The sequence below is a fragment of the Gopherus flavomarginatus genome, chromosome 2 (assembly GCF_025201925.1).
Source record: "Gopherus flavomarginatus isolate rGopFla2 chromosome 2, rGopFla2.mat.asm, whole genome shotgun sequence".
Lineage (NCBI taxonomy): Eukaryota > Metazoa > Chordata > Testudines > Testudinidae > Gopherus > Gopherus flavomarginatus.
In genome coordinates this window covers 288850880-288922968 of record NC_066618.1, presented here as the reverse complement: position 1 = coordinate 288922968, position 72089 = coordinate 288850880, and positions in this window count along the sequence as shown.

Sequence of the window (72089 nt, the reverse complement as noted above, 5' to 3'; positions counted from 1 at the left end):
GAACCTAGAGCTCCTGAGTCCTACTGCAGTGCTTTAACCAATGCTGCCACATGACTTCCTGTTCATAATTATTTATCATCACTCCTCCAGTTTTTGTGTCACCAGCAACTTTTATCAGCAGTGATTTTACCTGTACTTCCAGTTCGTTGATGAAAATATTGGATAACTTCAGACCTAGTACCAATTCTTACAGAGCTCCACTAGAAACATCCCCATTTGATGATAATTCCCCAATAAAAACTACTTATTAAGAAAGAATCATAGGACTGGAAGGGAACTCAAGAGGTCATCTAGTCCAGTCCCCAGGACTCATGGCAGGACTAGGTATTATCTAGACTATCCCTGACAGGTGTTTGTCTAACCTGCTCTTAAAAATCTCCAATGATGGAGATTCCACAACCTCCCTAGGAAATTTATTCCAGTGCTTAACCACCCTGACATTTAGGACATTTTTCCTAATGTCCAACCTAAATCGCTCTTGCTGCAATTTAAGCCAATTGCTTCTTGTCCTAGCCTCAGAGATGAAGGAGATTAATTTTTCCCCTCCTCCTTGTAACAGCCTTGTACGTACTTTAAAAATGTTATCATGTTATCTCAGTGTTCTCTTCTCCAGCCCCAGTTTTTTTCAATCTTCGCTCTAGGTCATGCTTTCTAGACCTTTAATCATTTTTTTGCTCTTCTCTGGACTTTCTCCAATTTGTCCACATCTTTCCTGAAATATAGCACCCAGAACAGGACACAATACTCCAGATGAGGCCTAATCAGCACAGAGTAGAGCAGAATTACTTCTTATGTCTTGCTTACAACACACCTGCTAATACATCCCAGAATGTTTGCTTTTTTATTACGCAACACTTTTACACGGTTGACTTCAATTTAGCTTATGATCCACCATGACCCCCAGATCCTTTCTGCGGTGCTCCTTCCTAGACCGTCATTTTCCATTTTGTATGTTTGCAACTGATTGTTCCTTCCTAGGGCCTTGTCTACACTACAGAGTTTTGTCGCCAAAAGTTATGCCGCTTTAATTAAAGCGCTTTAATTAAAATTGCTGTTGTATGTTCACACTCACTTCTTGTCTCAGCAGAGAGCATCCACACTAACAGCTCTTGTATTGACACAAAGAGCAGTGCACTGTGGGTAGCTATCCCACTATACAACTGGCCACAGAATGCTTTTGGAAGAGTTTGCAATCCCTCATGGGGGAGGTACAGCGTCACACGATGCAGGTTTTTCAATCTCATCCTTCCAGGGGCATCCTAGTCGATTGTCAGCTACTTTTTCAACTGAAGTGTGGGAGGGAAGGAGAAGAGAAGAGAGTAGTGTGTCTGGGCCAGGCAAGACAGCAGACTGATCCACCTATCCTAAGGCAGGGGAGGGGGGACATCCCCCCACATCAGCCCCCGGTTCCGCTTGGCACAGCCATCTCTCCCAAATTATCCTCGCTCTGCCTATGGTTCTATGATTCCCTCCAGGTTCTCCCACAGCCTCCGCAGCAGCTGGGAGTGGCATCCTGAGCAGTTCTGTGAGCTCTCCATGCTGAGAAATGTCAAAGCAGCACAGTGGTGGCCCGAACCCAGCTTTGGACTGGACTTGCCACGTCCAGGGGAGTGGCACCTATCCTGTGCCCCCTGCCCCAGAGTTGCCGTGGTGGGAGAGGTGACTCTGACCTCCAGCCCAAGTGTTGCTGCGGGGAGACAGAGTGGGGGGGAGTCCTCTCTCCCTGCCATAGCCCCAGAGTACACTCCTGCACCCCAAATCCCTCATCGCCAGCCCACCCCAGAGCCAGCTGGAGCCCTCACCCCCTTCACCGCAACCCTCTTCCCCAGCCCTGAGTCCCTCATCCCCAGCCCCAACTCAAAGCCCTTATCCTCAGCCGGAGCCTGAAACTCCTGCACTCCAACCCTCTGCCCCAGTCCTGAGCACCCTCCCACACTCCGAACCCCTCAGCCCCACCACCACCACATGAATTTTCTTATGTGCACCAATATGAAGGTGATGTGTCAAACATCACCTCCATATTGGTGCATGCCAAAAAATCACTCTGCACATGTGTGGGAAATATTAGAGGGAACACTTTTGGTACGCCAAGATTAACTGAAAATTAACATCAGTGTGCCAGAGATCATCACAGCCAGCTCTTTTACAACTCTTTGGTGTGAGTTATTTGGGCCTGCTGATTTAAAAAAAAAATCCCTAATAGCTGTTTTCTCAAATTCTCTCAATTACTAATGGAATAGAAAGTACCTCATATGATATGAATACATCCTCCTCCTTCTTCCCAAATATAGAAGAGAAATATTTATTAAACAATTCAGACTTTTCTGCATCATTATTAACCATTTTACCATCTCCATCTAGTAATGGAATACATCATCATTAGGATTTCTTTTGTTCCTAACATACTTTAAAACTCCTTCTTAGCCTGCCATCTATGGATTTTTTCCTGGTATATTTAGCTTCCCTTATCAGTCTTCTACACTCCAGATACACTCCAGAACAGGGGTGCTGGAACAATTTTTATAGTGGAGGTGCTGAATGACATTGAACCAAACTGTAAAGCCTGAATATAATGGAAACCATTTCAAGCCAGGGAGTGCTGCAGCACCTCTATTCCAGCACCTATGATCCAGTGGGATCTTCTCTTTTCATTCCCCATCTACAATTCTCAGTCAGTAAAGGCAGAAGGAGCTCTGATTTGCAATCGACTTTGCTCTGTCCTACTCTATTGCAAGATTGGAGCAGCATCAGCTCAGACCAAAGCACCAACCGAACACCACCTGTACGAGGCCCATGAAAAGGTCCATTTCAGCTGACTAAACCTGGTTGCCTCAATGCTGAATGCATGGCTTTGGAGACTGTGGTTCAAAGAGCATAGTGCTAACTCATGATCATCTCTGATTGCTTAGAGATCATAAAAAGAGGAGTGAAACAATGGTTAATCACCTTTCAGTAAACCATATAAGCTAAGAGAGAAGCACATGAATTTATGAATCCATCTCTCTGTAATGAGGAAGAATGAAAATCACTTTAAAACTCTTTCATTAAACCTGATCTCCTTCTGGGTCACTAGATCTCAGGAATATCTCTGATTAACATTCAGGAAATTGTAGCATAGTTATATTCAACAAAGAGTCTATTTAATGCTCATAGAAATATCTTCCATAAACAAAGGCAGGAATGAAATTGTCCACTTAGTGCAGGCAATTGTTTTTGGAGGTTAATTGACTAGATGAAAAGCATTTCAAATTCTCCTTAAGGTTTGTTCACTAATAGCAATGCACACTGATTTCAATCTGAGAAGAGTAAAGATATGCAGATGTACGTATGGAATCAGAATGGCTCCCTGTACGAATTGGGACAATCCAAGATTTGTTCACACAGCCATTGGCTTTATACAATGTCTTGCTCAGATGACCTTTCCATTCTGATTCATTTATCACGCATGACAAATGAAGGCCTTAATATTCTTGCTTACATTTACAGGAAAAGAATCTATGAACATTAGAGAGGACAGTGGATCTCTGGCTTGGTGCCTAGCAGGTCTGAATTTTATTCCCATTTCTACCACAAACACCATATGTGACCTTGGGCAAGTCCTTTAATCTCTTTGGCCTAGGCCATCAAATGTATATAGGCACCTAACTACCATCGAATTCAGCCCTTTGTGCCTCAATTCTGTAAAACAGAGATAAGAATATTTGTAGTGGCTATAGCGATTGTAAACTCTTCAGGGAATGCACCATCTCTTACTGCATTTTTGTACAGCACCTAGCACAATGAGACCCCAGTCTCGGTTGAAGAAACATCTGAGCTCTCCCAAAATACAAAAACATGTTTATACAAACAGTTGGTGCCTAGATGATATTACAATAATGGGTGAGATAGAAACCTAAATACATACCATCACACTGGGCTCTGCCCTCATTACCTCTGACAAATAAAGGCCTGTCATAAACAGATAGCTAAGAGTTAATGTCTCTTACACCTGGAAAGAGGTAACCTGAAGCACCTGACCAGAGGACCAATCAGGAAACCAGACTTTTTCAGGTCTGGGTGGAGGAAAGTTTGTGTCTGAGTTCTTTGTCTTGTGCCTATCTCCCTCTCGGCTATGGGAAGGATTTCTCTATTTCCTGCTTTTCTAATCTTCTGTTTCCAAGTTGTGAGTACAGAGATCATAAAAAAAATAGGGGTTATTGTTTTTTTCTTTTGTATTTACATGGTGTAGTTGCTGGAGTGTTTTGAATTGTATTCTTTTGGAATAAGGCTGTTTATTCATATTTCTTTAAAGCAATTGACCCTGTATTTGTCACCTTAATACAGAGAGACCATTTTTATGTATTTTTCTTTCTTTTTACATAAAGCTTTCTTTTTAAGACCTGTTGGAGTTTTTCTTTAGTGGGGAACTCCAGGGAATTGAGTCTGTGCTCACCAGGGAATTGGTGGGAGGAAGAAGTCAGGGGGAAATCTGTGTGTGTTAGATTTACTAGCCTGACTTTGCATTCCCTCTGGGTGAAGGGGGAAGAGAGATTAGCTCTCAGTACTTCTGTTTTCCAAGGCTGGAAACGGGGAGGGTGGAATCCCTCTGTTTAGATTCACGGAGTTTGCTTCTGTTTATCTCTCCAGGAACCCAGGGAGGGAATACCTGGAAGGGAGAAGGGAAGGGAAATGGTTTATTCCCCTTTGTTGTGAGACTCAAGGAATTTGGGTCTTGGGGTCCCCAGGGAAGGTTTTTGGGGGGACCAGAGTGCCCCAAAACACTCTAATTTTTTGGGTGGTGGCAGCTTTACCAGGTCCAAGCTGGTAACTAAGCTTGGAGGTTTTCATGCTAACCCCCATATTTTGGACGCTAAGGTCCAAATCTGGGACTAGGTTATGACATGGTGTGCAGTGGTGAGATAGATAGAATCCAGAAGCCAGTAGGAATATTATATTTTTCTTTTCTCTGCTAGGGGCTTTTAAGCAGAGAGAAACAGTTTGGTTTTAAAAGGAACCAGAGAGAATTTTTTTTCTGCTCTCTCTGGCAGTTTTTGGCTTGCATATTAAGCAAGGAACCATTAAGCTGTGACAAAAGGATCTTTTGTGACACAATAGCACTCCCATTAGGAGTCAAATACCAGCACTATACACATGCAAATAAAGTGGTTTTTCTGGTTTCCTTTACATTGAAAAGATTAGCTAGAGGAAGAAAGGGAAAAAGGCACTGTTGCTAGGCAGACCCCAGGAGGCAACAGAGAACCTGCAGTTCAGAAGATAAACACCGGAGGGCACCCCAACACAAGAAAACAGGAACCATGACTTCCAAGGAAAAAAGGGAGGCAGAAGAACAAATCAAAGAAGCTGAACATAGGCAACAACTGGAAAAAAGACAAAAAGAGGTGGAGCTGAAAGAAAAGGAAGAAAGCATCAAACTGGCAGCCTACAAAAGAGAACAAGCAGCCAAAGAGGCAGCCCACAAAAGAAAACTAGAAGAAGAAGAGGTGGCCCACAGAAGGAAACAAGAAGAAGAAGAGGTGGCCCACAGAAGGAAACAAGAAGAAGAAGAGGTGGCCCACAGAAGGAAACAAGAAGAAGAAGACATGGCCCACCGCCGAGAAATGGTAAAACAACAAAAAGAAAGTGAAGAGAAGGAAAAACAGAGAAAACATGAACTGGTCTTAGCGCAAGCTGGGCTGCATGCGCCAGCCAATCCTAACAAGCCTTCGCCAATTATGGTTCCACAGCACAGGAAATTTCCCACCTACAAGGCAGGTGATGACACCGAGGCCTTCTTGGAAAATTTTGAAAGAGCCTGTCTTGGGTACCGCATCTCTGAAAACCAGTACATGGTAGAATTGAGGCCACAGCTCAGTGGACCTTTAGCAGAGGTGGCAGCTGAAATGCCTAAGGAGAACATGAACGACTATAAACTTTTTCAAACCAAGGCCAGATACAGAATGGGGATAACCCCGGATCATGCCCGTCGGCATTTCAGAACCAAAAAGTGGAAACCAGATGTGTCATTTCCCAAACACGCCTACTACGTTGGGAAAAATTATGAGGCCTGGATTTCAGGACACAATGTTAAATCCTTGGAAGAACTGCACCTCCTCATACAAATGGAGCAGTTCTTGGATGGTGTTCCTGAGGACATAACATGGTACATACAAGATGGAAAACCCAAAAATCTCACCGAGGCGGGGGAAATTGGAGCCAGATGGATGGAAGTGGCAGAAAGCAAGAAAGCTACTGTCAAGGGGAATGAATACCCCAGGGGGCACACCGACCATAAACCCTACAACCGAGGACAGCCAAAGACCCCACATACAACCCAAGTAAAGCCCCAGACGCCCTATTCTTCCACCTCACCAGTCTCCAGTAACTCACCTCGACCCAGTGACCCATCAGATGGAAGATGCTTTAAGTGTAATGAACTGGGACATATCAAGGCCAACTGTCCAAAGAACGCCATCCGAGTGCAGTTCATTACACCACCATCACACCAAAGATCCCCAGGCCCAGATGCCTCTCAAATACCCTTGGAGCGAAGGGAAAATTTGAGGGTGGACGGAAAGAAGGTTACTGCGTGGAGAGACACGGGGGCACAAGTGTCAGCTATCCACCAATCCTTCGTAGACCCCAAATTCATCAACCCAAAGGCCCAAGTGACAATTTACCCCTTCATGTCACAAGCTGTAGACTTCCCTACAGCTGAACTGCCTGTCCAGTACAAAGGCTGGTCATGGATGTGGACTTTTGCAGTCTATGACAATTATCCTATCCCCATGCTACTGGGGGAAGACTTGGCCAACCAGGTGAAGCGGGCCAAGCGAGTGGGAATGGTTACACGTAGCCAAACCACGCAAGCTTCCAGACCCATTCCTGTTCCTGAGCCGTCCACAGACGCCCCGTCTGTGTTACCAGAGACCCAGACAGAGGTAGTGGACCCGGATTCCATGCCAACCATTGAAACAGCCACAGCACCTCCAGTCCCAGGCCCGGAACTGGAACAGCAACCAGCACCAGCAAGTGCAACCACATCTTCAAGCTCAACGCCAGAGGGCGCCAGCGAGCCAAAACTGGCAGAAGCAACAGACAGCCATACCCAAAAGGCTCAGCCAGAGCCTGAAATACCCTCAGGTGCACCAGCGGAGAGCGGTTCACCAGCAACGGAAACAACCCCATCACCTACATTGCTTCCAGAGGGACCAAGCCCAAGTCCACAGTCTGAGGAAGAACTGGTGACCCCAGCCTCAAGGGAACAGTTCCAGACTGAGCAGGAAGCAGATGACAGCCTTCAGAAAGCCTGGGCGGCGGCACGGAGCACCCCACCGCCTCTCAGCTCTTCTAATCGATCCCGGTTTGTTATAGACCAAGGACTTTTATACAAGGAAATTCTTTCTGGTGGACACCGGGAAGAATGGCAGCCGCAAAAACAGTTGGTGGTTCCAACTAAGTACCGGGGGAAGCTCTTAAGCTTAGCCCATGATCATCTCAGTGGCCATGCTGGGGTGAACAGAACCAAGGACCAGTTGGGGAAGTCCTTCCACTAGGAGGGGATGGGCAAGGACGTTGCCAAGTATGTCTGGTCTTGTGAGGTATGCCAAAGAGTGGGAAAACCCCAAGACCAGGTCAAGGCCCCTCTCCAGCCACTCCCCATAATTGAGGTCCCATTTCAGCGAGTAGCTGTGGATATTCTGGGTCCTTTTCCAAAAAAGACACCCAGAGGAAAGCAGTACGTACTGACTTTCGTGGACTTTGCTACCCGATGGCCGGAAGCAGTAGCTCTAGGCAACACCAGGGCTAACACTGTGTGCCTGGCCCTAACAGACATTTTTGCCAGGGTAGGTTGACCCTCCGACATCCTTACTGATTCAGGATCTAATTTCCTGGCAGGGACCATGCAAAACTGTGGGAAACGCATGGGGTGAACCACTTGGTTGCCACCCCGTACCACCATCAAACCAATGGCCTGGTGGAAAGGTTTAATGGAACTTTGGGGGCCATGATACGTAAATTCGTCAACAAATACTCCAATAATTGGGACCTAGTGTTGCAGCAGTTGCTGTTTGCCTACAGGGCTGTACCACATCCCAGTTTAGGGTTTTCACCGTTTGAACTTGTGTATGGTCACGAGGTTAAGGGGCCATTACAGTTGGTGAAGCAGCAATGGGAGGGGTTTACGCCTTCTCCAGGAACTAACATTCTGGACTTTGTAAGCAACCTACAAAGCACCCTCCGACACTCCTTAGCCCTTGCTAAAGAGAACCTAAAGGATGCTCAGGAAGAGCAAAAGGCCTGGTATGACAGACATGCCAGAGAACGTTCCTTCAAGGTAGGAGACCAGGTTATGGTCTTGAAGGCGCAACAGGCCCATAAGATGGAAGCATCATGGGAAGGGCCATTCATGGTCCAAGAGCGCCTGGGAACTGGGAACTACCTCATAGCATTTCCCAATTCCTCACTAAAGCCCAGAGTGTACCATGTTAATTCTCTCAAGCCTTTCTATTCCAGAGACTTACAGGTTTGTCAGTTTACAGTCCAGGGAGATGATGCTGAGTGGCCTGACGGTGTCTACTATGAAGGGAAAAAAGACGGTGGCGTGGAAGAGGTGAACCTCTCAATCACCCTGGAACGTCTGCAGCGGCGACAAATCAAGGAGCTGTGCACTAGCTTCGCCCCGTTGTTCTCAGCCACCCAGGACGGACTGAACGGGCATACCACTCCATTGACACAGGTAATGCTCACCCAATTAGAACCCCACCCTACCGGGTGTCTCCTCATGCCCAAGCTGCTATAGAACAGGAGATCCAGAACATGCTACAGATGGGTATAATACGCTCATCTACCAGTGCATGGGCATCTCCAGTGGTTCTGGTACCCAAACCAGATGGGGAAATATGCTTTTGCGTGGACTACCGTAAGCTAAATGCGGTAACTCGTCCAGACAACTATCCAATGCCACGCACCGATGAGCTATTGGAGAAGTTGGGACGTGCCCAGTTCATCTCTACAATAGACTTAACCGAGGGGTACTGGCAAGTACCGCTAGATGAACCTGCCAAGGAAAGGTCAGCATTCGTCAGCCATGCGGGGGTGTATGAATTTAATGTCCTTCCTTTCGGGCTTCGAAATGCACCCGCCACCTTCCAGAGGCAGGTAGATGGTCTACTAGCAGGACTGGGAGAATATGCAGTTGCCTACCTCGATGATGTGGCCATTTTTTCAGACTCCTGGCCCGAACACCTACTACACCTGGAAAAGGTCTTTGAGCGCATCAGGCAGGCCGGACTAACTGTTAAGGCCAAAAAGTGTTAAATAGGCCAAAACAGAGTGACTTACCTGGGGCACCAGGTGGGTCGAGGAACCATAAACCCTCTACAGGCCAAGGTGGATGCTATCCAAAAGTGGCCTGTCCCAAGGTCAAAGAAACAGGTCCAATCCTTCTTAGGCTTGGCCGGGTACTACAGGCGTTTTGTACCACATTACAGCCAAATTGCTGCCCCACTGACCGACCTGACCAAAAAGACCCAGCCAAATGCAGTTAACTGGACTGATGAGTGTCAAAAGGCCTTTACCCAACTTAAGGCGACGCTCATGTCTGACCCTGTGCTCAGGGCCCCGGACTTTGACAAGCCATTCCTAGTAACCACAGATGCATCTGAGCGTGGTATAGGAGCAGTTCTCATGCAGGAAGCAACGGATCACAACTTCCATCCTGTCGTGTTTCTCAGCAAGAAACTGTCTGAGAGGGAAAGTCACTGGTCAGTCAGTGAAAAGGAATGCTACGCCATTGTGTACGCCCTGGAAAAGCTACACCCATATGTTTGGGGACAGCGGTTCCAGCTACAAACTGACCATGCTGCACTAAAGTGGCTTCATACTGCCAAGGGGAACAACAAGAAACTTCTTCGTTGGAGTTTAGCTCTCCAAGATTTTGATTTTGAAATTCAGCACATCTCAGGAGCTTCTAACAAAGTAGCTGATGCACTCTCCCGTGAGAGTTTCCCAGAATCCAGTAGTTAAAAAGTGTTCTTAAAATGTAGAAGTCTGTTAGTTATATACTTAGTGGTATATGTAAAGGTGCATGTGTTGTATTAATCTGGTTATTTTAAAGTTCTAGGAGGAAATCGCCGCCAGTGAGCTTCCCCACTGTCTGCAATTTGGGGGGCGTGTCATAAACAGATAGCTAAGGGTTAATGTCTCTTACACCTGGAAAGAGGTAACCTGAAGCACCTGACCAGAGGCCCAATCAGGAAACCAGACTTTTTCAGGTCTGGGTGGAGGAAAGTTTGTGTCTGAGTTCTTTGTCTTGTGCCTATCTCCCTCTCGGCTATGGGAAGGATTTCTCTATTTCCTGCTTTTCTAATCTTCTGTTTCCAAGTTGTGAGTACAGAGATCATAAAAACAATAGGGGTTATTGTTTTTTTCTTTTGTATTTACATGGTGTAGTTGCTGGAGTGTTTTGAATTGTATTCTTTTGGAATAAGGCTGTTTATTCATATTTCTTTTAAGCAATTGACCCTGTATTTGTCACCTTAATACAGAGAGACCATTTTTATGTATTTTTCTTTCTTTTTACATAAAGCTTTCTTTTTAAGACCTGTTGGAGTTTTTCTTTAGTGGGGAACTCCAGGGAATTGAGTCTGTGCTCACCAGGGAATTGGTGGGAGGAAGAAGTCAGGGGGAAATCTGTGTGTGTTAGATTTACTAGCCTGACTTTGCATTCCCTCTGGGTGAGGAGGGAAGAGAGATTAGCTCTCGGTACTTCTGTTTTCCAAGGCTGGAAACGGGGAGGGTGGAATCCCTCTGTTTAGATTCACGGAGTTTGCTTCTGTTTATCTCTCCAGGAACCCAGGGAGGGAATACCTGGAAGGGAGAAGGGAAGGGAAATGGTTTATTCCCCTTTGTTGTGAGACTCAAGGAATTTGGGTCTTGGGGTCCCCAGGGAAGGTTTTTAGGGGGGACCAGAGTGCCCCAAAACACTCTAATTTTTTGGGTGGTGGCAGCTTTACCAGGTCCAAGCTGGTAACTAAGCTTGGAGATTTTCATGCTAACCCCCATATTTTGGACACTAAGGTCCAAATCTGGGACTAGGTTATGACAAGGCCCCAATTCTGCAAATGCTTATACATGTCCCCAGTGAGTGTGATTTTCAGTTCTCTTCTGTATGTATTGAGAGGTGAGAACATTCTTGAAACCGGAGAGCATTGACGTGGTGATGTTAGCAGTCTAATCCTTGGAGCATGCTGCTGTGTGAATGTTGCCTCAATTTGCGATGTTTTTGGTCTGATGTATTTGTGTTGGTGTAACCAAATGCACTTGAACAACTTGTTACCTGTCAACTCTGTGTTCTTGGGGAACCAGGGTGCAGTATCCAGCCTGTCTGACTCATGAAGGATCCCCCCGCAGCCTCTGCTTGAACCAAAACTGATCAGAAGAAAGACTTACAAAAAAGCAATGAAAAGGCCGTGGGAGACACACCTAAACCCCTCCGGACCAGGGTGACAGGATTAAGGCAACTCCCCTGGCCTCATTTGCATTGAAGATGGGACAGGGAAGCATCTCCATTAGCATTCAGAATGGAGAACAGAGATTCCAAGGCAAGAACAGCACTGAACTCTGGGCCCAGAAAAATAAGGAAGCAGTGCATGATGGGGGATCTCTGCTCCAGCTGTTCATGAACCCACTTGCACACACTCAGCTCAGTAGTTATCAGACCAATTCTAGTAATAAATCCTTTATTGGTATCCAAAGTGCTAAATCTGCCTAATTGCATTGTGGGCTCCCTTGGGGGAGTGCCACCCATGGCCAGGTGTGATCGGTTCCTCTTGTCTAGCCTGAACAAGACAACTTTGGTGTGCTCCCTCGGGCCATCAGTTTGCTCATGGATAAATCTAGTGTTCTTCCCTGAACCATTGTTGTTTCTCTGCGGGGATCCCTGCCCACGCTCAAGTAAGTGTTCTGATGCCTGGATCCAAAATCTGCATCAATTCCCCTGAGACTCATCTTCTCCCAACTGATTGTGCTGGGGGCTCTGCCTGTCTCCAGCACTCCAGACCCTTAGCTACCACCACCACCACTTGGGAACCCCAACCAGTTCAAGCTTCATAGAGTGGTGAGAACTCAACTCTCTCTCTCTCTCTCTCTCTGTTTTTTTTTTTCTATTCTAGGTACAGCTTTCTAACTCTAACTTGTGTGATCAGGTGTAGTTTTCTAAACAAGACTTTTTGTAATCAAATTTAACCTAGATTTAATATTGTAACTGTTTTGTTTGTTTGACTCTCCTTCTATGGTTATTACTGGACAATAAATAACTTTTATGCTTAAGCTGGTTGCTTCCCTCCCTCTATCTCTCTCTTTTGTGTTTTTGGCTTTCCCATTTGCTCTGCAGCAACGCTCCTCTTAACTAAGCTAAGGATCCCTGTAGCACCCAAAAATCCTCTGGAGTTTGCTCATCAAGTGTGTTACTACCAGAACAATTGTAACATGAAAGTGGGGATAGGCTGTGCTGAACCTGTAGCATAGGAGGATGACAGCTTGGAAGTGCTGCCTGATCCAGCCTGCCGAGTCCTGGGGCATATAAAGGTGGCAGCTTGAAAGTGCTGCTCGACCAGCCTGCTCAGACACGCTCTGTTAATGTGTGTATGTGTGTATTCATCTGATTCTGGGGCTGGAGGAACCCAGCCCCAGGGATAGGTCCTGCAAGATAGCTCCATTGGGAGGGAACGTGCAGCAAGGAGAAGTAGAGCTCTGTATGAGAACAAGTGGCACAAGCAGTACATTCATAGAATTACAGAACCCCACACCTCCCGGAAGAGTAACCCTAATAAATGAGCATATGCCAAAGTAATGGGCAAATCTGGTAACAAACTTTAACACTAAATTAACCCCATTTGGGTGGTTTGGTGGGGGAAATTATATCAGTGATTATTAATAACAGTGAGCAGAAAACGAACATGAGCGTAATTTCAGCCATCATGTCTTTGGTACAGTTTGGTAGGATCCTACAAGTTGGGGTTTGTAGCTAATGTAAGATATTATCAGTATCCAGATAATGCAAGGGAATAGGCATTCGCCATGGAGAAAGAGGCATTCGCCATTTGTCCTTATAAATGAAGGACCTGATTGTGCCTTGGTGCTGTGTGAATGCAGAAATGAGGGGGTGCTGAGGAAGTATCCTGTCTTCATTGAGCTCTCCTGCCCCCCTCATGCAATGTCTGAGCACAGTCTCAAACCTTCAGTGCCCTGAAGTGCAGGCAGTGCTGCTTCTTAGCACCACCGTGCGTAGCAGAGATTAGAAAAGGTATAGTCCCCCGCACTTGCCTTGGGGAGTAGTTGGTGTCTATCTCCCAAATGGATGAGGGTGCCTAGCAAGTAAAAATGAGGCCCTAGTGCTCAACCACAAAGCAGTAGAGTGGGCTGGGAAATGGGAAAGTCATTTCATGACACATTTACAATGCTGAAGTTCTTTGTTTCATGTGCTTTGAAATCCATCCCTTTTCCATTCTGGGGACATTCTGACTCTCTTTCTCCTGAGATTTTCATTACAATTGTTCTCTAAATAGTTTTGGAATTTTTTTCATTTCAATTCTGAGTGAGCAAATGGCATATTTCAATAATGCTTTCTGAAATGATTTCAGTAAAAATGGTCTTGAAAAGATCAGTAAAATAATATGGTAGAAAATAAGGCGAAAATTAGAAACATTTGACCATGTTGATTACTCTGTGAAACTACTGATTTTTTTTTAAAGGGCAACTTTTCTACAAAAACGTGTGAAAAATGTTGACTGGCTCTTCTCATCAGAGCAGAATGGTTGTCTGGTGCTCACTTTATGTAGAATAAACTATAAATTCCATTAACTGCAATTAAGCGAAGGAAAAGGATGTCATGAACAATTGCCTAAAGTTCCCACAGCTTTTGAAGAAGTCATTATGATCTTTACTGAGATGTGATTTTTTTTTCTTTTCAGAAAGGTTACATCTCCCTTCCTTAATTTTGTTATCTTCCTTAATAAAGAAAAGAAGAAAATAATTAAAATCCTGGGTTTCCTTTTAATTGAGTAATCAAGAGGTTTACTGTCATAACAATATTTCCCTTGTTGAAATTATTGACTAACAGCTGGCATTATCGCCGTCTCATCTATGTGAACACATCGCTTATCTTATCTCCATCTGTGACTGGTTGGAGTTTTTTGTTTTTATTTTGTTCCTTTCTTGAATCAGGTAAGAAGTATTTATAGTTGTTGTTTTAACACCCTTCTCACACTCAATTTCCTTTCCTTTCTTTATCCTCCAATCCGCTCCATTCACACTCACTGAGTCTGCCATTTTTGATTACCTCAGGCAGTACATGTTATTCTCTGGAGTTTAAGAGTGTACATATTTCTGCTCTCGGGTTACACCTGGCTACATTTGGAGTTACTTGACACCCCCATGCTTGGATAAACAGAAAGAAATAAGATCATTTATAATACATTTTAATCCTTTTTCCTTAATTGTGTTTGGCTACCAAGGTTCCTTCCCCACTTTGAACTCTAGGATACAGACGTGGGGACCCACATGAAAGTCCCTCTAAGCCTATTTCTACCAGCTTAGGTTAAAAACTCCCCAAGGCACAATTTCTCTCTTACCTTGGATTAAGTAACGCTGCCACCACCAAGTGATTTAAACAAACATTCAGGGAGTGCCACTTGTAGCCCTACCTTCCCCAAATATCCCCTCAAACCCATACACCCCCTTTCCTGGGGAGGCTGGAGAATAATATCCTCACCAATTGGTACAGGTGAATACAGACGCAAAGCCTTGGATCCTAAAACAATGAAAAATCAATTGGGTTCTTAAAAGAAAAATTTTAATTAAAGAAGAGGTAAAAGAATCACCTCTGTAAAATCAGGATGGTAAGTACTTTACAGAATAACAAAAGACTCAAGAACACAGAGGATCTCCCCTCTAGGCAAAACCTTGAAGTTACAAAACCAGGCATAAACCTCCCTCTTACATAAAGGAAAACACAAGCCAAAATAAAAGTAAACTAACACATTTCCTTGCTAAATACTTTCTAACTTTATAGGAGCTGGATTGCTTGTTTCCTTGATCTGTGTCCGACAAAATCACACAGAACCGACAGACAAAGCCTTCCCCCCCCCCCCGCCCCCAGATTTGAAAGTATCTTGTCCGCTTATTGGTCCTTTTGGTCAGGTGTCAGCTAGGTTACCTGAGCTTCTTAACCTTTTACAGGTAAAAGAGGAATTAACCCCTTACAGGGTAAAGAGGGATTTTATGCTACCCTTAGCCGTATGTTTAGGACAATGTGAAAGGTGCCTTGGGAAATACCCTAGAAGGTTGGTTGTGTGTCTAAGAACCAAAACGGGGTCATCATGTTGGCTGGGGCTTCTAGATATTACTACGCTTTCCTGAAGTGTGGGGTCCCTCCTGCAGGGCCATAAAGGAGTAGCCAGGGAGAGGACTTAGCAGACCTCCTAACTGTTCTCTGGAATCTCAGCTTTCATTAAAAAAAAAGAAGGGGCAGCTTTTTAAAGGTATTTAGGTGCCAAAAGATGCAGATAGGCACCTAGTGGGGTTTTCCAAAAGCATCTAGGTACCTAACTCCCATTGGAGTCTCTAAGTACCTATAAAATGCTGGCCCTAAATGTCTAGCTGTTGTCGGCAATCCTTCAAAATGACACCATGTAAGTGGTGCAGACAAGTCTGCCTGAATCTGCTGAAAGGCTGAAACAACAGGTTGGAAGTGTGAACGCTCCCCGATGTTTCAGTAAGCAGTAACTCTGTTGCCAGTGATGAGACTTTTTGTTAACTTTTACACTGCTCATCAAAACAAAGTAAATAAAGAGAGGAAGAATTATATTGTGAAGATCTATGGCAGGGTATCCTAACGAGTGGGGCAGGGAAAGGACTAGTTACAGTGCAAAACGTATACATAAAGGTGGGTATGGCCTTAATAACATGATAGGCTTAAGGGGGATGTGATTGGATTTAGATCCCTGAAGGGGGAGACAACAAGCAATAATAATGAGCCTGATTCTTATTTACGTTAAGGTCCCTTTACACTGCACTGGCCCTTAACTAAGTGTAAATGTAATGTGTGGCCATGCTAAGCCTCCAGTACACTGTCAGAGTGGTGCAAACGGGCTTAGTGAAAATGAGAATCTGGCCTAATCATTGTTACCATAGGGGGTTAAATATGGTATTTCATCTGGTTGATGATGAACATTTCCATACATCTGGGACATTCTGTGTCCCAGTGCTTTTTTTTCAAATTTTCAATGTAGGTTAAAATATTAATTGCCTGTGTATTCATTCCATAGCTTAAGCTCAGTTCAGGACAAGAAAACACAATTAGCCAGCAATTGTAATTGACCTTTGCATCCTGCATAATATTCTAGATTGGAGAGTTATCTAGAGACTGAGTAATCCCTTATGTTGAAAGAAAGGGATTCCCAAGGTTCATCAGCATGAATATGGAAGGTAATTTATTCCAAAAGCAGGCTCACACTCCCTTTCACCACCAGCTGGGATGAAATATACATGAATAAGGTGATCAAAAGGTGTAAGCTTTTATAAAAACGTTAAAATTAATAGTAATAATAATAATAATAATTACAACAATAATAAATAACAACTAAGAATGCAATGTTTGCAAGGACATAATTCAATTAACTAATATAGTTTCACTTTACTGGTGGAATAGGGAAAACAGGAGCTTTTCATGACATTTTGGAAAAAAATGGCAATTATTTTTTGGGGGGGTGAGAAGGGGAGATTTAGGATCTGTTAAATCTGCTTTTTCAAGGAGAAAAATATTGATTTTAATATTTCATAATGTAATTAATTTCCTCAGGTGTATATGTGACTCTGACCTGGGTGTAACAGGAGCAGAACTGGAAGCTGCCAGAGCAGAGAAGAAGAATGGGCCACGGTTTTGTGTTAGCTGAGGACTTAGGAGACCTGCAGACAGTGTCTGTGTGACCTTAGGCAAGTCACTTAGTCCCTCTGTGCCTCATTATGTACAATGGGGACAATAATCCTTCTCTACCTCACTGGGCTATTGTGAGGATAAATACACCAAAGATGACGAGGCACTTAGATGTTAGGGTGATGGGCAGCCATAGAAATCCCTCACATAGCTACAAATGCTGCATGTCATAGGCCCTACACTTCCACACACCAGCAAATTCTCCTCTAACTCAGCTGGGAAGCATGGCACCTTTTGAAGGAAGAGGAACTAGGTTCTGTCCCCACTTCCAGCATGAAGATATGAGTGGCTGTGGACTGTACAGCAAAGTGACCGCTGTGAAGTTGTAGGTCACCTTGGGTTGTTACATTAGACTGTCTTGATGTCGTGAAAAAATACTGTAGGGGTGGGATGGTGTCATTGTGATTTATCTTGGCACTGATGTGGGTTCACTCTCACATGTCTGCATGACACTCACAGATCATAGCTACAAAAGCAGATGGCTCAGACATCAAGGCTTAAAATAGGCTGTGTCTGAACCAGACAAGTGCAATCAATCAGTCAATCAATGAGAAAGCTCTGAGCTGCTGAGGTGGGGTTTGAAGTAGCACACCCTGCCTGGCTAACAGGGGCAGATCCTTGGCTCCAGCCCTGCTGCACCCAGTGTGACATAAAGGCAGATTTAAACCACATTTACACCTCCTGCATCTTTGTGCTGGTCTAGTCTCAATGTCACTTGCGGCTTCATTAAATTCAGCTGGCCAGTAACATAGGAACAGCAATGAGTTCAGCCAAACACACCACCACCGTGGTCATGCCCTTTCCCTTAGGTCATGGAGACTTACAGGACTGATAAGGTAATGGAGGAGGGTAGGAGGCAGTATCTTCAGAACCTTCAGGGTCATGGGGTTTCTTCTTTTTAAATTTGTAAATATTCTGAAAAGGCTTTTCAAAAAGGAATGAGGAAACTGTGGACAAAGGGTTATGTCCGGTGTCGTTATATTAATTAATGCAAAAATACAGGATGAATCTGAAGCGTTGCTGGATGCAAAGAGGCCTACCTATCACTTAGTATTTAACCAGAGCTCACATTGTCTAGTGTAAAAATCCAATATGCCTCCCTCTTTAAAGGGAAGTTATTTACAGTGTGTTTCCTCCTCTAGGGGATACATTTACTAGCTCTGTGCCAATAATCCTAGACAGGAAACATTGTGATTACATCTGCAAAGAGTGTTCAGCAACAGATGAATTAGCTGTTCCCTTTGTTGGCAGATACCTCTATTGTGTTCCTTAGCCATTGTTTCAGCTGAAAAGTAAGTTTTACCAATATATACAGGATTGCATGCGCATTACAGCATATAGTTTATGGACCCAACCCTATACAGGGCTTATCAGCCTCAACTCCAGGAGACATCAAATGGTTTGATCCTACCGCTTCTGAGCACCTGAAGAACAGTCGCAGCTCCCAGTAGGCCAGATCCTGACTTCACGCCCTATTCGGGAAAAACTCCCAGTGGCCTGACTTCAAGTCAACTCACATTGAAGGATCTGGGCCATTGATTTCACTGGGAGTTGCAGGTGCTCACTCCAAAGACTCTTGATGCTAATGGAAATTCTTCACTGACTTCAGTGGGTTTTGGATCAGGCCCTCAATGCTCAGCAACTCTTAGGATCTGGCTCACTGGCACCCCCCAGGAAAGGGCCCTGCATTAGCTGTACTGAATTACAGATTATGAACCGGGGCAGGAAATCCAGAGTGTTTCAGGTTCTGCTGATGATCGTACAATGCAGGAAACTTAAATCTGGTGCAGTTGGTTTTGTTTCACTAGTCACAATTTGGAGATGGGGTGGCAGCATTCTTTTGGGTAAAATGTGTGTGTGTTGGGGATGGGGTGGTCGGATGGCCCTGAGATTCATTCCAAAGGAACATGCAGAACTTCAGATGATTGTTTAGATTTCCTGGGGCCAGTTATTTGGGATTTTATGGCTTCTTTGTGCCATTCCGCTGGTGCAAAGGGGCTGTAAACCCAGTGGCTGGGAATTCCCCCAGCATAGAAGGGGGAGAAGGATCCATTGTGATGTATTAGTGGTGTCTAAACTCAATGCCACCCCTTGCCTCACAGTCCCTCATACAGAGCAACCCTGGGGATGTTCTACCTCTGAACCCACCTCTAGCTGGCCTAGAACTGCAGAATCACAAAGCTGGCATACAACTGCTTTCTTCCCACGCTTCCACCCCAGGTCATGCCGTCAACCACAGCTCAAAGATCCCCAAGAATTGAGGCTCTGTCTCTGTCAAGCCGCAGATACTTCCTGAGCAGCCTTTCCCATTACATTTCAGACCTTCCACTTCCAAAGAATACAGGAGACACTCAGAAATACAGAAGACAGCACATTTGAGACCTGCAAGGTAGGCTGAACTTTGGGGTCAATTCTTATTTGATTCCACCTGGCTTGCCCATTCCTCTCGCTGGCAGTGGGCATGACTCCCAGAAAGAATCAAATGAAATTGTCAAGAGATGGTTGTGAGTTACATGGCTGGCTGGAAAGGGTGTCTGTTGTGTGTGTTTAGATACAGTACAAACCCAGGACCCAGTCCTTCAAAGCCCTTACTCGTCTGAGTAGGCCTTATTTGCAGGACTAGTCCGTTATATGGGGCTAATCGCTTTAGCCGGGAGATTGTGTGAGAAGGAGGTTCTGCAGTGACCCCTGTGATTGCTTTCTCCTTCGAAGGAAAACACTGTGTAAAAACAAATTGCCCAATCTCAGTTTTGTCCCCACGGTGTGCCAGTGTTTATGGATCATTTAGAACGCTCTTGTGAGCACCTTTGCAAAAGGTATTCTGAAATATCAAAATGGACATTATTTGTGTAATGAGGTTTGGGGTTTAATAGCTCCATTCGCACATGAGGAATTGCAAGCTTTTTAGACAGACATCTGTTAAACAAAGTGGTTTGCAACCTGTGATTTCGGGAGGGAAAACATTCTGTTATTGCAGTGGCCTCAGATGAAGCACCAGCTGTGTAGGAGAAGCGGCTTTTCATTGTAAGAAAAAGGCTAAACACAGGCTAGTTTAAAATACCTTAGTTAGGATGATGACTGGAGGCAAATACATTTTATGCTACCACAGCAGGGAATTGTGGTACAATTTCCAAAAGCACCTAGGTGATTCGGAAGCCCGAGTCCCATTTTCAGAAGAGGCTTAGATGCTTAGGCACAGATTTTCAGAGGTAGTTGGGCATCTATTTGCATCTTTAGGTGCCTCAATACCTTTGAAAATCTGGCCTTTAGGAGCCTAAGACCAGACTGTTAAAGGTATTTAGGTACCTAAAGATGCAGGTGGGCACTTAGTGGGATTTTCTATAATGTCTAAGTAGTTAAGGTGCCTCCTGAAAACAAGCCTTGTAGATCCAGGAAATTCTGATTTAATGTTAAACCCAAAAGTAATGGAAACGTGTTCAGGTATGGAGATGTACACAGCGTCTTAACTCTGCCCTGGGGAGGCACAAGACACTATGCATACAAATGTATGAATACATATTAGGGTTTGTAGTTCTAGATTCAGTTAAACTATTTTTAAAGACACCTTAGATTTTGCCCCAGCCCCATCTTTTTGCTATGGGTCATGGTTACATAATTTATCAGGTCTCCCTAGAATCTATTATTACTGATCATGTTAACTACAGCAGTGTCTAGGAACCAACTGAAAACGGGGCCTCATTGTGCTAACACCAGACAAGTACAGAATAATGGACAGTCCCTGCCCCCAAAATCTTATAATCTAAATAGATGAGAATGGCACAGGGTGGTGAAAGGGATAAAACTGTTGCCCGTTTGGCCCAAGAAGCTGGCCATTACATGGGGCACTGCAATATTGTGTCTCCATTAGGAGAAACTGATGTTATGAGTCAGGTGTTTCTTTGGTAAAATCATTGTCTACAAAGACTATACACAGTACTGTTTATCTCAACAGAGTAGAAACAAACAGCAGCAGGAAGTTTCCTTGCTCAAAGTTTCCAAATCTGCCTTTCCAGTTAATTCTGTGCCCCAAGGAGCTCTGTCCCTCTGCTTCCTCCCAGGGCTACACATACAACTGCTTCTCTTGTCTGCTGGCTTTCTGCCTAACATGCACACAGCTTGCCAAACAATCCCCTAATCCCTGCATTTGCCAGCAGTCCTAGGGAGACCCCTTAGCCCTATTGCCTTGGGCAGTGGCTTCTATTGTTCCCAGTTCTCACTATATAAAGGAGCACTGAATTTTTCCTTCCATTTAGCCTGAAAGAACGGTGCTTAGCACAACCACCAATTTCGTCCGGTCTGTGCTTGTCTATAGATCAAAACCCTGCTCCAAGGCCACCATTAACACTTTCCAGCATAACAGAATGTAGAAGCAGTATTTAGCACATGGATGTTACTTCCATTTCAATAGAACTGTGGATGAGAATAAAATTACTCATGTGTAATACAAGCCCTTACATTGTTATAAATCATGTTCAGTCCCACTGTAGTTAGAAGAATAACACTGGTGTTAAAACAGTGTAAATGTGGGCAGGAGCATGCCTAATGAGTATGGATGTGTTTAACATCCAGCAGATTTCAGCCATATGAATCTTTCAGTTAAAAATATGCTCTATGATTCTTCAGTATGTTGTGGCTCTTCTCGTACCTGTACCTGAGTTTATATAAAATACTGTGTCTAACAAGGGGAAAAGTTTTCATTGAGCCCAGTTGAGCTAGAGTTCTTTTTTTTAATTAAGAACCTTTCTTGGAGATCAGCTGTCATTTCTGTATCTATTTAAATAAATATCTTAGAAACTTTAAAACCCGGAGGCGGGGCATATTCCTGTGAAGAATCTACATTCAGAAGTAATCCTTTGTGGAATTGTCACATTTTTCAGCCACAGCGGTAAATCCAAGCAGTCTCTAATGTATGACGGAAGCAGTTATAGAGGATTTAATATGATCTACAGTGGAGTTTTTTGTCAAAGAACCAACACCTAAAGCAATGGCATAGCTAGCACAGCTCTACATCTTTGGATTAGTTTTCTTGGTAGAGTACATAAGGCAATGGATACTAAGGAATTCTTTGTGTAAAATAGCTGTATTTGATATATTGTGTGAATAGTAAATATATCATGATAGAGCTCTGTTGGCATTAGCCCACATAACCTATGTAGATATGCTAACCATAGGGGTTGGTAGCCTTCAGGGAGTGTGACCCCAGTTCACATTGGTTGAGGTTTTGGTCCAAGTTTCTCAGGCTTGTATCAGAGATACATTTCATAACTGCAGCTCCTCTTTAGATTGGGTATCTTTGTTAGTTAAAAAGTGGAAGATAAATCCTAATGAGGAAAATAGAAAAGAGCATAAATTCTGGGAAATGAAGTGTAAAACTATAATTAGAAAGACCAAAAAAGAATTTGAAGAACAGCTAGCCAAAAACTCCAAAAGACATAGCAATTTTTTTAAATACATCAGATGGAGAAAGCCTACTAAACAACCAGTGGGGCCACTGGAAGATCGAGATGTTAAAGGAGCATTCAAAGACGATAAGGTCATTGCGGAGAAACTAAACGAATTCTTTGCATCGATCTTCACTGTTGAGGATGTGAGGGAGATTCCCAAACCTGAGCCATTCTTTCTGGGTGACAGCTCTGAGGAACTGTCCCAAATTGATGTGTCATTAGAGAGGTTTTGGAACAAATTGATAAATTAACAGTTATAAATCTCCAGGACCTGATGGTATTCACTCAAGAGTTCTGAAGAAACTGAAATGTAAAATTGCAGGACTACTGACTGTCATCTGTAACCTATCACTTAAATCAGCTTCTGTACCAAATGACTGGAGGATAGCTAATGTGACACAAAGTAAGCATCAGTAAGGCCAGTAAGCCTCACTTCAGTACTGGGAAAATTGGTTGAAACTATCGTAAAGAATAAAATTGTCAGACACATAGATGAACATAATTTGTTGGGAAATAGTCAACATGGTTTTTGTAAAGGGAAACCATGCCTCACTAATCTATCAGAAATCTTTGAGGAGGGTCAACAAGCATGCGGACAAAGGAGATCCAGTGGATATAATGTATTTAGATTTTCAGAAAGCCTTTGACAAGGTCCCTCACCAAAGGCTCTTAAGCAAAATAAGCAGTCATGGGATAAGAGGGAAGGTTCTTTCATGGATGCATCTGAAGAAGTGAGCTGTAGCCAACAAAAGCTTATGCTGAAATAAATTTGTTAGTCTCTAAGGTGCCACAAGTACTCCTGTTCTTTTTGCAGATACAGACTAACACGGCTGCTACTCTGAAACCTTTCATGGATTGGTAACTGGTTAAAAGATAGGAAACAAAGGGCAGGAATTAATGGTCAGTTTTCACAATGGAAAGAGTTAAATAGTGGTGTCTCTCAGGGATCTGTACAGGGCCCAGTCCTATTTAACATATTCATAAAGATCTGGAAAAAGGGGTAAACAGGGAGATGGCAATATTTGCAGATGATACAAAACTACTCAAGATAGTTAAATCCCAGACAGACTGCGAAGACCTACAAAAGGATCTCACAAAACTGGGTGACTTGGTAACAAAATGGCAGATGAAATTTAATGTTGATAAATGCAAAGTAATGCATATTGGAAAATATAATCCTAACTATACATATACAATGATGGGGTCTAAATTAGCTGTTACCACTCAAGAAAGAGATCTTGGAGTCATTGTGGATAGTTCTCTGAAATCATCCACTCAATGTGCAGCGGCAGTGAAGAAAGCAAACAGAATGTTGGGAATCATCAAGAAAGGGATAGATAATAAGACTGAAAATATCATATTGCCTCTATATAAATCCGTGGTATGCCGACACCTTGAATACTGCGTGCAGATGTGGTCACCCCATCCCAAAAAAGATATATTGGAATTGGAAAATGTTCAGAAAAGGGCAAGAAGAATGATTAGGGGTACAGAATGGCTTTCATCTGAGGAGAGATTAGTCAGACTGGGACTGTTCAACTTGGAAAAGAGGCGACTAAGGAGGGATATGATTGAGGTCTATAAAATCATGAGTGATATAGAGAAAGTAAATAAGGAAGTGTTATTTACTCCTTCACATAATACAAGAACAAGGGGCCACCAAATGAAATTAATACGTAGCAGGTTTAAAACAAACATAAGAAAGTATTTTTTCACACAACATACTGTCAGCCTCTGGAACTCCTTGCCAGAGAGTGTTGTGAAGGCCAATACTATTATGGGGTTCAAAAGGGACCTAGATAGATTCATGGAAGATAGGTCCATCAATGGCTATTAGCCAGGATGGGCAGGAATGGTGTCCCTAGCCTCTGTTTGCCAGAAGCTGGGATTGTGTGACAGGGCATGGATCACTTGATGGTAACCTGTCTGTTCATTCCCTTTGGAGCACCTGCCATTGGCCACTGTCAGAGGACAGGATACTGGGCTTGATGGATGTTTGGTATGACCTAGTATGGCCATTCTTATGTTCTTATGAATATAACTGAACAATCCGACAGGAAATTCCAGCCTTTGATTCTCTCCCAAACAGGACAAAAAGTAGACATTTCCAAATTTGTTGTGAAACAGAAATTCTGAAAAGTCACTTCAAAAATGTTGAAATGAAACATTTTCATATTTGTGATCATAACAAAACATTTCAGTGCTCCCCAAATATTTTAATTTATTTATTGAACTGACCCGAAATGCTTCATTTTGAGTTACCTCAATATTACGCTCTATTTACCCCTAGCAATACATTGCTTCATGGGAGTTGTAGCTCAGGAGACTGGGCTTCTCTGTAAGCCAGGCTCCAAAGCTGGACTACATTTCCCACAATGCATCTAGAATCATGTGACTTCCATGATGCACCATGTATCTTGCTGACAGAGAAACTAAATTATATTATAAGAGATGTAGTCCTCACGGAAAGAATAGGGGCCCTAAACTGCAGCTCACATAAGGCAAATATATTGATAAGGAAATTCAGATTAACGTTTTATTGAAATGATTAAAAACTAAATATTTTGGAACAAAGAGTCATGTGCACCTTAAAGACTAACGGAGGTATTGGAGTATAAGCTTTCATGGATTAATGCGTCTGATGAAGTGGTCATTCACCCACGAAAGCTTATGCTCCAATACATCTGTTGGTCTTTAAGGTGCCACAGGACTCTTTGTAGCTTTTTACAGATCCAAAAATGAAATACTCTGATTCAAATCAAACTTACCCAAACCAAGATATTAATTTCCAGCAAAAGCAGAATTTTCCCATATACATTTTTCATTTTGTGGAAAATGAATTTTCCATTGAAAAATCATTTTGACAGAAAATTCGCAACCATGTCTAACTCTGAACGTAGTCCTAAGTGATGGTAAATGTAATATTTCCTTCAAAAGATAGGTTAAAAGAATGTTAATGTTGCAAAGTCAAGTATTCAAAAATTAGGATATGCTAGGATTCAGCCCTCTTGTAGGTATGCATTCTCATACCGTCTTTAAATACATGATCACATAGGATTCTTGCCTCATTCAGTGCACAGGATGGAAATTGCTCTGGAAATTAATCAGAGTCATGGAGTGAATGTGACTATTGTCTGTAGAATCGCAACATCGTTTGTTGCTGAAGTTGGAAGATGTGGAGTGAATGAGGCAGAGGACTGCAGGAAGAGAATGGATTGTCTTACAGCTAAGAGAGCTGAATGTCACCCTGGGTAAATGAATTCTGTCCCTGCCTCTGCCCTGGAGTTCCTATTTGAGGTTAGGCAAGTCATATAAACCAGACTTTTCCCCAATGGCCACTCACTGTGTGTTCCTCATTTTCTGGGGTGCTCAACATGAGACACTTGGGGTCTTATTTGCAGAAGTGCTGAGTACTCACATCTGTAATGAAAGTCAACTGGAGCTGTGCTTTGAACATGAAAAGTTATAAAAAATACTTAGAACTCTGAAAGTGTAGGGTCTAGGAGTGTCAAACTGGGCACTCAAAATTAGTAGACATTTTTGAAAATTAATTTCTCGGTATATTACATGATGCAAAGGAACACCATCAATTCACACACATATGCACATAACCTTTAAACCAAAGTGTTAACAGACTAGCATGACTGCGGAGAACTGATGTGCACAAATTGATCCCTGTTAAATTAACTGTATTTCATAAATAAAATGTGGTCTTAAAGCGGGATAAAATGACAAAGGGCACTGAACCCAGTTAATATATTTTTTTGCTGTTGTGTTAAAGTCATTTAGTCATTATCAGACACTTTCTCAAAATAATATCCTGGGAAAATATATTTACAGGCTTTTAGTGATTGGCGTGTGGTAGCAAACAGAGCTGTGTGAATATTACAAAAACATGATTTTCAAATATTTTAACATAGTTCAGTGAGAAGAACTGCAACATTTTATAATGTTTTTTAACAAACATTCAAAAAAGGTGTAATTTTTTGTCCTGTACATTTCAGAGAAGAATTATTTTTTTCATTTATTCAAAAACATTCACGTTTTAAATTAAATATACAAATGTTCTTTGTTTTATCCTCTTTTTTCTTTTTCTCCTTTTTCTCCACCAACCTCTATTACCTTCTTTGTATTTTGTCATTGAAGAAGGAAGGAAGGAAGGAAGGAAAGAAGGAAGGAGAAAAAGAAAAAAAATTGCAAGCATGGGGAAAAAAAATAGAAAAAGTTTTTTCTTTCAGGTTTCATTAATAATGAAAATTAATTTTTTTGAAAAATCTTATTTTTGGAAAAAGGCTAGTTTTCAATTAATATTTCATTTTAAATATATTGACCAGCTCTAGCAGGGGAATTGAGTTTGCTGTTATTTATGGGTTTGTATTATTTGTTATTTGAATATTTGGATACCTATATGATTCTTGTGAAAATATTTACAAAATTCACGAAGTTTCACAAATTTTAGCTCAAATTATCATTCTTACCAGAAAGTGTTTTTCTTGCTATTCTTCTATTCTAAATCTCTTATTTTAAGCATTTCAGACATTTGGTCAGGGAAAAGAAACAACCCCATTTAACTTATGTGCACAGTCACACAACACAAATAATGAACAGTTGAAAAGTTTATGTGGAAGTGTGTTTTTCCACAAATTGTTTGGGTAAAGGATATAAGCAGAAAAGGTAGAAAAATGCAGTGAAAAAAACCCTTTTAAAAGCATTTATTTGAAATAGCAATTTTTTGAAAAATTGGCTCTACTCTATAAGGTAGTAAAAACAAGAAAAAATAATAATAAACAATTCAAAAAAGTTTTGCCCCAAATTGTCATAAAAAACTTTGAAAATTTCAAAAATTGTCAATTAACTCTACCAATAAATATGTACATTCCTAGAAATCAGGATGAACCTGTGACCAGTTCACAAAGTAAGAAAGAATTAAATTGCAACAGATATTAATTGCAATTAATAATTCTGCCAAATCTATCTGTCTGTTTTCTATATCACACATCACTTTAGTATGTAACCACTTAACATGGAGAGGACCATTATTTTCCTACTAGGGTAATTCCAGAAGACTGGAAGAAAGCTAACATTGTGCCAATTTTAAAAAAGAGTAAATGGAATGATCCAGTTAATTATAGGCCTGTCAATCTGACATCAATCCATGGTAAGATAATGGAGTGAATGATATGGGACTCAACTACAAGAATTAAAGGAGGGTAATGTAATTAATGCAAATCAACATAGTGTCACGCTGTCTGGTCTGGTTCACAAACTTTAGTGGAAACCTCAGGGCGGACTGTCAAAACCAGGGCAGACATCCCAAACTACAGTATGTTACATAATTAGATTTTATGAAGCCAATAACAATTATGAACGTCAGGATTACTATACATCTTATCCAGTGGCGTATTATTGCCTAGGCCGACAAGGCTTAGGCCTAGGGCGGCAAATTTGAAGGGGTGGCAAATTTGAGCACCCATGGAGAAGCTCCCCTGCTCCAGCTCACCTCCTCTGCGAGCGTGCCGCCACGTCCTGTTTCTCTCCCCTCCCTCCCAGGGCTTGTGCCGCGAAACAGCTGTTTCGTGGGGAAGGGAGGGAGGGGGAGGAGGGGGAATGCAGCGTGCTGGGGGAAGAGGTGAGGCTGGGGCGGGGGTTTGGGGAAGGGATCCAACAGGGGCAGGGAGAGGGCGGAGTTGGGGCAGGACTTTGGGGAAGGGGTTGGAATGAGGCGGGGAAAGGGTGGCGTCGGGGCGGGGCTAGGGGTGGGCGGGGTGGCAATTATTTCAGGGCCTAGGGGCAGCGAAATCATTAATCCGCCACTGATCTTATCATGGAGTGACTGACAGTCCCGTTGGGCTCCCCAGGCTACCTGGTCACCCAGGCAAGGTGGATTTAGGGATAAATGGCCATTTAAACCCAAAATATTCAGATTGCTTCCACTCCTAAGAGACCAGTCACTCACCCCACATAAGTTTGAACATTAGATCTTACACCAAAGACAACGCCTGTAGTCAGTTCTGTAATAAACTAATTAAAGGTTTATTAACTAGGAAAAAGAAATTAGAGTTATTTGTAGGGTTAAAGCAAGCAGGTGTGTGTGTATATATATATATACACAAATGAGTTTCAGTCTGGGATTCAAAAGATGACAGAGACGTAATAATCTGTCAGCGCTGAATGTCTTTTTAGGGTAGGGTGACCAGGTGAGTGGTTTTCGACTGGAACACCCGGTCAAAAAGGGACCCTGGCAGCTCTGGCCAATAAAAGTCTGGTCGGCAGTGCTGCAGAGCTAAGACAGTCTAGTCCCTACCTGTCCTGGGTCTGCGCTGCACCCCGGAAGCAGCCAGCAGGTCCAGCTCCTAGGCAGGGGGGCCATGGGGCTCCGTGCACTGCCCACACTCTGAGCACTGGCTTTGCACTGCTGAGGGAGGGCTGTGCCTGCAAGTGAGAGCAGTGTGTTGCGCCTCCTGGCCCCTCCACCTAGGACCCGAACCTGCTGGCTGCTTCCGGGGCGCTGGCAGCATAGTGCCAAGGTGGGAAGGCAGCCTGACTTAGCCCCCATGCTATGCCACTGACCGGGAGCTGCCTGAGGTAAACTCACAACCCAACCCCGAGCCCCAACCCCGTGCCCCAGCCCTGAGTGGTCCCAAACCCAGAGCACCCTCTTGCACCCCAAGCCTCTCATCTCTAGCCCCACCCCAGATCCCACACCCCCAGCCCAGAGCCCTCACCCCCCATGCCCAGAGCCCCTTTTACACACTGAACCCCTCATCCCTGGCCCCATCCCTGAGCCTTTACTCCCTCCTGCACCTCATCCCCCTTCCTCAACCCACAGCCCCCTCCCTCACTCCAAATCCCTCATCCCCACCCTCCAGCCTGGAGTCCCCTCCTGCACCCCAGGCCCCTCATCCCCAGCCCCACTCCAGAGCCAGCACCCCCAGCTCAGAGCCCTCACCACCTCCCACACCCTAACTCCCTTCCCCAGTCCAGAGCCCCCTCCCACACCCTGAACCCCTCATTTCTGGCTGCACCCTGGAGCTTGCACCCACAGTTAGAATCCTCACCCTCCCCCACACACCCCAACCCCCTGTCCCAGGCCAGTGAAAGTGAGTGAGGGTGGGGGAAAGCAAGCCACCAAGGTAGGGGGAATGTAGTGAGTGGGGGTGGGGGGTGGGGGAAGGGGCAGGGGTAGAGTGTTTGGTTTTGTGTGACTAGAAAGTTGGCAACCCTTTTTTACATCAACCCTGTGGAATCTCTGCTTTTTCTTTCTTAGCTCCAGCCCTTGTAAGAATCCAAACAGCAAAGTGATAAAAAATCTTCATGCCCACTATCTCTATTTCCCTTTATTTCCCTCTTCCAGTATTTAAACTGATGTACTTCTTCATGAGTGGATGGGGCAATCAATCAACAAAGCTTCTGTTCTACAATGTCCCACTTAATGTTGATAGTCTTCCTGGATGGGTGTGGACAGCCACTTTTACCATCTGACTTCACAAATTCAGAGCAGGCATTTTTACAATTATAAAACAAACATATTTTATCTTGTAGCGTATAATATGGACATCTCAAGTAAGATTAATGTATGCAGCAACGTAAAAGCATTTCACGGAGTCTAAACACTAAATATATTTTTGCAAGCTCAGCACCTGTCATGAGCAATATTAAGATATAGGTGATCTGATCTGGTTTTCAGCTATGAACTTGTCAGCCCGCAGCTGATGCCTACAGACTTGGGAAGAGCTGTCATCTGCATCACACTTGGGTTTATGGATAATTGATCCTATCAAACTAACTTGATATCTTTTTTTCATGAGATTACAAGTTTGGTTGATAAAGGTAATTGTGTGGGCATAATATACTTAGACTTCGGTATGGCACTTGACTTGGTATCGCACAACATTTTGATAAAAAACTAGAGTGATATAAAATGAATGAGCAGCAAAGAATCCTGTGGCACCTTATAGACTAACAGACGTTTTGGAATATGAGCTTTTGTGGGTGAATACCCACTTCCTCAGATTCTGAAAGATCTACTTTAGGAAACATTTTGGGGAAGCTTTGTGGCCTGTGTTATACAGGAGGTCAGACTAGATGATTACAATGGTCCCTTCTGGCCTTAGAAGCTATTAATCTATTCTAGATCATCTCTCCATCCAAATACGATTTGTAGAATCTAAGAGCTTGATTAATTAGAATCAACACATTCTTTATGTAGCTGATACAAAAACCACTAGCTCCCTTTTTACTTTTCTCTTTCACTGTGATTTGTGTTCTTGTGGGTGACATTTGGTGTGAAATCCTGGCCTTATTGAAATCAATGGGAAAACTCTATTTGACTTCAAGGGAGCCAGGGTTTACCCTTGTCCTTTAGTATTTCATGGCTGAGATAATGAATGACCAACTTTGCGGTTGGAGCCAAATTCTGATCTCACATCAGTGAAGCCAATGGAGTTATTCTCACCAATATTAACAGACCTGGGAACTTAATATTAGGTACCTAAATAACTATTTGTCAAGTTAGACATCCAGAAATGGAAGCCCTGGGGAGTCTATCACAATTTAGATCTGTCTTAAACCAAAAAGCAAAATACAGTATTTGCATTAATAGCCTGAATGAAAACTGCTTCTCACAAATAATAAACAATCACAGGTTTATAAAATGAAACAATTCTATGGTGACAATGGCATTACGCTAACATTTTTTGGCAAATCCAATTTGGCAGAAGGGAAGGTTCAAACATGCTACCTTCAGGCAAACATACACTAAAAACAAGAGTGTGAACTGGGAATAGATCTAAGTAAATAATTTGCAACAAATCATTTATTCCTAGAGTTTCCCCTCCCTTAATGAGTTGTTTGTGAGGAAGCTGTAAAATCACCAAGTGTATTTGCTATTGAATAATGTCCACAGAATTATTCGCCTCTTTAACAGTTCATGAAAAGTTTGTTGTGAGTATTCACACTTGAAATGTGTGTTGTGCTAGTGAGTTACAAAGTAGCCTGCTATGGTGCTATTGATGCTACTTTAATTGGTTGATGTCAGTAATTAACCAATATGGTACAAACTGCAAATAACACAATTGAACATTCTATTTGAAATTCATTTTCATGGATATTCATAGATTCTTGGATGTTAAAGACAGAAGGGACCATTATGGTAATCTAGTCTGCAGCTCACTGTCCAGAGAATTTATCCAAGTATATGAGCTTTAATTGGTTGGTTGGTTTTTATTTTTGCACATTTTCTCACTAGCATAGTTTGAGTTCTTGAGGTTCTCAGAGAGTGAACTTGAAGAAGTCATAAATAGAGCTGGTTGGGAACCGTATTTTTCATTTCACAGGGAATTCTTCAGTTTCAGACAAAACAACAAAACAACAAAAGAAATGTCCCACAAAATAACATTTTCCAATTTTTACTTTTTTATATTTTTAAATTTTAAACAATCGAAACAAAAAGTTGTTTCAAAATAGAAAAATCAGTATGTTTCATAAATGTTGAAACAGAACTTCTTCACCTTATCAAAATGCTTTTTATCAATGTTATTTTCAAAATGAACTTTTATCATAATCAACATGTGCATAAAATGTTTAGCTTTTAATCAATCAGCATTTTCAACAGAAAAAAAATCATAGGTAAATTTTTGACCAGCTCTAGTTATAAACTTGGTTAAATTGATATTAATTTCTGCATTTGAATGATCATTTGCAGATGCATTATCCCACCATCCTCTCTAATGGAAATAAGACCTGAAGCCCTGTTAATGCGTGGCAACCATGGTTCTTTTTAATCATCACCTGGGCATAATTTGACTCATAATTTGCAGTCTATGTACATTTCTTTCTTGTATTTCTATTTTTACGATGGTAAAAACTGTGTAACATAGAATCATAGGACTGGAAGGGACCTTGAGAGGTCATCTAGTCCATCCCCTGCTCTCATGGCAGGACTATTATCTAGACCATTCCTGACAGGTGTTTGTCTAACCTGGTCTTAAAAAAACTCCAGTGATGGAGATTCCACAGCCTCCCCAGGCAATTTATTTCAGTGCTTAACTCCCCTGTCAGTTAGGAAGTTTTTCCTAATGTCCAACCTAAACTGCCCTTGCTGCAATTTAAGCCCATTGCTTCTTGTCCTATTCTCGGAAGTTAAGAAAAACAATTTTTCTCCCTCCTCTTTGTAACAACCTTTTATGTTCTTGAAAACTGTTATCATGTCCCCCCTCAGTCTTCTCTTCTCCAGACTAAACAAACCCATTTTTTAAAATCTTCCCTCATAGTTCATGTTTTCTAGAATTTTAATCATTTTTGTTGCGCTTCTTTGGACTTTGTTCAATTTGGCCATATCCTTCCTGAAACGTGGTGCCCAGAACTGGACACAATACTCTAATTGAAGCCTAATCAGAAAGGAGTAGAGCGGAAGAATTACTTCTTTGGTCTTGCTTACAACACTCCTGCTAATGCATCCCAGAATGATGTTCACTGTTTTTTGCAACAGTGTTACACTGTTGACTCCTATTTAGCTTGTGATCCACTGTGACCCCCAGATCCCTTTCTGCAGTGCTTCTTCCTAGGCAGTCATTTCACATTTTGTATGTGTGCAAATGATTGTTCCTTCCTAGTGGAGTACTTTGCATTTGTCCTTATTGAATTTCAGCCTATTGACTTCAGACCATTTCTTTAGTTTGTCCAGGTCATTTTGAATTTTAGTCCTATCCTCCAAAGCACTTAAAACCCCTCCTAGGTTGGTATTGTCAGAAAACTTTATAAGTGAACTCCATGCCATTATCTAAATTATTGATGAAGATATTGAACAGAACTGGACCCCAAAATGATTCTTGTGGGACATCACTTGTTATGGCCTTCCAGCTTGTCTGTGAACCACTGATAACTACTCTCTGGAAATGGTTTTCCAACCAGTTATACACCCATCTTATAGTAGCTCCATCTAGGCTGTATTTTGCTAGTTTGTTTATGAGAAGGTCATGCGAGATAGTATCAAAAGCCTTACTAAAGTGAAGATATACAACCTCTACCAGTTCCCCCATCCACAATACTTGTTATTCTGTCAAAGGCATAGTACAGAAAAACCCTACCATCTCTTAAATCTGTCTGACTCCAGTGTACTCTATAGGATTTCAGGAGTAAATAAGGGCAAAATTTGAGCTCCCAAACTGAATGGTTTGGGAACTTTTAAATTTCATCCAATCAGCTGAGGACTTCTTACTCAGCAGGGTGAATTCTGCTTGACTAACCTCCCACTTCACTTCACCCCTTACCCCATCTTCCCTGTAGTACAGTTAGAATGCTACGGCTCTGTGAGTGCAGGTAATCTTCACGTCCAACAATCTGGACACCTCTGCATCAGTTCCGGAAGGTTTTGTTGTTTCAGAGGAATAAGCTTTAGATTTATCTCGGCTCCTCCAGGAAGTGACTTCCAGACACAGACGCTCCTGGGTGCCAATTGAGTTGCAGTACTTGTTATTCCACTGCTGTGATAAAATAAAATTAATCCTTTCCTAAAGATGCTTATTCTGATATAAATTCATAGTGCTTCAGTGGGCTGGCTACATTGTTTTTGTAAGGGGTGTTGTGCATTCCAGTAGGTGCTTGGTTTGGGTTGTTTGGAAGGATCACTTAAAGGCTTTCAGCATTTAAGCCTTTAAGTGATCCTTCCAAATCACCCAAATCAAGTACCTACTTGAAGGTTTCAGCATTTAAGGGACCTTTCAGAGGAGGGGGAGTCTTCATCTTATGGGACTCAAGGCTGCAGTCAGATATGGGTTTATCAAGAAGAGAGCAAGTCCTTTCTCACAAAGCATATACAGATGGGATATTTGATATGGCATCTCGGTGACTCTCATCAGTCCCCAGTTCCTCTTCCTCAGTAAACTCACCACAAAACCACTGGCCAATCTGGACCTGGCTCTAACACAAACTTTTTCAGCTGCATATCCCGCCCACTGTGCTGGGAGGTGTCTCCTCAACTCCTGCTGCTTCCTGCTCCCACTTGAACATGGATGATAGGGGAATTGATGCCATCTGCTTATTTCTGCCAACCTTGTTGACATTCTCTATGCTCCTTTCAGGCAAAGTGAGCCAATCACCAATCAGCTCATTGAGAAAGAGCAGCAGAGTAGGCGCCTTCTCACGTACTGCTGGTAGTGGATCAATGGAGTCTTGTATGATTCCAGATCCAGAGACCCCGACACACCACACCATCCATTAGGCCTTGCACCAAGGATGCAGCCTTCATCTGCCATGACTCATTTTATCTAGTGCAGCAGTGTCACACAGCTTGTACCTCTAAGCCTGCAATTTTGCATGCTGTGTCTCCCTTGTCCACACTAGCTACCAGCCATTATTTCAATAGGAAATCATAGGAATAAAAATGACACCTGCCACATAATAATTCTTTAAAGATTGAAGTAATAATCTGGAGATAACATGGAGGACACTGCATCATGACGTTCTGCCCAGGCCACATTTACAGGGGCTATCTGAATACCATGATTCTTCCTTCGTACCCTCAGCTCTTTTCCTATACACATATATTTTTTACCAATGTATAGCAGGAAATTTTCCAAAATCTGCTGAGTATTAGCTATTGATAGCCATACTCAGAAACTGAAGGGGGGAGCCCAGAAATTATTTCACCTTGCACTGGATTGGATTAATAGTAATCAGTCATCCATATTTATTATTTATTTTGTGCCCAAAACATTCCAGGCGTTTTACAGACATAGTGTTGTGAGAAAGCATGGATCTCACCTCAGAGTCCTGAGAATCTAAGGCCCTGATCCTGCAAACATGTGGCATGTTATTCACCTATTTGAATCTCTCTGCTGGTTTCCTTCCATCTTCTGTAGGAGACTCACAGGGCCGGCTCTAGGTCTTTGCTGCCCCAAGCAAAAAAAAATTTTGCTGCTCACCGTCCCAGCCCTGGGCTTCCCTCTGCACCCCCCTGCTGCCCCAGCCCTGGGCTCTCCCCCCCCACCCACATCCCCTGCCGCCCCAGCGCTGGGCTTCCCCCTTTCCCCCCGCACTAGTGCCCTCCCCACATCCACCTGCCGCCCCAGCCCTGGGCTTCCCCCTTCCCCCCCACCAGTGCCCCCCCCCCACACCTCCTGCTGCCCCATCTCTGGGCTCTTCCCCCCGCACCTGCACCCTCCTTCTGCCGCAGCCCTGGGTCACTGGTAACTCACTTCCAGGGCAGGTCATTCAGCAGGAATTTTGGATGTGCACAGAACACAGACAGGATTGGTTCCCGTATGGTTACAGAGCTGCAGTAAAGTGGAACAATTTTCAGCTTGTGTGACTGAAGGATATCTGGATGCATATTATAAGACTGTCCTCCATAAATTAGGAAAAGTCAAGGTGTCTTTATTATTCTTTTGTTCCACTCTTTGTTTCTATGGGGAATTTGCCAATGCAATATCACTGTCTTCCTTTTAAACAAACAAACAAAAAAGGCAATGGCGAAAGAAAATAGCAATTCCAGTCCTAATAACCACTGGGAAGCATTTCTTGCTCAATTTTATCCTACTTTTTCTACAGCAAGTTACAGTGGATCAGTATATTTGATTTAGGAGAAATGAAATAACAGCTGCCCAAACTGAGCTTGAGCACTCCTGAATTTTGAGGTGTTCAAATCTGGAAGGCAGATGCTGTGGGGGGGCGGGGGCTGTGGGCTCCGCAGGGGAGCACAGCAGCATGTATGCAGCAGCGTGTCTGGTGCTGCGCAGAGTCAGACACGCTGGTCTGAGTGGCATTGGTAAGGGGGCTGGGAGGTTGGAGAAGGGGTAGGAGGTTCTGGGGGGGCAGTCAAAGGACAGGGAGCGGGGGGGTTGGATGGGGCGGAGGTTTGGGGGGGCAGTCAGGGGCAGGGAGAAGGGGGAGTTTGATGGGTCAGGAGTTCTGGGGGGCAGTCAGGGGACAGGCACCAGTTGGATTGGCATGGGAGTCCCAGGGGTTTGTCAGGGGACAGGTAGGGGGTGGGGTCTCAGGAGGGGGCAGTTGGGGACAAGGAGAAGGGAGGTTTAGATAGGGGTGGGGTCCTGGGGGGCAGTTAGGGGCAGGGGTCCCGGGAAGGGGCAATCAGGGGACAAGGACCAGGGCCGCTTAGATAGGGGGTGGGGTTCGGGGGGGCAGTTAGGGGCAGAGGTCCCAGGAGGGGGTGATCAGGGGACAGGGAGCGGGGGAGGGGGTTGGATGGGTTGAGGTTTCTGTGGGGGGCAGTCGGAGGGAGTGGATGGTGGCCGGGTGGGTTTACTCTCCCCCTGGAGTGTCCTTTTTTTTGAATGTTAAAATATGGTCTCCTTACCATTCACAGTGCAACGCTCCACTCACAGCATGCTGTCGCATGAGGTCCCGCTCCTTCCTTTCCTGTTGGTAGTGACCAAGGGAATGCTGGGAAATATAGTTTTTTCCCTGCTCCACAGCTGGATCTATAGGCAGGGAGCTAACCAAGGAACTACAGCTCCCAGAGTCCCCTGTTGGTTCTCAGCTCCCAGGCTGGATCCCTGCCACCCCTGCAAATGGGCTGCCCCAAGCATGTCCTTGCTTTGCTGGTGCCTAGAGCTGCCCCTGGAGACTCAAGCGTCACTGCCTCCAAAGCCCCAGACAATTTTCTCCCTTATTAGATCTCTGTCTTTTTTCCTAATTAGACCCACTCCTACTTGCTCACTTTGCTCTGCCAATGATCCTGTCTCATTTCTGTCTCCTACTCACTGTTCTTCTGTTCTGTTCCTGTACCTCTCTCCCCTGGATCTCTCTGCCTACCGTAGAGCATTAGGCCCTCTCCAGTTCTTCATTCAATTTCATCCTCAGAACTGACTTCCTCTGTGAAGTGCACAAACAGTAGCTAGGTGGGACAGCTCGGGATGGGATGGTGTCTCCATCATTCTGAATAGTCATTGGGTTGGTGCAGCTCCACCCAACTCCAAAGCAAACCAAGGTATGAATGGCCCCAAATATAATGGGCCAGATCCTCAGCTGGTGTAAATCAACATAACTACACTGAAGTCAATGGAACTATGCTAATTGGCATTCACTGAGGACCTGGCACATTATCTCCTAGGCAGGCATGTAAGCTGTTTATCACATCAAGATGATCTCCTTTCCAACTGACACGCGACTCACTTGACAGCATGTGAAACACCTGTTGAGTCATCACTGTACCTCACTCCTTTTGCATTATATATTAGTAGCACTGACTTCAGCATCACAACTGGAACATAGGGAAGTAGATGTTTTGACCTCTCCCTCTGACAATTTTGTGCCCATCATTCCTGTCCAGTTAAGTCAAAGGACGTTGAGTCTGCTTTAAAAGTTGCAACACAACTTTTTGTAACCACAATCTCTGTCAGTCCAAAGACCTTGGAACTTAGTTTACAATACATAGATTGTTGAGAATTGTGCAAGTCACTGGCCCCAAAGCCATTCTTCGGAATACTTTGGGTGGTGGGAGCCACCATAGTTACCAACACTGTCAATCAAAGCCCTGTGCTTGTGGGAGATAGAAGAATGGAAATAGATGTCACAGGTAGTTCCACAGCAGTCTACCTGGCCCGCTGCGAAGGGTGTGTGTGTGCATATATATAGTCATATTTGTAATCTCTTGCTGTCAGTGATGCTGAATAGGGTTCAGAAGAAGCATGACAAGGTTAAGATTTTCAAGGCTGCCCAAGGGATTAGAATGAATGGAAATTGGACATCCAGATCCCTTAAGCATCTTTGAAGATCACAGCCTTAATGTCCATTCATCATAAATATATCTGAGCCCTGTCCTCCATCTAAATATATAACAGTCTACATATTTGTAATTGGTTCCATGGCCTCATTAATGGGGGATAGAGGTTTAAGCAACAAACTCTTTTCTAAGTATTCACCGTGCCACCAGCTAGGCAAGTGTGCATTTCCGTACCTTTCTCACCAGTCCTATTAGAAAAGTGTCTGATATTTTTGCACATCCTTTGTCACTGTTTTGGGAGTTAGTGTTGTGAGCTTTGTCTATTGCTGGTTGGAAAACAAGAATTCTGTTTGTTTTGGTCTGCACTGGAACCAAAAATGAGATCTTTCAATGACAAAAAATGAGTGAGCGAGATCTATGCCAGAATAACTCAGTGGTTAGGACGTTCACATGGGATGTGGGAGATGCAGTTCAAGTCCCTGCTCTAACTGATTTGCTTCACTGGGCTACTGGATATTTTGGTGTAGAGGTCTCACTCTCATTTTGACCAGAAATTCCATCCTGGGCCAATTGAGTAGACAGTACCTCCTCCTTCTCAGAGTTTTAGAGAAATGTGCCTCAGCCAGATCAATCCTAACTCCAGGAGAGGCTTAATGGCTGTGAATCCCAAGCAGAGAGAGATGCCATAGTTAGATATCTAAGCCTATTGAGGGGCAGGGCTTAGGCCCAATCCCTTTCTTCAGCATTTCCTATTGGTTAGATAGCTTCCCATTCAGCTTTCTGGTTTTTGTGAATCATGTTCTTAGGCACCTAACTCTCCCCATGCATTGTACCAGGATCCTGGGTGTCTCACTCAGGACTGGTGGATTTCATTAGGCAGGGGGCATCTAAAAGTTAAGCGTTGCCACGTTAAATCTAAGTCCCCATTGGGAACCTAGCCCTTCAATGTCTGCAGAGTACAGAACAAGACAGGTGCTAGATCATATTCAGTGTGACAAAGCAGTGGAAAGGAGAACATGGAGGACAAACGTACCGCACTTGCAGAGGGATTGCTTCATGCCTGAGGGTTATTTGTCCATCTAGAAACAGATACACTGGGAGCAGAAAAATGTCAATGTGTAAGAACGAGGAAGTGCACAAGCTAATCACTGATATGAAGAGACAGGTGTGAAATACCAGAAGTCAAGGAGACACCAGGAGGAGGGAGCCCATGGAAAGGCATTCAGAGAATGAAAAGAAATGATAAGAGAAATGGAATGATAAATGGAATGAGGAGTGAATAAGAAATTTTATATATATATAAGGTAAACAAACACTGCCATTTTTTTTCAACTCATTAAGGAGTGAAAGGTCAGGGAATGGCTTCTGACCTGTAAGACATTTGAATGTCAAATTAGGATATGGACATTTCAAATGAATCTGAAGGAGGATGGGAGACTGAATGCAGAGTCCTCCTCATACGGGAATGGACACAGATTTTAATGGCTAGATTGTGCCTTTAGGTGCAGGCCTCATCAAGAGGGAGTAACTAAGCTGCACTAAGTCAGAAGACTCAGGAAGTATTGTGTCTCAGAGACACCCTGCTACCTCTTGTGTAAGAACTGGAGATACAGGGGGTAGGAATTTGCTGCTGGTCTAAGCAAACAGCAAATTCCGACATCTCATGCACTGGCTCAGCAGTGCTGCTGGGAGATGGAATCAATACCCTGCTCCTGACTCACCCCTCTCTACCCTCCTGCTCTGAGGGTCAGGAATCGGGGGATTGGTAGACACACAGCAGCTGATACTTCTGTGTGTGCAGACCCAAAATCCAGGTCACCTGAGCAGAGATGTCAGGGGAGTTCTTATTCCCCCTTAAGACCCTGAGCAGATGCGGCCAAACCACAATCTGGCCTGTCTCACCAAAATAGGCAATAAAGGAATTAGGTTTAATGACAGTTCTCATGTCTCAGATGGAAATAGTGATTGAGTGCAAGTTCACTTTTCCTAGAAACTCAGGAGACCAGATTGTCTATCTGGTGCTGATCCAATGGTCCCACTAATGAAAAATGTCCCAATGTCTTTTGTTTGCAATGCATCTCAGTGTCCTGTGCTAACATGTATTCTCATTCAGCCCATCATACAAGGAAATCTGGGTTTTTCCTTCTGTGATGCCACTGGTATGATTTGCACTGACAAGCAATTTAAACACAAGGAAGTAGAGGAAAGTTTGGAAGCTTTCTAGCATTGTCCTTTAAAATCTTTGTCTGATTTATTTAGAGTTAGATTGTGCCTAAAGACAAAGCCCAGAGCATGGGGAAGTGCAACAAATTCTCTACCTCAAAAGTTGCCCAGCAGGGACAGTGACTAAAACACTATAATGGTGGCTGGACTAGAAATACAAGAGTAGATTAGGCTCAGTGAATAGATGGCTGAGTCCATGTGTGTCCATCTCCATCTCCTATGTATAGGAGCAGAAGAATCAGAAACAAATTTGTAGTGGGGTGTTTCCCTATCATGTGTGGGAGTGGGGGGAGTATTAGCTAGTTCAGGACTATGTTCTCCCCATCCTATATGTACAGGATATAGCAGCAACTGAAAGAGGCTGGAAGGTAAGACGCATGCACAGTAAGACCTCAGTTATAGCCCTGAGTGCTAGTAGCCCTGTGCTGATTGGGTGTTTGAGTCACATCCATTGAAATCAGTGGGAATCTGTGCTTGGAGGTAGCAGGCCCTAATAAGTGGTGAGTATGGTTCCTCCATGAGCCGTTTGTTTGTTCTCTGTGTATAGGCTGGGCTGTGGGCCCCTGGCCAAGCAGCTGAGACAGCTCTGTTTATTGGTAAAGGCAAGTACTCCAGTTGAGGCCTAATCAGCATGGAGTAGAATTACTTCTTGTGCCTTGCATACAACATTCGTGGTAATATATCCCAGAATGATGCTTGCTTTCTTTGTTGAATCCTGTTTACCTTGTGATCCATTATGACCTTCAGATCCCTTTCTGCAGTACTCCTTTTCAGGCAGGCCTTTCCCATTTTGTATGTTTGCAACTGATTGTTCCTTCCTAAGTGGAATACTTTGCATTTATCCTTATTGAAGATCATCCCATTTTCTTCAGACCATTTCTCCAGTTTGTCCGGATCATTCTGAATTTTAATCGTATCTGCCAATGCACTTGCAACCCCTTTCAGCTTGGTATTATTTGAAAATTTATAAGTGTACTCTCTATGCATTTATCTAAATCATTGATGAAGATATTGAACAGAACCGGACGCAGAACAGATTCCTGCGGAAACCCACTTGATATCGTGGTGTTTGCAAACTGATTGCTTGATTGTTTGCTCCATTATTTTTCTGGGTACTGAAGTTAAGCTGACTGGTCTTTAATTCCCCGGTTATCCTTATTTTCCTTTTTATAGATTGGCACTATATTTGCCCCTTTCCAGTCCTCTGGAATCTGGCAGGTCCCTTTTACTGTGACTTTTCAAAGATAATTGGTATTGGCTCAGATATCTGTTCAGTCATCTTCTTGAGTATTCTAGGATGTATTTCATCAGGCCCTGGTGAGTTGTAAACATCTAACTCAGTGGTCCCCAACCTTTTTTGTCTGGCGGGCACCAGACGACGAGCCACGGAGGACCGTGGCGGCAGACAGGGCGGGCTTTAGGTTTTTTGCCGCCCCTAGCAAAAAAAAATTTTAAAAAATTGGCCACCCGCCCTCCTCTCCTTTTTCTTTTTCTTTTTTCTTTTTTGGTTTTTACATGTTTGCACTTTGCAATGTTTTGTTTTCGACTGTTTAAAATTTTAAAAAATGAAAACACAGAATTTGTAGTTAGTGAAATAAAACAATTTCCTACTAGTGTACTCGTTTACTCACTGGGCCAGCCAAGGAGTGAGCTGGGCTGTGTCTGCCTGGGCAGAGTTGGGCTGCCCCTGTGCTGGAGGCTTTTTTGCTGCCCCAAGCACGGCAGTCAGGCTGCCTTCGGCGGCTTGCCTGCGGGAGGTCCCCGGTTCTGCGGATTCGGCGGCATGCCTGCGGAAGGACTGCTGGTCCCATAGTTTCAGTGTACCCGCCACCGAATTACCACGGAAACCGTGGGACCGGCCAACCTCCCTCAGGCAAGCCGCCGAAGGCTGCCTGACTGCCGCCCTCACCCTTGCAGGGACTAGTACATTGGCCCAAGGGCGGCATTACTGATGCTTCCCCGCACCGCCGTTGGCTCTGCCCTCACTCCACCCATTCCATGAAGCCCCACCCTCACCCCACCTCTTCCCACTCCTTCCCTGCCCCCATCCAACACATTCCCCGAAATCCCCACCCCAACTCCATCCCCTCCATGCCCCCAGGGTGTGGCAGGCAGCTCAGAGCAGTGGGTTGGGGTGTGGGGTGCAGGAAGGGTGAGAGGTGCAGCAGGGGATCAAGGCAGAGGATTGGGGTGCAGGAGGGGTGTGGGCTGCAGCAGGGGACTCAGGGCAGGGGGTCAGGGTGCAGAATATGGCAGGGGGTCGGGGTGTGGCAGGGAGCTCAGGGCAGTGGGTTAAGGTGCAGGAGGGGTGTAGCAGCGGGTCGGGGCAAGGGGGTTGACTGCAGGAGGGGTTCGGAGGGCGGGCCCTGTCCCAGCGTGCACTGGGGGCAGGGCAGGCTCCCTGCCTGCCTGCCCTGCTCCTGCACCACTCTAAGAAGTGGCTGTAACATGTTGGAGCAGGGGCACAGGAATGGGGAACCGCAGCCAATGGGAGCTGCTGGACGCTGCGCCTGAAGCAACATCAACACACACCCCTGCACCCCTCCTCCTGCAGGTTCCGTCTTCTTCCCGGAACGGCGTGGGGGTGGGGCAGGGCAGGCAGGCAGGTGGGCAGGGAGGGGTGGGGGGGCTGTGAGAACCTCATGGGCTGCAGAAAATAACCTTGTGGGCCTCATGCAGCCTATGGGCCGTGTGTTTGAGACCCCTGTTCTATTGGAAGAAGAGGCTGTATAGTTTGGTTCCACTTGTAATGAGGTGGAGGCCATCCAATCTCCTCAGAGATATGGGTTGGCTAAAGTAGTCAGGAAGGCGTTAAAACTTAAAATAAAAAGAGAGGCTAAAAAGAGAGTAGATATGAGCAGTCAGCACAAACACACACGCATACACACAAAATCAAGTAACCGAGGACTAAATTAATCAAGGAAACCAAAGTACAGAAATAGAAGAAAATCTCTAATTGCCTGTTTGCCAATGCTAGGAGCCTGGGCAACAAAAAAAAGGAATTGGAATTGCTAATTTATGAGCATAACCTTGATCTACTTAATATTAGAGAAACCTAATTGGATGATTCATATGATTAGAATATTAAAAGCAATGGTTATAGCCTAATCAAGAAGGATCAAGTAGACAAAATGGGAGAGGGAATGACACTCTGTAAAAAGTGGTGTTAGCCATTGAGTTACTGACAACTCAGAAGAAAATGATCTTGAATGCTTATGGATTGATGTCCTAACAGATAAAGCATAAGATGGTGTCTGCTACAGACCACCAAATCACACTGGGGAACACTATGAGTATCTCCTTTTGCACCAATGTATAATGTATATGAAGGAAAACTGCATGATCATGGAGACTTCATTTTGAGTGACATATGCTAGAGGTCTCATGCTGCCAGTATTAAACATTCTTGGAATTTCTAAACGATGTATGACAATTTCATAACTCAAAAAGCATTGCGTCCAACATGAGGGAATTCTATATTAGATCTCATCTCGACAGCTAATGAGAAACTTATGACAGAATTAAAACATAATGGTAGTTTAGGTTCAAGTGATCATGATGTGATCACAGTTATATTATGCAAACAGAATAAAGCAATAGATAACAGTTAGTGTTGTAAGAGGGCCAATTTCACAAAACTGAAAACAATTATGAGTCAAATCAGCTGGGTGGAAAAATTTAATCAGAAAAATGTGAATGATAATTAGGAATAATTTAAGAACATTTTGCTAGATTCACAAGAAGCCACAATCGAGGAAGAAGGCCATATTGGTTAAAAACTGATCTAGTTTAGAGAGGCAGTGAAATCAGCTGTAAACATAATTCTAAAAAATGGAAGAACAATAAATTTGTAATATTGAATATCTATCAGAAACTAAGAATTGTAGAAAATTGATAAGGGAAGCAAAGGGGCACAAGGAAAACTCTATAGCTAATAGACTTAAGAATATTGAAATGGAGTTTTTCAAGTATATTAGGAACAAAAAGAATGCTGATAATGGTATTGATCCATTACTAGATGGAATTAATAGAATTGTTAATACATAATGAAGAAGAATCATAAATATTTTGGTCTGTATTTGGGAAATAAATATGATGTAATCCTATCAAATGAAACCATTTTCTATTCCACTAATATCTCAAAGGGATGCTAAACCACAGCTACAAAAGTAAGACTTTTTAAAATCAGCAGCTCCAGATAAGTTGCATCCAAGAGTTTTAAAAGAACTGGCAGAGGAACTCGATAGACCATTAAGTAACTCTTTTTCAGTAACTCTTGGAACACCAGGGACGTTCCAGAAGACTAGCAAAAAGTTAATGTGCCAATATTTTGAAAGGGTAAATATGATGACCTAAGTAATTTTAGGTCTGTCATTTTGACAGTGCTCCCAGGAAAATAATGGAGTGGCTGATATGAATAAAGAATTAAAGGAGGGTAACATGATTAATGCCAATCAACAGATTTGATTAATGGCAATCAACTGGAAACTAACTTGATTTTTTTTATGAGTTTGGTTGATAGTGTTGACATAATACACTGAAACTTCTGTAAGGCCAGGAGATCAGACTAAATGATCACAATTCTCCATTCTGGCCTTAGAAGCTAAGAATCTATGAATGCACCTTTGATCAGGATCCTGATGATAGATTCAGGGGTTAAGTTATAGCACTTTGAAAGTGTTGAGACCTTCAGATCTATTGTGCTGGTTTGGCCAGTTGCTTTCTGGGAGAAATTTGGTAATTCCCCTCCCTTTATCTCAGTTTCTCCAATATATAATAAGGATAATGACCTCCTTTGCAAAGTGCTTTGAGAGATCTACTGACAAAAAACTGCTATTTATTTATCACTTGCAGACCCAAAAGGAAATTGTTTTTGACACTCTTTATATTATGGATATGTCATTTCTTTAACTGCCTGCCAAAGGCATAGACAAACCAACCAACAAACTAGTGACTGATGAATACAATTATTCAAATGAATCACTGGGGAAATTCTCCCTGATGTGAGCAGTTTGACAAGGTTCTCAGGACTCTGAGCATTATTTCCTTGGCATGTATATGTATTCAAAACAGCAGAGGCTGGAAGCAAACAGAGCATCTGGTGATGCTGGATTTCAGAAGTATAGCTCAGAGAAGAAGCTCATCACAAAATCCAAATTACTAAATGTTCTCTAGATTTGTAATGAGAACAGCTTCCCAGTGCTGTATTTCCAGAGCCGAGCCAAATTTTCGAATGCTCCTGTTGTCCATTTGATATTTACAGCTACTAGATAATCACATACAAGGGAAACCTTAACTGCTGCAACTGTGTCTCCATCTCTTAATGTAATTGGCTGCCTTGCTCCTGCTACATTATTGTTATTTAATAGCCAGTCGGCATGTGGCAATTTACTAGGCATTATGATGTAAAATGTCTCCTTTACAGATATTCTGTAATGAAAAATTGCACAGATTTGTTAAACACTGGAGTTCCATGGTGCTAGTTTTATGTATAGAATAATTTAAATATTTAAAGGTATTAACATGTGTAAATACTGACATTTTCTTCCTGTATCTTTTTTAATTTATACAAACTGTTACATATTCTCTTGCTAAAAGGAGGAAGGAATACCATACTAGACTGGAACTCAATTCTTCATTCAGTCACAGGCTTCCTGTGTGACCTTGGACAAGTCACTTAATCTACCTTGTGCCTCAGTTCCCCACCTGTAAAATGGTGATAATAACTCTATATGCACAGGACTATCACAAAGATAAAATACATCGTTGCCTGTGAGGAACTCAGATACTCTCATGGGAATGTTTGCCATAGTCTTGACTGGATGTTCCCTGCTCTATGTTAATTGCCTGGTTCCTCCAGCCCCCTTCAGGCTCCTCCTTACAGCCTCTTCACCTCAGTCTCCCTCCACCAGCCCTTCATACCCTTCCCCTCATTTTTCAATTGAGCTAATCCCCACTTAACAAACACACCCCGCCCCGCAGAACCTCAATCCACTAATATGCCATTTACAGGCCAGCTCATTGTTCACTCTGCTTGTATGTTGCATCTCTTTCCTCTACCCTTTGTCCATCTTTTCTATTTAGATTGTAAGCTTGTCATAAACAGATAGCTAAGGGTTAATGTCTCTTTCACCTATAAAGGGTTAACAAACAGTGACCTGCAAACACCTGACCAGAGGACCAATCAGGAGACAAGATACTTTCAAATCTCATGGAGGGAAGCCTTTGTTTGTGGGTTTTGGTTTCGGCTTTGTTCTCTCTGGGTCCTGGATGGGGCTAGAGGTGCAACCAGGTTTCTGCCAATCTCCCTGCTATAGTCTCTTATCTATTCAGAATTGTAAGTAAGAAAAGGCGGTCATAGTCTTTTAATTTGTTTTTTTTCCATTTGCATATGTGTACTTGCTGGAAGTAGCTTAAATTGTGTTTCTGCTGGAGAAAGTTTCTTTCTATTGTTTATAAGTTGAAAGACCCTGTAACTGTTTACCATCTAAAGTGCAGAGATAAACCTTTTACTTTTTTTCTTTCTTTTTTATTAAAAGTTTTGCTTTTAAGACCTGCTGATTTTTCTCTCCTAATTAAGGCTCAAAGAAATTGAGTCTGTATATACCAGGGAATTCGTGAGGAGAAGGGAAGGATAAATTTCCTCTTTGTGTTAGATTCACACAGCTTGAATCTGTATTGCCTCTGGGTGAGGGGGAGAGAGAGAAACTTGATCTCTCTGTGTTGTGTTTCAAGGAATTGAATGAGGATATGGAGGTGGATATTACCACATCTGAGGTAGAAGCCATACTTGAACAGCTTAATGGGAGAAAATCACAGGGCCCGGACAATCTTCATCCGAGAATATTAAAGGAACTGGCACATGAAATTGCAAGCCTGTTAGCGAGAATTTTTAATGAATCGGTAAACTCAGGGGTTGTACCGTACAACTGGAGAATTGCTAACATAGTTCCTATCTTTAAGAAAGGGAGAAAGAGTTATCTGACTAACTATAGGCCTGTTAGTTTGACATCTGTAGTATGTAAGGTCTTGGAAAAAATTTTGAAGGAGAAAGTAGTTAAGGACATTGAGGTCAATGGTAATTGGGACAAAGTACAACATGGTTTTACTAAAGGTAGATCATGCCAAACCAACCTGATCTGCTTCTTTGAGAAGGTGACAGACTATTTAGACAAAGGAAATGCGGTAGACCTAATTTACCTCGATTTCAGTAAGGCATTTGACACAGTTCCGCATGCGGAATTATTAGTCAAATTGGAAAAGATGGGGATCAATATGAGAATTGAAAGGTGGATAAGGAACTGGTTAAAGGGGAGACTACAACGGGTCGTACTGAAGAGTGAACTGTCAGGCTGGAAGGAGGTTACTAGTGGAGTTCCTCAAGGATCGGTTCTGGGACCAATCTTATTTAACCTTTTTATTACTGACCTTGGCACAAAAAGCGGGAATGTGCTAATAAAGTTCGCAGATGACACAAAGCTGGGAGGTATTGCTAACATGGAGAAGGACCGGGATATCATACAGGAAGATCTGGACTACCTTGTAAACTGGAGTAATAGTAATAGGATGAAATTTAATAGTGAAAAGTGCAAGGTCATGCACTTAGGGATTAATAATAAGAACTTTAGATATAGATTGGGGACACATCAGTTGGAAGCAACAGAGGTGGAGAAGGACCTTGGGGTATTGGTAGATCACAGGATGACTATGAGCCACCAATGTGATATGGCCGTTAAAAAGCTAATGCGGTTTAGGATGCATCAGACGAGGTATTTCCAGCAAAGATAAGGAGGTGTTAGTACCATTATATAAGGCGCTGGTGAGACCCCACCTGGAATACTGTGTGCAGTTCTGGTCTCCCATGTTTAAGAAGGATGAATTCAAACTGGAACAGGTTCAGAGACGGGCTACTAGGATGATCCGAGGAATGGAAAACCTGTCATATGAAAGGAGACTCAAAGAGCTTGGCTTGTTTAGTCTAGCCAAAAGAAGGCTATGGAGGGATATGCTTGCTCTTTATAAATATATCAGAGGGATTAATATTAGGGAGGGAGAGGAATTATTTAAGCTTAGTACCAATGTAGATACAAGAACGAATGGGTATAAACTGGACACTAGGAAGTTTAGACTTGAAATTAGACGAAGGTTTCTAACCATTAGAGGAGTGAAGTTCTGGAACAGCCTTCCAAGGGGAGTAGTGGGGGCAAAAGACATATCTGGCTTTAAGATTAAGCTTGATAAGTTTATGGAAGGGATGGTATGATGGGAGAGCCAAATTTTGGCAATTGATCTTTGATTATCGCCAGATAAGTATACCCAGTGGTTGGTGATGGGATGTTGGATGGATGGGATCTGAGATACTGCAGAGAATTCTTTTCTGAATGCTGGCTGGTGAGTCTTGCCCACATGCTCAGGGTTTAGCTGATCGCCATATTTGGGGTCGGGAAGGAATTTTCCTCCGGGGCAGATTGGCAGAGGCCCTGGAGGTTTTTCGCCTTCCCCTGCAGCGTGGGGCATGGGTCACTTGCTGGTGGATTCTCTGCAGCTTGAGGTCTTCAAACCACAATTTGAAAACTTCAATAACTCAGGCATAGGTTAGGGGTTTGTTATAGAACTGGATGGGTAGGGTTCTGTGGCCTTCTTTGTGCAGGGGGTCAGATTAGATGATCACACTGGTCCCTTCTGACCCTAGAATCTATGAATCTATGAATTGATTCACGGTATCTCCTAGTGTACCCAGACAGGAAAGATCTGGGAGGAGGTAAAGAGGTGGGAGGGAATGGTTTATTTCCCTTTGTTGTGAGACTCAAGGAATCTGGGTCTTGGGGTCCCCTGGGAAGGTTTTGGGGGGACCAGAGGGTATCAGGCCCTAAAAATTCCTGATTGGTGGCAGCGCTACAGAATCTAAGCTGGTAATTAAGCTTAGAGGACTTTATGCTAGTACCCATATACTGGACGCTAAGGTCCAGATTTGGGAATTATACTATGACAAAGCTCTTCAGGGCAGGAACTGGCCACTGCTCCACAGTTATGCCATGCCTAGTACAATAGGGCCTCATTCTTGGTTAGTAACTAAACACTACTGGAATAAACATCATAATAGCAGCTACTACAGTGATGGGAGTCTTACCCTGTGTGACGTTATTGACATAAACTGTGATTGTATAGATCATTGTTAAATAAGGTGTCTATGGCAAGGTTATGGTTTGCTGGTTATGATTATGCTATCTGTATGCATGTATCATTTTTACATTTAAAGTTATAAGTATTGGCATTATACTGTCTGTATTTCAAACTTGTGCTATGTTTCTGGGTGACACCCCAGATGATCTGGCATCAGCACTGCCTAACCTGCTTGATGGCCCATTAAGGACAATCAGCTATACAACTGACCCATTGAGAGAAGGTAGATACACCTTGTGACTCAGCAAGGCATTCAGGCAGATGCCTATGGACAAGACTGTAAGATGCCATATGCTAGATGGCTTGTATTTGGAACAAACGAAGCACAAGCCACATGGCAAAAAGGACTGTAAAAGGCAGCATCACCTCCTCCATTTTGTCTTCAATCCTGCTTCTCACCTCTGGAGAAACTTTACTACACTGAAGCTCTGAACAAAGGACTGAATGACTCATCCAAGGTGTGGAGGTACACCAGAGATTTGATTTGTGTTAGCAGTTTATTCCATCACTGCTTCAAGCCTGAACCAAGAACTTTGCCGTTGCCATATGTAATTGATTACTTTGACAAATTTTAGCTCTCTTCTATATTTCTTTCTTTTTATGAATAAACCTTTAGACTTTAGATTTTAAAGGATTGGGAACAGTGTGCTTTGTGGGTAAGATCTAACTAGTATATTGACCTGGGTCTGCGGCTTGGCCCTTTGGGATCGGCAAAACCTTTTTCTTTTACTGAGGTATTGTTTTTCATAACCATTCATCCCCATAAGGAATAGCCCTCGTGGTGATACTGGGAAACTGGAGTGTTTAGGGAATTGCTTGTGTGACTTCTGGTTAGCCAGTGATGTAAAACCAAAGTTGTTTCTGTTTGGCTGGTTTGGCGTGCAAGGAATTCCAGTTTGGGGCTGTAACTGCCTTGCTTTAAGCAATTTGTCCTGAATTAATACTCTCAGTAGTGTCCCAACAGAGGCGGCATTGTTACATCCAGCAAGACAGATTTAACAAACAGAAAGGAAAAAATAATATAAGTTTAAAAAATGTACAATGATACTAACCTGATCAACTTATTAATAGGATTCTTAGCTGATAGTAGCAGCCTATTTAATTTAAATAGTAAAAGTGCTGTTGTAGATCAATTGAAACTGGTTTTCTCCTTCACCTACTCTCACAGATCTTTTTATTTTTTTTAAGATACATGCAGTATGTGACTATTAGATGTCTTAGGGTATGGCTACACTCGAAACTTCAAAGCGCTGCCGCAGGAGCGCTTTGAAGCATGAGTGTAGTCGCAGCACCAGCGCTGGGAGAGAGTTCTCCCAGTGCTGCACATACTCCACATCCTCATCTGGTTTAGTTTGCAGCGCTGAGAGCCGCACTCCCAGCGCTGCGGCACTGTTTACCCTGGCGCTTTACAGCGCTGTATCTTGCAGCGCTCAGGGGGGTGTTTTTTTCACACCCCTGAGCGAGAAAGTTGCAGCACTGTAAAGCACCAGTGTAGCCATGGCCTTAACTAGACCTGGGTGAAGTTTTCCAACCAACGCCCCCTTTTTTGGCAACAAAATGCACCTTGATACTGCAATGGTTTGAGCATTGGTGTCAATGTTACCAAATTGTTCATTTTGAAAAAAAAAAATTGAAAGAAAATCAGTGTTTCATTTCCACATGGTTGAATAAAAATGTTTCGATTTTTCAGCTTGAAATGACTGTTTCAAACTTTCCATTTGTTGTATTTTTTTTAAAGTATTTTTAAATGGCTGAAATATAAAAGGGATGTTTTGATATTATTGAAACAAAATGTTGTGGTTGACTCAAAATTAGGGCTGTCAAGCGATTAAAAATTAATTATGATTAATTGCATGATTAAAAATGTTAACCACAATTAATAATGTGATTAATCACACTGTTAAACAATAATAGAATACAATTTATTTAAATATGTTTGAATGTTTTCCACATTTTCAAATATATTGATTCTAATTATAACACGGAATACAATGTGAACAGTGCTCACTTTATAGTTTTGATTACAAATATTTGCTCTGTAAAAAAAAAAAGACAATATTTTTCAATTCACCTAATACAAGTACTGTAGTGCAATCTCTTTATCATGAAAGATGAACTTACAAATGTAGAATTATGTACAAAAATAACTGCATTCAAAAATAAAACAATATAAAAACTTTAGAACCTACATTTGCAGGAGATAATGCTTCCGCTTCTTGTTCACAATATCACCTGAAACTAAGAACAAGTGTTCACATGGCACTGTTGTAGACAGTGTCGCAAGATATTTACGTGCCAGATGCACTAAGGATTCATATATCCCTTCATGCTTCAACCATCATTCCAGAGGACTTGCATCCATGCTGATGACGGGTTCTGCTCAATTATGAGCCTAAGCAGTGTGGACCAACGCATGTTCATTTTCATCATCTGAGTCAAATGCCAGCAGCAGAAAGTGGATTTTCCTTTTTTTGGTGGTTCAGGTTCCGTAGTCTCCACATCGGAGTTTTTTAAGACTTCTGAAAGCATGCTCCACACCTCGTCCTTCTCAGATTTTGGATGGCACTTCAGATTTTTAAATCTTGGGTTGAGTGCTATAGGTATCTTTAGCAATCTCACATTGGTATCTTCTTTGCATTTTGTCAAATTTGCAGCAAAAGTGTTCTTAAAACGAACAACGTGGTGAGTCCTCATCCGAGCCTGCTATAACATGAAATTAGGATGGAAGAATCTCCTGCACTGCTACAGACTAGGGACCAAGTGGCGAGGCAGCAGTTCTGCAGAAAAGGACTTAGGGTTTACAGTGGATGAGAAGCTGGATATGAGTCAACAGTGTGCCCTTGTTGCCAAGAAGGCTAACGGCATTTTGGGCTGTATAAGTAGGGGCATTGCCAGCAGATCAAGGTACATAATCATTCCCTCTATTCGACATTGGTGAGGCCTCATCTGAAGTACTGTGTCCAGTTTTGGGCCCCACACTACAAAAAGAATGTGGAAAAATTGGAAAGAGTCCAGCAGAGGGCAACAAAAATGATTAGGGGGCTGGAGCACATGACTTATGAGGAGAGGCTGAGGGAACTGAGATTGTTTAGTCTGCAGAAGGAAGAATGAGGAGGGATTTGATAGCTGCTTTCAACTACCTGAAAGAGAGCTCCAAAGAAGATGGATCTAGACTGCTCTCAGTGGTACCTGATGACAGAACAAGGAGTAGTGGTCTCAAGTTGCAGTGGGGGAGGTTTAGGTTGATATTAGGAAAAACATTTTTCACTACGAGGGTGGTGAAGCACTGGAATGGGTTACCTAGGGAGGTGGTGGAATCTCCTTCCTTAGATGTTTTTAAGGTCAGGCTTGACAAAGCCCTGGCTGGGATGATTTAGTTGGGATTGGTCCTGCTTTGAACAGGGGATTGGACTAGATGACCTCCTGAGGTCCCCTCCAACCCTGCTATCCTATGATTCTGTATGGCAGAATGTGGGTAAAATAGAGCCGGAGACATACAGTTCTCCCACAGGGAGCTCAGTCACAAACTGGCCTGACCTTCCAGGGTGCTTACCCTGGCGAGCTGCATGCCAGAGGTGGCAGAACCCTGATCTAAGCCAATCAGCAAGTTTGTGACCCAAGTAAAATATATCACTGCTGCTTCATCTTACAGAAAATAGGATATACAAGGATGAAGTAGATATATACTGGTAACTCCTAGCACCATGGTCCTGACTGAAAACCAGTGGCGATCAATGGGGAGATTTCTACTAAGCTGGGTGGGTTTGGATCAGGCCCAATATGAGTTGAGAAGAAGAGCTGTGGAACTTGATGGTTTCTCTTCACAATGGTCCATGCCAATCTCTTCTCAGAATTCAGTTAATCTGAACTCAAGATGAAGCTCAGCTGTTTTCAGAAGCGAACTCTGCAAAACCACCAAGGTCTACATAGTTTCTAGGCAAAACCACCAATCAGACCAAGTTTGCTCACAACTTGGCTCAAGTTTGCAGAACAGTTTGTGAACTTTGGGGAAAATTTTGGTAAAAATGCACTGGGATATGAGTTTGCAATGAAGACAAAGACAGATGATTTTTTCCTCCCCAAATGGCACCTCTCTAGTTAGAAGCAGTAGCTGCATATTGGTCTACAGAACTACATGCATTTAAAAAAATGTTTTATTGGAGTCAAATTCTCATCCAGCATTAAACCAACTTCTAATTTTGCTCATCCTCATCCTATAATATATTCAAATGATGTAAATCTGTATCTAGGTATCCACTTTGTGTCTGCAACTATCTGTTGGCATATGCAACTGAGTTTTGAGCACTGAAAACCTCAAAACCATACCTAAAAAGAAAAAAAATCAATCAGTCTTGGTCATTTTTGATAAAGCCATCTTCGCAACATCTTTGCTGAAAACCCAGAACCTCAGATCCAAGCACAGCACTCTAAAGCTTTGGTTAAGTGTGGATCTGGATCAGATCTCTAGCTCAGGCTTATCTATAGTACCAATGTGTGGCCTAGTCTACACTACAGCGTTAGGTCGACATAAGGCAGCTTACGTCGACTTAATTATGTCAGTATGTATATACTACAGCCTTGCTCCCACCAATGTAAATACACCGACATAATAACTCCACCTCCATGAGAGACGTAGGGCTTATGTCAGTGTAGTTAGGGTGACACAGTGTCCCTGTAGACACTGCATTGCTTACATCTATTGACTGTCATTCTTGTCTGGAGCCGTGCAATTCACAAGAAAGTCTACTCCGGGCTGCTGCCCAGTCTTCACTCCAAGCCAGGCTGCCGCTCAAGCTCCCAGCTCAGGCTGCCACCTGGGTTCCCCACTCCTCACAGGGAACCCTGCTGCCTCCCAGGGTCTCGGCTACCTGCTCCCAGCCAGGCTGCTACCCAGGCTCTCAGTTTCCTGCTCCAATTTAGTCTGCCACCTCGGTACCCCACTGGGAGCACAGCAGCTGACTGGCCTCTAGGCATGGACCTCCCTGCTGGGAGCCTGGCTGCCACCATGGGCTCTCCACTCCCGGGCAGGAATGGGACAGCTGATCAGACACCAGCGAGTGGGGAGCTGAGAAGCCTGGTGCTGCTGCCCCGTTCCCATGGGGCAGCAGGGAGCTGAAGGAGAGGGGGACAGCCTGGTTATCAGCAGGGAGCTGTGCATGGAACTGAGAGCTCTGTCTCTCAGCCTCACCCCCCCACACACACACGCACGTGCACTGCCCCTCTTAAGTTGGTGGAAGCACTTCTGGTGAGGATACACATGACTGACAGAAGAAGGACAGTGTGGACATGCACCTATAAGTTGACCTAACATAGGTCACCTTAAATTTATAGTGTAGACAGGCCCTGCAAGTCCTTTGATAATCTACATTGCATGGTACAGACCTGCCCATCATCCCCTCTCTCTGTTAAACAATTTCTACTGTCCAAGGCTACTGCAAGTATGAACTATTGCTATGTGCCTAAGGCGGCCAAGTTTTCCAAAATGCTCTTGTCATGACCACTGTCTAAATCATTCTGGCAAAGCCCTTTGTGATACTTTGTGTTTGAAATACCACCTGATCCATTAAGGATTCCACTGTCCTTGAGTTGTGCTGCTGAGAGCACCCAATTCAGCAAACATAACTTGGGCTTCCAAGTTGCACAAATTTGCCTAGGCCAGGGTAGATTGGAAACCAGTAGCGCACTTGCTCATTTGGGTCATGAACTTATTTTCAAGGACTGTTACTTGCATGATTAATGCTGTGTGAAAAGTCCTATTCCCACCATTAAAATCCTTGTGTGCACCATGGTCATCTATCACCTAGATTGCTTCAAGTTTCTCCTACCTGTTTGCTTCCATACTTTCGTTTGCATGTTCTTTCATGCTGCTTGGTACAGTCTTCTAGTTGTTTCCTGCTGAATGCTCTACTGTACTTTAATGAATCCTTCCTGTGCGGTTCTTCTTATCCCTGGTCTCATCATCCCTTCTAGCTCAATTTTTTTCCTTGTCTGTAAAGTTCTGGGAGCAGGGACTATCTTTTCTGTGCTCCAGAAAAGTGCCGTGTTTATTTATGGCAATGTAGAGATGTTCATAGTTAGTGAAAGTTAACTACAATAAAGTAGCCTATGCCTGAGTCATCCTGCTCCTGATGGTTGATATATCTATATAACATCTGCCTTATGGCATGGGACCAGAACACATAATTCCTCCATCAAATCATCCTTGCTTACATGCATGAGTGTGTTGAATTTCTCACTGCATTATTATGCTCATAAATCAAATGGTTCTGATTCTGATCTCACACTTCTGTAAACTAGGAGTAACTACATCAAAGCCACTTATGCCACAAAGTGAGAGAAGGATCAGTACCTACATGTGTGGTATTTAAATCATTGCGACTACAGAGTGTGTTTATAATTAATGGGTTATTATTACAACAATGATGGTGTGCCTGGTGCTGTACAAAACACAAAGATGAAGACAGTCCATGTCCTGAGGCGTTTACAATCTAAATCAAGGATTTTCAAAGGAGGCAGGTCATCGATTCCCACTGAATTTCAATGAGATTTAAGCACTTTTGCAAATGGAAGCCTTAAAGAAATGCAAATGGCTCAGTTTTGCCATCCTGACTGGGACCTTCCTGAGTAGTCCCGTTGATTTAAATGGTTCTACTTGCCCGAGTAACATCATAATTATTGTTTTGCCCCAGTTCCCCAAATGGCCCCCTCAAGGATTGAACTCACAACCCTGGGTTTAGCAGGCCAATGCTCAACCCACTGAACTATCTCTCCCCTGTGAATGCTGCTGGCAGAGTCTGGCCCTAGAGGACTAGACAGGGATCATAATGGGAAGTAAAATCTGTGGGTGTGCTGGTTATGCTTCAATGGAGGTCTCAACGATGAAGGAAACCACAGAGACTGAAATCTACCCCTGCGCAGATGGCCAACACAAGGCCTTTGGCCAATGCACCACCCCTTAAGCCTTCAGGCCTTAAACATATAATTGTGTCATATTTGCTCTTTCCTTGAACACTGGAACTCTGGAACCCGTGATCTCCCCCATGTAGTAAATTTCACACAGAGAGATATGATAAAGTACGAATGAGCACTGCAATGCAGCCTCCACCACAGAATCCACTCAAACTTTCTCTTTCCTTCTCATTCAAAAAGTCTTTTCTTTCACTTATCTAATTCGTTCAAATCTTGTACCACAGGAACCAGTAAATAAAGCAGAAAAGTGATGGGGGGAAAAGATTTTAAAAATTTGTATCCAGATCCTCATCTGGTGTAAATCAACTTAGCTACATTGATCTTAATGGAGCTATGTTTCTTTGCACCAGCTGAGGATCTAGCCCAAGAAGTGGGAAAAAAAAAAAGTTCTGGTCACATATGTACCTGCTTACACTGTAATTATGGGTCTTTCCCATCTAAGTTATTTCCAAGGTGCCTATTACCTTGACATGTAAGTGCTAATGGTCCTCTGGAGATACTGACTGGGACTTTAATCTAACCAATGGGCAGGGAGGGGGCGAAATTTTGCCAACTTTCCTTAATCACACAAATAAAAATAGACACATTATGCCACTTCTTTTGTCAACTAAGTTTAGGAAAGGCTGTCTGGAAATATTGTCATCATATTCATTTTGGACACATTGCCCTAGAATCTTGATTGACCGACACTGGTAGTTTGAGCTCATGTTCTGAGTTTGCTGCTGAGGAGGCCACAACACATGCAAAACTGAAATTAGCAACATCTATTCTGAGTGAGCAAGAGGCGTTTCACAGAGGATCTCAATACCACTGTGAATGACAGCAATGGGAGCTTTGCCATGGACCATAACAGGAGTGAAGGTTAGTCCTGAAGCATCATCTGTACTTGAGACAATATCTGTTTGCCAGCCAAGATGTAGGCTTTTCATAGTGAGCATCATGAAGGTTATAATAGTGAATGATGCACCTGGACAAATCCAGTTGGCATATTTAGCCCAACTGCTTTCTGGTGCTATTTCATATTCAGCACAGACCTGTAAAAATATGCCTGATATTTCCATCACTTTACACCTTTTAGCTTAGCATCCAGATATTTATTTTTATTTTAAAAGCCCAACCCGTTGTGTGATTACTTAAACATGAAACATAAGCTATTTTTGTGTCTTCTTCCACTCCCACTGAAGCCTAAGGCAACATTCCCATCAACTTCAGTTTTCAGGACCAAGATCTTACTGATTTAGGCACGGCCATAAGTCCATCCCTATTCAGGAAATCACTTAAGCACGTGCTTAACTTTCAACTCATGCTCTACTTCCATGCATAATGTGCTTATTGAATATGATGGGATGTAAGCGTCAGCAGTGTTGTCAGTTGGCTTGCCTGTATGTGAGGCTTTTTGGTGTGCCGTCCCAACTCTGTGCAGGCAGCTAAACCATCGTACCTTAACGGTACAACCCAAAAAAGCCACAGACTTGGTTTGGTCACAAAGGCAATTGGCCAGGTTTATTGTTAACAAAGCATGGTACTAGTGCCCTATATGTTTCATGGGTCTATTAACACATGTATGCCCATTACAATGAATGAGCTCAGTCAGCAACAGAACTTTTTGCTGCCCCCTAGACTGAACAAAGGGTTACGGCAAGGTACCCTGATATTTATAAATAAAAAAACCTTGTAATGAACCACTGACGTCCCACCTTACCTGTTTTATAACATTTGTTACCTGTTTGGTTTTAAGATTTTGAACAAAACAATTTTATTATTTTGTCACATCACCTTATTTTGTACTCAATTAAAATGTATATATACTAGCTGAAATATATGTACATAAAGATTTAGTGCCTAGTACAGTAGCAATAACTTTATGTCATAAACAATACACTTCTAAGCATTTGCTTTAATACATGGCCTAACTTGGGTTTAAAGCTTTTGGTTTAGGCCTTAAATGTTGCACCAGTCCCAGTGCTTCAGTCTCTGTCTCTTTATTACAAGAGTAACCAAATGATCTGTGTATGTAACCTGCCTCCATCTATGACCAATTCAGATAGGATGTGAGTACGTTACACCTTCTCTTAGTTCAAGTTGTTAAATAAGCAGGCTTTTTGTTCAATTCCACTAGTTCAATTCCAGGTGTCAACCAAGATGATGGCCATCACATAAACATGTGTTTAAATGCTTTGGTGAATCAGGGTCTTTGATCTTTAAATACAGTCTCACAGCATCAAAATATGAACTGTAGAGAATGGTTTTTATTTAAGACTTTGCTTATCTAGGTCCCGAAACAGTTACATAAACTACTGTGTCCAACATGGACTATGGATCAGCCATACTTTCAATAATGTTGGATAATAAAACGAAGCTATCACAAATGCATGCTCATCAGAATTCTAGAAACCTGCTCCATAAACATGTATGTTCAGCAAACGCAGCCCCAAACGTCCCAGCGACGCTACAGCTACAGAGCATCCAATTAGAAAAGAAAAAAGCTGCGGCAATACACAAAGAATGAAATTCACCCCTGGTGCAGAGAATCAGCACAAGGACTGCACCCCACTTCAGGCCTATGGGTTAAATTAACACCTGCACAGAGTGCCAGAACAAGGATTACATGCCATTTAAACTGTACGTAAGCCATCAGAATAAAATTCATGTGGTGCCTAGACCTCTGTTTCCAACCACTGCACTGGGTGAATCTGACCCATGAATTCCACCACCAACTTTAAACAAACAGTGTTTATTAGATAACCAAATAGGAAGTAGAAGTGATATTTATAATAAAAACATGACTAATGCTTCCATGCAAATGTGTCTGCCTAGAGCTAAAAGCATCTATTACCATGAGGAGGAAAAATCTCATTATCTAAAAGCTTCAGGTCATGAACAGGAAGAACTCAGGATGCAGTCACTAATACCAATCAACGTCAGTCACCTGCCTCATACAGATAATTACTATAAAGAGAACAATTACCACTTAAGCAGTCAATTAGAAGCCATCGCATTTTGAAAAGACCAGAGCAACAGCCTTTGTATAAAAGACATAATCTATTACATTAAAATTCTTTTCTTGATCAGTTACTCTTCAGATGCATCAGATAACACTTATGAAGTGAAAGATACTACTGTAGGAATCACATCTGAACAACAGAATTAATCAAAGTGCTGAGGCAATAGCACAAAGGTGAGCAGGTGTAACAGGCTTACTGTCACCAAGCGTCTCACCCTGGCTGGTCCCAGCACTGCAAGCAAGACGTACCTCCGTTTGCCTCCTCATTCCTTTATCTGTCGCAACTGCCAAACCCAGAAGGACAAATGCCATACCTCAAATCCTGCTAGACACCTGTTTCCTCCTCTGTTTTTCTTTTTCTCATCCAATGGCAAATATCCTGCATATTTTGCTATCTTGAGTAACCCTTTATTGGTTCTTTAACCCCCAAAATCCCCTTTTCAAGAGGTCTCATGTTATCACCAGTCCACCAGAACCACTCAATCTGTAGGTCATCGTTCATAATCCTCCTCGCTGGGTCTCCTCCCACCTACAACCAGTCACCTCTGTTTACAGTTTAACCCTAGACCCAGGACTCTCTCCATGATCTAAAACCTTCTTGAAGTCATCTTCTGTAGCCCCTTCTGACCAGAGTGCTCTACTCTGGGCAACCTCCACTCTATTTCTAGAGACTGCCCTACTTCAAAGATTTCCCATCCTTCCTTGAATTAGGGTCCTCCCCTTTCCCCCCACCTCCCTGGTCAGACACAGGTGAGAAACACCTAACTCATTGCAGGAGAACTGGACTATTTATTTCTGAATACATACATACTCTCCATTCCCATACATACTAGCTACAATTCTGTGGTTAATATGGATGTTGTTCTCTTCAGTACACCTATTTAGCAGAGAAGATATTTTCTCTGTGGCTTGGAGTTGTTAACGAGAAACTGGAAACTAGAATGGCATGAAGAGAGAGCAGTTGAAAAGAAGTACTTTGTTTGCAACATGAATCAATTTACAGCCTAACAGAAAGGGTACATGCTAGGTTCTCAGAGATTCAGCACTAGATGCCAGTACAAGGGTGCAGTTATATAGTACATAGAAAACTAAGCACACTGTTTTGGTTCAATTCTTCATATAAGGCTACACTGTGTCATCTAGCCACAGCTCTTCAAAGGCACAGTGCCAAGCTCAGGAACTGGGATCCTGGATGGCCCTTAAATCAACAAGGAGAGGCTTACTTCCTTCCACACCCTATGTTGCCATGTGAAGTCACGATCCAGTTAATATTAAGTGGGTAGTATGAACGACTATTTGTGTTCCTTCCAAATGCCACTAAACATAAAAAAAAAAAATTGCTAGAGATACATGCAAAACAATTTAATTGTGTGTGAAAACTGCAATTGCAAAGGTATCATTTCAGAGCACAAAAAAAACCCCAACCAACCCTTCATTTTTTTCTCTCTTTCCTACTGACTGCGACTTCTTGGTGTGAATTTAATGCTCAGGAAACATGCCTGACTGTGAGCCCAGAAGTCTCAATTCCTTTGTTTATCCATAGAACAGGTAAGACATACAACATTGTTGCACCACCTTCAACCTGAGTGTGTGTCATCCCTCAGTCAGAGGCACTACCTTTAGTTAATTCATTTTTCCAGTTCCATTCAGTCCTCAGCCTCTGCACTGGGACTGCCAGTGAGGGGACGATGAGTTCCAATGTGGGTGGTGCAGACACCTTTCAGCACTGTTGAGCATCCCCACCACCAGTTGCAGTCAAGGGAGTCAGTGCTCAGCACCTCTGAAAATCAAGCCTTTTATGGGGACTGAACTGAAACCACCAAAGCAATTCCTCAAAGACCACTACAGATAGCCATAGATAAAGGTAGAATAGTGCCAATCTGACCTGGATTCACACCAGCAGTCTACCCCTGTGACAGCCCCTCTAGATTAGACCTTTTTTTAAAAAAAAATGGGTCAATGAAAATACTCCTTAAAAACCTGATCCTGAATCCAGTGACATCAATAGCAAAGCTCCATTTAACATCACCAGGCCTAGGATCAGTCCTTAAAAGAGAAAACAGAGACATTGAGTAGGGAAATGCCCATTGTCTGTTACTGAAATTAACACACTATTGACACCCTTTTCATCAGGTAGCAGAGTTCAGAGGAGGAGAAGGTGAGAATGAAGGAAATGGCAATGAGGGGCAAATGAAGCTAATCAACATCCATAGGCTGACAAGAGGAAACTACAATACTGCTTTGCAGATCCCACAGGCTGGGGAGATTCTCTTCCCACAGGAAAGTATTCTCTTGCTTGAGCAAGGTGAGCTAGAATGAAGGCTTTTTCTTCATTTTTCTTTTCCAGGCAATGCATGTTAGGTGGAAAAAGCGGGATAATGAAGAAACTTGAATGAATCACTTGCTTTCTTAACACATTCTGCGGTTGCATGCCCCAAATAGTGAAGCAAACAGCTTTTGATTAAGAAAGCAAAAGTGTTGACTCTAATTAGAACAGACAAAAGAATTTTCCATTCTGGAGCCTTTATTTAAACATCAGCTTTTGGCAGGCATGTGATAGCTCAATGCACTAACGACACTGGTTTTTAGGGCTTCACTACATGGTGATAGTACAGCAAGTTTAAAACCAGACTCCATGCCTGGAATTGAAAGCCATGCCAGAAGCAGATAGATCACTCTCTTCAAATGATGGCACAGTAATTGTCTGTTGGCAGACCTTTCACAGTTCCTGCAGGTCTAGCTAATTATTGCTGAACTCAGAGACAGACCTTATCAGGGTACGCAGGAGTCTTTTAGTATCACACTCTACATAGATAGCATGCATTGCTGGGGTTTTGCTGTGAGTGTAAAACATAATATCTTAAGCCCAGAATATAAATCAAAAATCACATGTGCAAAAAAAAAATAGATTTTTTTCTAAGTTTAACATTAAAGAACAAGAGTGCAACCTTTCTGGGAGATAATAAAAGTTGCATTTCTGGACCTTCCTTTTTAATTTAATCTGACCTCTGACAGCAGTTGACGCTGCTGTGCACTGACATAATATCTGTCATTTTAAATTAGCGGTGGGAAAAAATGTTACTTACATTTAACATTAGAGGTCAGTCTGAGATTTTAACTTAACTGCTGCCCAGAGGTGTTGAGAAGCCTCCAACTGCAGATTTTCCTTCTCACACTTTTGTTGGTGGAGGTCAGGAACATGCCAGTGGGTACGGCTCAGCTGGTGGGGTGGATGGTCACCTGCGGAGCAGAGAAGTGCCAACGGCCGTGCCAACCATGTTCTGGCAAGGGGCTGGTGACTCAGCTTGCTCCTGCGGAGGTGTGCCTATAACAGGATCCCTCTTGTCTGCGTAAGGCGCTGTGATCTTGCTTTCATGGGATGAAAATTCAGGAAAATTCAATCTGGAGATTGAGGGAAATGTCTTAACAATTTGTGGAATAGCTTCCCAAGCGGAAGAACCCCCATCACAGAGTCATTGAACTAGATTGGATACATCGCAGAAGGATGAACTTCTAAGTTTATAGATTCATAGATTCATAGACTCTGGGACTGGAAGGGACCACGAGAGGTCATCGAGTCCAGTCCCCTGACCTCATGGCAGGACCAAATACTGTCTAGACCATCCCTGATAGACATTTATCTAACCTACTCTTAAATATCTCCAGAGATGGAGATGCAACAACCTCCCTAGGCAATTTATTCCAGTGTTTAACTACCTTGACAGTTAGGAACTTTTTCCTAATGTCCAACCTAAATCTCCCTTGCTGCAGTTTAAGCCCATTGCTTCTTGTTCTATCATTAGAGGCTAAGGTGAACAAGTTTTCTCCCTCCTCCTGATGACACCCTTTTAGATACCGGAAAACTGCTATCATGTCCCCTCTCAGTCTTCTCTTTTCCAAACTAAATAAACCCAATTCTTTCAGCCTTCCTTCATAGATCATGTTCTCAAGACCTTTAATCATTCTTGTTGCTCTTCTCTGGACCCTCTCCAATTTCTCCACATCTTTCTTGAAATGCAGTGCCTGGAACTGGACACAATACTCCAGCTGAGGCCTAACCAGCGCAGAGTAGAGTGGAAGAATGACTTCTCGTGTCTTGTTTACAACACACCTGTTAATGCATCCCAGAATCACGTTTGCTTTTTTTGCAACGGTATCACACTGTTGACTCATATTTAGCTTGTGGTCCACTATGACCCCTAGATCTCTTTCTGCTGTACTCCTTCCTAGACAGTCTCTTCCCATTCTGTATGTGTGAAACTGATTGTTCCTTCCTAAGTGGAGCACTTTGCATTTGTCTTTGTTAAACGTCATCCGGTTTACCTCAGACCATTTCTCCAATTTATCCAGATCATTTTGAATTTTGACCCTGTCCTCCAGAGCAGTTGCAATCCCTCCCAGTTTGGTATCGTCTGCAAACTTAATAAGCGTACTTTCTATGCCAACATCTAAGTCATTGATGAAGATATTGAACAGAGCCGGTCCCAAAACAGACCCCTGCAGAACCCCACTTGTTATACCTTTCCAGCAGGATTGGGAGCCATTAATAACTACTCTCTGAGTATGGTTAACCAGCCAGTTATGCACCCACCTTATAGTAGCCCCATCTAAATTGTATTTGCCTAGTTTATCGATAAGGATATCATGCTAGACCATATCAAATGCCTTACTAAAGTCTAGGTATACCACATCCACCACTTCTCCCTTATCCACAATACTCGCTATCCTATCAAAGAAAGTTATCAGATTGGTTTGACACGATTTGTTCTTTACAAATCCATGCTGGCTATTCCCTATCACCTTACCATCTTCCAAGTGTTTGCAGATGATTTCTTTAATTACTTGCTCCATTATCTTCCCTGGCACAGAAGTTAAACTAACTGGTCTGTAGTTTCCTGGGTTGTTTTTATTTCCCTTTTTATAGATGGGCACTATATTTGTCCTTTTCCAGTCTTCTGGAATCTCTCCCGTCTCCCATGACTTTCCAAAGATAATAGCTAGAGGCTTAGATACCTCCTCTATTAACTCCTTGAGTATTCTAGGATGCATTTCATCAGGCCATGGTGACTTGCAGGCATCTAACTTTTCTAAGTGATTTTTAACTTGCTCTTTTTTTATGTTATCTTCTAAACCTACCCTCTTCCCGTAAGCATTCACTATATTGGACATTCCTTCAGACTTCTCAGTGAAGACTGAAACAAAGAAGTCATTAAGCATCTCTGCCGTTTCCAAGTTTCCTGTTACTGTTTCTCCCTCCTCACTGAGCAGTGGGCCTACCCTGTCCTTGGTCTTCCTCTTGCTTCTAATGTATTGATAAAAAGTCTTCTTGTTTCCCTTTATTCCCATAGCTAGTTTGAGCTCATTTTGTGCCTTTGCCTTTCTAATCTTGCCCCTGCATTCCTGTGTTGTTTGCCTATATTCATCCTTTGTAATCTGACCTAGTTTCCATTTTTTATATGACTCCTTTTTATTTTGTAGGTCATGCAAGATCTCGTGGTTAAGCCAAGGTGGTCTTTTTCCACATTTTCTATCTTTCCTACCCATCGGAATAGCTTGCTTTTGGGCCCTTAATAGATTCCCTTTGAAAAACTGCCAACTCTGCTCAGTTGTTTTTCCCCTCAGTCTTGATTCCCATGGGACCTTACCTGTCAGCTCTCTGAGTTTACCAAAATCCGCCTTCCTGAAATCCATTGTCTCTATTTTGCTGTACTCCCTTCTACCCTTCCTTAGAATTGCAAACTCTGTGATTTTATGATCATGATTTAGTGGATCTCAAGTGTAGCCCATACAATAATCGTAAAATAAAGGGGTGAGGAACTGATAGCAGAAACACAAAAGCTCTATAGGCCTAGACCTATAAAAATAGCTTAGGCAGCTAGCATAAGTATAAGGCCTTATAGCCTGAGTAGGAATAGCTGCTCAATAAGTTAGGATAAGCAAGCAAACTAATGGTAACTTTAAGTCACAAGATGGCATAAGGCTTTGCTTATTATTTTGTAATAATCACAAGTGTTGCAAGAAGGCAGTTTGTGCCAGTTTAGAATATATTTCGTGGGGAACAGCAGAAGATGCTTAACTGCAGGTAATCATAGTAATCCCAGTTGATGTATATGTTAATGAGCTTAACTTAATTAATATACTAACGTATGGGATAAGGACCCCCAACATTATGAGGGTGAGGAAGTTAAGATATGGTAAATGAGGGAAGAGCTATGCTTACATATGCGTGAGGGACATTGAGACCTTTATTTATAGAAGCTCAGTGTTACTCAGTGGATTCACCCTGCAATTGAAAACATCCACTCAATGTACAGTGGTGTCAAAAAAAACCTTCCAGAATGTTAACCATTAAGAAAGGGATAGAAAATAAGACAGTAAATATCATAATGTCATTATATAAATCCATGGTATGCCTGCACCTTGAATACTGCATGCTGTTCTGATTGCCCCATCTCAAAAAATATATATTCGAATTGGAAAAAGTACAGGGAAGGGCAATAAAAATGATTAGGTGTATGAAATACCTTCAACATGAGGAGAGATTAAAAAGCCTGGGACTGTTCATCTTAGAAAAGAGATGACTAAGGGGAGAGATGATAGAATCTATAAAACCATGACTGGTGTGCAAAAAGCGAATAAGGAAGTGTTATTTACGCCTTTGCCTAACACAAGAACCAATGAAATTAATAGGCAGCAGAATTTAAACAAACTTAAGGAAATACTTCTTCCCTCAATGCACGGTCAACCCGTAGAACTCTTTCTCAGGAGATGTTGCGAAGGCCGAAAGCATAACTTGGTTCAAATAAGAATGAGATGTATTCATGGAGGATAGGTCCATCAATGGCTATTAGCCAAAATGATGAGGGACATAACCCCATACTTTGGGTGTCCCTAAGCCTCTGACTGCCAGATGCTGGCCCTGAATGGAAGGGAACGGAGGGGGTATTGAGGGCTCCAGGTATCCCACAGTCCCGGCAGTCTCCAAAAAACATTTGCATTCTTGGCTGAGCTCCCAGTGCCTGTAGGGTCAAACACATTGTCCGATGTGGTTCAGGGTATATCTCGTCAATTTACTCCCCCCTTCCCCCCGTGAAAGAAAAGGGAAAAAAATCATTTCTTGACTTTTTTCAGTGTCACCATATGTCTACTCCATGCTGCTGGTAGACGCGGTGCTGCGGCACTGAACAGCAGCATCCTCTCCCCTCCCTTCCCTGGTGGCAGATGGTACAGTGCAGAAGGACTGGTAGCTGTTCTCATCATCAGCCCGTGAGTGCTCCTGGCTGGCCTCAGGTGAGGTCGGCCGGGGACACCTGGGTAAAAATAGGAATGACTCCCGGTCATTCCCAGCAGATGGTACAGAATGGCTGGTAACCGTCTTCATCATAGCAATTGGGGGCTGATCTCCATCAGCCTCCCCCCTTTCATGTCTAAAGAAAAGATTCTGTACTGTCTGGACTATCATAGCAGTGGGATGCTGGGATCCTTTCCCCCCCACCTTTTAATGTCCTGCCTGGATTATCATAGCAGCTGGAGGCTGCCTCTCCCTCATTTTATCTCACTAAAAAGTCAGTGTTTCTTATTCCTGCATTCTTTATTACTTCATCACACAAATGGGGGGACACTGCAATGGTAGCCCAGGAGGATTGGGGGAGGAGGGAAGCAATGGGTGGAGTTGTTGCAGGGGCACCCCCTAGAATGGCATGCAGCTCATCATTTCTGTGGGATCTGACATGGAGAGGCTGTCCTCTCTGGTACACTGGTTCTCTAGTACACTTGCCCCATATTCTAGGCGGGACTGACTCTATTTTTAGATAAAACATAAAGGATGGAATGACCCGGGGAGTCATTCCCATTTTTGTCTTTGTGCCCCTGGCCGACCTCAACGAAGGCCAGCCAGGAGCACCAATGACAGCAGCAGACAGTACAGAATGACTGATAACCGTCATCTCATGGTCAATTTACAATGGTACAGCAGATGGTATAGAATGACTGATAACCATCTCTGCCACCTTGCAAAGGCAAATGAATGCTGCTGTGTAGCGCTGCAGTACCGCCTCTGTCAGTGGCATCCAGTACACATACGGTGACAGTGACAAAAGGCAAAATGGGCTCCATGGTTGCCATGCTATGGTGTCTGCCAGGGCAATCTAGGGAAAAAGGGCGCGAAATGATTGTCTGACGTTGCTTTCACGGAGGAAGGAATGAGTGACAACATTTACCCAGAATCACCCGCGACACTGTTTTTGCACCATCATGCATTGGGATCTCAACCCAGAATTCCAGTGGGCGTGGGAGACTGTGGGAACTATGGAATAGCTACCTACAGTGCAATGCTTCAGAAATCGACGCTAGCCTCAGTACATGGACGCACACCGCCGAATTTTTGTGCTTTGTGTGGCCGCGTGCACTTGACTTTATACAATCTGTTTTACAAAATTGGTTTATGTAAAATAGGAATAATCTTGTAGTGTAGACGTACCCTCAGTCTCTCACATCAGTAATTCCTGTAGCCAGATTTTCTGGCTTTTACTTCAGCAATTCAGAGCTCCAAACCAGTCACCATCTCTTGTTTGGTTGGTTTTCTGGAACAGAGTTCTCATCAGAGTTGCATCAGTAAAGTCCTCCTGGGCACCATCTCTAACCCCTCAGTGTCCTGCAGGGTATTATGGTTCCCGCTCCTCCTCTTCCATCCCCTCTTGTTGTTTTCTTTACATAATGATCAGCCAATTAAGTGCCACCTCTGTCTTAGGTACAGCAGGTTAGGCTAATCAGACAGCCAGGCCAGCTCCAGGCCTCTTAAAGGAACAATATTGCTTATTCCTTCAAAATGGGCCAGGTCCTCAGCTGGTGTGTATCATCTCAGCTCCATGGATTTCAATAAAATTGTGTTGATTTTCACCAGATGAGGAGATGGTCTGGTATATTTTCACAAGACACTTGGCCTCAGTCCATCACACATTCCCACAAAAATTCCTTTACATACAGTTATTTGATGATACACTCACTGAGATGTCAGTCTTGAAATGTTTTGAAAAGTTCAGTCAGCACCTAACAAAAGACTGGAACAGAAAGTGAGAAATAATATCAAATATTTTGCCAACCAGAAATATTCATGGCTAGGAAAATGACAAGTAGCTCTAATATTTTGAAATATTCAATTGTATGCATCTTTGTTTCCAGGTTTGGTCTGAACAACCCAATGAATAAAGAAATGAACATGTTTTATCGCTTCCACAGAGAGCATTGCCAGCGTTTTGCTTTTTACTGCTGTTCAGTAGCAGCATCACCTCATGCTTTTTTCTCCGAAGTGTTTCTGTTCAAGTGGGTAGTTCAGAGGTTGCAGTGGTTATTTCTCCAAGGTGTTCTTGTGCATGATTAATCAGTAAAAGCCAGAATCTTTAATTCCCATTTCCTGTTAAAAATTATGATTTATATCACAGAGCAGAATAAGTGCACTTTATCCTACACTGGAGCCTCACTTTCTATATGCTGTGTGTTATAAACACACACCACTGGATTTCAGGTGTTTGGACTATACTGTAAGATCCCAGTTCAAATGGAATTCATACAGAGCTAGTTTGTACCCTTTGGGTAGAGTGTAACTTGAACTGCCCTATGAATACCTCTGGGAGATCCTAGAGAGACAAGGTGGCTGAGGTAATATCTTTTATTGGATCAACTTCTGTTGGGTGGGAAAGACAAGCTTTTGAGCTACACAGAGCACTTCTTCGGGTAAGATGCTGGGAGACACTGTGCTTCGGAGATAGTTGAGTTCCTCTGAGGCCCCTTTGTTGCATGGTGGATGAAGTAGGGTAGCAAAGAGCAAGGGACCTAGTCTGTTATAGCCCTCTACAGGAGCTTAGACACTATGAGACATCACATGCTGGACTACTGTCATGGATCTCTGCATCAACTCATCGATGGCAAATTTTGAACCAACATCTGGGAACATACTCCTGATACATAGTTGCCATTATGGAGGATAATGCTGTGACAGGAACTGTTCATGAGAGAACAGTGGCAGAGGGAAATGGAATCACCAGAAACATACATAACTTCAAATTTCTGTGTGGCTTCGTATTGTGGCATGACATACTGTTTGAAATAAATATTGTAAGCAAGAGACTCCACAGTGTTGACCTTGACATATCTGGAGCAATGGAACAACTGCAGAAAGCAAAGTCTTACCTACACTCTTACCAGTCAGATGAGGGTTTTCAAAATTTTCCCACCCATTCAAGAATACAGAGTTACCGAAGAAGAAGACATTTTGATTACGGGGCACAGAATAATCCCATAAGAGACCCCAAACAACTATTCAAAGTTAAATTCTTTAACCAGGTGCTAGATTGTGCAATACAGTCAGTTGAAGAATGTTTCACGCAGCTCAAGGAACACAGCAGTATATATGGGATGTTGTATGATATTCCAAAACTCCTCACTGTATCTGAAGAAGACCTACACCAGCAATGCAGGGCACTAGAGACAGTGTTGACACATGATGACATGCGCGATATTGATGCGAGTGATTTAGGTGATGAAGTGAAAGCCCTTTCAAGATACATTTCAGCAGGATCAACTCCAAAGGCTGTTCGGGAATATATGTGCACAAATAAGATGACCGCCCTCTTTCCAAATGCTGTTGTTGCTCTGTGTATACATCTAACACTTCCTGTAACAGTTGCCAGTGAAGAATGCAGCTTCTCCAAGCTGAAATTAATAAAAACACATCTATGTTCCACAATGACACAGGAGGGGCTGGTTGGCCTTGAAACCATCTCAGTAGAGCATGAGCTGGCCCAGACTGTGGACCTTCAGCAGGAAGCAGTTCAAATCTTTGCAACCAAGAAGTCACAGAAAGCACCACTTTGATTATTCAGACAGATACAAATGCCAGTGTTTACTATGCAGACAAGAAAAATTACATTTGCTGTTCAGGCATTTGAAAATTAAGTGTTACTTAAACGTTTTCAACAAGTCATTTTAAGTTGTTAGTTCTCCTTTATTTGGGTACGTATCAGAGCAGCACCATGAGAGGAGTAGAACAGGAAGAAGGCAGAACTGAGACCTTTCAAAGTTTCAGCCCAAAGGAGGGGGAATGGGAATGGGGAGTGTCATTCGAGCTCCCTGCCGCAGGTGCCAAAATGTTGTGGGCTGGCCCTGGCAGCCTGTGCTACAGATGAGATGAAAACACCAGAGTCATTCTTCCCTTTCAAATTACAGCCTAATTAACATATAGATCAGTGGGCTAACATGTCCATGGAACACATACAGTGCTTGTTATTAAAATTTGAACTTCAGCAGTCACGTGAAAATTGTTAATTTTCTGATTCTGCCCTTTGTTTGCTGGAATTTAGATAAAACACTGGACAGCCAGGATGTATCTATTGGGTTTCCGGGAAGCGGGCAGGCGAAGCCCACCCACTGCTGAAGGGTCCTCCCCCAGCCTAAGGGGAGGACCCACAGGACCACAGAACCCACTGATTACGGGGGACAACTAATAAAAGAACAGGGACAGGAGTGTAGTCAAAGGGTCATAAGAAAGGAACCTGACGGGGACAGCCAGGATGTAGCAGAGTGGTTACCTGTTCCTCCCCTGCAGGGCTTGAAACAGCCCAGAAAAGGACTGTGGATAGGGCAAGAAGTCTGGGCTGATTGTGGAAAGTAGGCTTAGCTGTGGCCATGCCCCAATCAGGCCCAGCTGGCCCCTATAAGAGGCTGTGAGCCAGAAGCCTAGTAAGTCTCCCTCTGCTTTGAGAGGGAGAAGGGCCTGGCTGCAGGGACCTAAGCAAGACACCTAGATTGGGAGCAGGGCTGGGGAAGGGCTAGAGGAGCTGGGAGCTGCGGCCAGGAAAGCCCCAGGCTGCAGGCCTGACTATAGGCTGAATAGGTGCAAGGTTGCAATGGGGCAGTCCATGAGTAGGCAGAGGCGGCAGGTCCAAATCCCTTTGCCTATGATGAGTGGCTTATGCTGCAGTCTGCCCCAGTGAACAGGGGCTAGATGGAGACTGGGCAGTAGCCAAGACTGAGGTGAAGTGAGGATAACGAGTGGGGGTTCCCCTGGGAGGGAGAGACCCAGAACTGTAGGGTTACTGCCAGGGGGCAGCTCTCAGTTAAAGGGGCATCGAGGTCCTGGGAGGCACATGGGGGTCAGCAGTGGTGGCAAGACACCGGCATGAAGCTGGTGCTCCAGAAGCCGGATTCTAATTCCCAAGGACTCCCAGCAGGAAGCGCTGCCAGGTGAATCTGCCCATGCTTACATAGCGTTCTAAACCTAAGCAATCATGTGGATACTATTAATGTTCTGGTTATGCCTCTATTTGTTTAGTAGCATATATTATGCATTAGAAATCTCTGCTGAAGGATTTATCTAAATTGAATGTGTTATAGCAGATAACAGCAAGGGGATTTCTTTCAAAATTAGCTTATGTCTTTTTAGGCAGAGTGAATTATCCCCAGCTCCCATGAAAGCATCTACAATAGCTTCTACTGGCTTTCAGCAGGAGTGGCACCTTCTGCTGAGCAAAACTGATCAGCCAGCACAGATTCTGTGGCTGAACCCAGACTCCGCATGAGACTGGAGCCCAATGCGTGAAAAATGGAATAAAA